Genomic DNA, 72,089 nt, shown 5'->3' with positions numbered 1-72,089 from the left:
GTGTCTCACTATGTAACCCTGGATGACCTACTGCTCAATATTTAGACCAAATTGGTATAGAATTCAGAAATCTGCCTTTACCTCCACCTCCTAAGTGCTGGAATTAAAAGTATTCAACATCATGACAAAAAGTATCCTTTGGCTTTGTACAGCTGAGGATAGAACTCAGGGCTTCAGGTTTGCAAGGTATCTTAGATAGGGGATTTATTGCTGTGAACAGACACCATGGCTAAGGTAAGTCTTATAAAAGACAACATATATTTGGGGCTGACTTCCAGGCTCAGAGGTTCAATCCAGTATCATCAATGTGGGAACATGCAACATCTAGGCAGGCGTGTTGCAGGAGCTGAGAGTTCTACATCTTCATCTAAAGGCTGCTAGTGGAAGACTGACTTCCAGGCAGCTAGCGTGAGGGTCTTAAGCTCACAGGCACAGGGATACACCTATTCCAACAAGCCACACCTCCTAATGAGTGCCAGTCCCTGGGTCAAGCTTTTACAAACCTTCACAAGAGGTAAGCATCATTAAACCACATCTCTAATCCTTGTTCTTTTTAAGGTATAATCTCTAACACCTGCCATAAAGTACTATTTAAAAACTCTAAAGGATATGCCATAATTTCCTTTTACAGAAATGGTGTTCCAGAGCCAAGTCTAACAAGCTCATGGGGTTGGAAGTTCACTTGGTTTTATTCTAATGCAGATGGAGTCTGTCTTTTCCCTGTTGTCTGGGGTCTCACCTCCCAGTCTTGAAACTGGCTAGTTTTTAAAAGAATCAATGAAAAGAAATGAAGTGGGGAGGGGATAAGCTTCTCCAGACTATCCAGTTCTTGGAAGGGGGCAGGTGAGGGTAAGAACAAGATTTTACAGGGAGGGTGGGAGAAATGAAAATATTAACATAAGGACTGGACTTGATATCTCCTGTTTTAATCCCTTTAATCTTAGCATTTGGAAATCAGAGGCATGCAGTTGTCTATAAGCTAGAAGACAGGACATCTTAGTGAGACTCTGAGAGAGAGGAAAGGAGGTGGGATTCAGATAAAACTTTTACAAGCTAGATGGTTTTGTAGACTATTGGTCCTTAGTTTACAAACCACCTTTGATGGGGGAGAAGCATTTCTTACAAAATCAGGACTAAATTTATCACTTCCCCATCTCCCTATTTCACAACTCACAAAGCAGAAGTGGACCTCATTGTGAGTAGAGAGAATGCTAAGAGAAGCCATGTTCAAACTGAAGGAAAAGTTGTTTTAAATTATAACTCAGAAAAAGCACAGAAGGGCCTTGTTTTTCTTTTCTCTCTTTCTTTTCTCTCTAATGCTGAGAAACTCACACAGTTCGATAGTTAACAATAGACTGAAGGCTGGCAGAAACCTGAAACTCTAAGGGTGGAAACCATTTAACTTTTATAAAAACATTCACATTGAAATCTTTTTACATAAAGATTTGTCAAAGTTTTGTAAAAGAATATAAGTATTGCTACCAGATGTCTGCACAACATAAACCTTGAATACATCAACAGATATTTGAAAGAAATCTCTATAAATATGTCTTGCAAAAGTTGGTATATAACCTGACAAGATGTTTAGTAAATAGATCACTGATATTAATTCCTTTTCTTATCAATGGCATCAACTCCTTTCTACGGTATTCTTCATAATAACTTCAATGGAAACTTCAGTAAATGCATGCCCTGGCTAGTTTTGTGTCAGCTTGACACAACCTAGAGTCGTCTGAAAGGAGGGAACATCAGTTGAGAAAATGTTTCCATAAGATCAAGCTCTAGGGTGTTTTCTTAATTAGTGGTTAATGAGGGATGGTCCAGCCCACTGTGGGTGGTGCCATCCTGTGGTTTGTGGTTCTGGCTCCTATAGGAAAGCAGCCTGAGCCATGATGTGTAGGACTGTAAACAATACCCCTCCATGGCCTCTGCACAAGCTCCTGCCTTTGGGTACCTCCCTTGTTTTTCTTTTATAGTGAACAGGGATAATGGAGGTATAAGCCAAATAAACCCTTTCCTCCCAAACTTTCTCTCTGGTCAGTGTTTTATCACAACAGTAGAAACTCTAACTAGAGCAGTGCACATGCTGAAATTGCATGCTTACATATAGCCTTCCATGAAATCATTTATACCTGAGAGAATTTACTTGCTTTCTTTCAATTTTAATAGGTTGTAGTGTGAGAATAAATTTAACTTCCTTAACATTTGCCTCACATAGAAATACATGAAATTACTAAAATGTTATTTACTTCATCTTAAACAAAATTTGCCTTCAAATTATAGAGCTTCATCCGCTGATGAGCACAACTGCTGTATTTATAATAAGTACCTCAGTGGTTTCCACACTAAAAATGCTTGTATTGAAAAAGAAGGATGCTATATTTTCCTAAGCTGTTCAGGTCCTATATGGAATGTCAGACTTCAAGGAAAAGATTCTCATATGTAGTCAGACCTGTGAAATATATCTTTGTAATTACATGTTAAATTAAGCTTTTGTGCCAACCTTATAAACTACGAGCCTCATTCATCTGTAGCCTAGCCACTATTGATTTTATCTGCACAGTTGAGCTTTTGTGGTTTACTTCTCACTGGACATTAAGGAGTTTCTTACTCTCCAGGAACATAAGGAATCTTATAATATAGTTTTGACTGATCAAGGGGATCACAGACCTTAGTAAGACAAGACAAGTTCTACAGAGATGCTATGCTGCTGGAGTGTTTTGTTTGTTTGCTTTGTTAACTTGACACAAGCTGAAATGAGTAAATGTCAGTAGAGAAACTGCCTCCATCCGATTGGCCTCTGGGCAAGTCTGTGAGGCAGCTTATTGATGGACATGGGAGAGCCAAAACAATTGTAGGCAGTGCTATCCCTAGGCAGGTAGACCTGCTGTGTGTAATGAAACAAGGCAGGCAAGCCAGTAAGAGGCAGTTTTAGTTTCACATCCTGTGTTGTGTCCTGCCTTGATTTTTAATCTGACTTTTCTTCATGATGGACTGTAACTATGTAAGATTAAACATAAAACAACAAAACAAACTCTTTTCTTCAAGTTGCATGTAGTCATGCTGTTTGTCACAGCAGTATAACAAACTAGGAAAAATGCTTGACATGGCCACTGTTTTTAAAAAAAATCAACTCAACTCAAAATTGTATCATTTATTCTTTATTTAGCAATCAGCCTTAGCATTCTGTTGTCAGATATCTTCACTTTCTTTCCCCTTCAGCTCTGCAACATCCACTGACCAACATGTACAGGTGATGCCTAGACAAGGCCCAGCTGTCAAAGAGAGGTAAGTCCATTACAGAGTCATCAAGTGCCATTCAAACATCTGTCTTTTAAATTAGAATATCCAATATCAAGATCATCACCTAACCCTCTAAATAACCATGTCTAAATTGGCAGAAAATAAAAACCATTCAATTTTTGACTCCTCTATACACTTTCATTTTCATATACAGAATTTCACTGCCTGGATAAACTAATTACTAGACATTGGTTCTTTTGGAGTTGGGTACATGCTTCCTTATTAACGTATTAGAGATCTTTGATACTTTGTGGTATTATAGTTTTAGCGTTTAATTTAATTAAGGGAGTTCAAAATCAATATACCTTTAGAGAATTATAAAATAAAATAATAGTCATAAGATGATATACATGTAGAATAATGAAAAAACAGTACCAATATAGGGTATTCAAAAGTATAGATTGACACTGGTAATGACATAAAACTAAGTTGAATAGTTAATGGAGTCTGATTAGGAAAAAAAGAGAGACTTACTTTAGGGCTTCAGGGTTTCTTATGAAACAAATATATATTCTATCTTTTCTTTAGTAAAAACATGAAAATCATAGTAATAAGAGTGTTACTGATTATCTTATATTCTTAAAACCTAAAATTATATTAAAACAGAAGTCTCATATAAATTAGCTACAAATGTAATGTTTGTATAATCATTAAAAATTAAAAGGGGAACAAGAATACCCTTGGCAGGGAAGAGAGAGGCAAAGATTAAAACAGAGACTGAAGGAACACCCATTCAGAGTCTGCCCCACATGTGGCCCATGCATATACAGTCATCCAATTAGACAAGATCGATGAAGCAAAGAAGTGCAGGCCAACAGGAACCGGATGTAGATCTCTCCCGAGAGACACAGCCAGAATACAGCAAATACAGAGGTGAATGCCAGCAGCAAACCACTGAACTGAGAATAGGACCCCCATTGAAGGAGTCAGAGAAAGAACTGGAAGAGCTTGAAGGGGCTCGAGACCCCATATGTACAACAATTTCAAGCAACCAGAGCTTCCAGGAACTAAGCCACTACCCAAAGACTATACATGGACTGACCCTGGACTCTGACCCCATAGGTAGCAATGAATATCCTAGTAAGAGCACCAGTGGAAGGGGAAGCCTTGGGTCCTGCTAAGACTGAACCCCCAGTGAACTAGACTATGGGGGGAGGGCGGCAATGGGGGGAGGGTTGGGAGGGGAACACCCATAAGGAAGGGGAGGGGGGAGGGGGATGTTTGCCCGGAAACCGGGAAAGGGAATAACACTTGAAATGTATATAAGAAATACTCAAGTTAATAAAAAAAATACTGAGAGTAAAAAGATATTTTAGTAATTGTTTTGCTCCATTCTGATTATCAACTTGATAAGAGATGGTGTCACTTAGACGATACACCTTTGGGAATGTGTATGAGGGTGTTTCCCAGGAGGAGTAACTGAAGGTGAGGACCTGCCCTCAAAGTGGGCATTCAAAAGATACCCCCAATATAAATATATTTAGAAAGAGAGTCTCGTCTGCTGTCACTGTTTCTTCCTGACTCAATCTATTGCTACTGACATTCCCAGCCTCTAATGAGTTAAGACTCCAATTTTTTTCTCCTTTCTCACATGCAGTGGACATCAGCAATTTTTCAGTAATCTGCTAAGCTTCCATTGTCACATTGAGGGTATGAGGTATCCAGCTTTGCTGAATCAGCAACTACCAGGTTCTGCCACTTCAGCATGTAGTCATTATAGAATTACTGAAGAAGCTGAAGGGGTTTGCAACCCCATAGGAAGAATAATATCAACCAACCACAACCCCAGAGCTCCAAGGGACTAAATGACCAAGCAAAGAGTACACATGGAGGGACCCATGGCTTCAGCCCCATATATATTGGCATTGTCTGGCAGCAATAGGACAAGAAGCCCTTATTCCTGTAATGGCTCGATAGAGAATGCCAGGGCGGTGAAGTGGGAGTGGGTAGGTGGGAGGGCAAGCATCCTCATAGAAGCATGGGGAGGGGGAATTGGAGAGGGGATAAGCAGGAAAGGGGATAAAATAATTGAAATGTAAAAACATAAAATACCCAATAAAAATAGAAAAAAGAATTACACAGACTGCATAACATAATTTAAAAATAGAATTTTATAATATATATAAATTAGTTCTTTTTTTCTAGAAAATCCTGTTTGATCCAACTCTTATCATACAACCATTTCTTTAATGTAACTTACATTTAACATAAATATTACTGATCAATGCTATTACTTATACCAAAAGATGCAACAACCAGAACAACTAGACATACCCCATGAATAAGATTTCAATACTTATGAATGAGTAGCCATAATGAGACCTGTAGAAATGAAGAAATGGTTTTAAGAATAAAAACAGTAAATTGTGGTAATGTTTGTTTAGCACTTACTTCTGTCCTTGATATCTTTCATGCTTAATTTTCACAAATATTTTGTTCTTATTATTAAAATGTGCACTTAGACATGGTGGTTCATACCTGTAAACCTATCACTCAGGAGACTGAAGTAGGAGGATTGCAAAGGAGATCAAGGCTCACTTGGCTTGAGAAATAAGTTGTGGGTTCACATGAGCTACATGTCAAGACCATCTCAAATAATAATAATAATAATAATAATAATAATAATAATAACAAGGAGGAGGAGGAGGAGGAGGAGGAGGAGGAGGAGGAGAAGAAGAAGAAGAAGAAGAAGAAGAAGAAGAAGAAGAAGAAGAAGAAGAAGAAGAAGAAGAAGAAGAAGAAGAAGAAGAAGAAGAAGAAGAGGGAGAGGGAGAGGGAGAGGGAGAGGGAGAGGGAGAGGGAGAGGGAGAGGGAGAGGGAGAGGGAGAGGGAGAGGGAGAGGGAGAGGGAGAGAGGGAGAAGGAGAAGGAGAGGGAGAGGGAGAGAGGGAGAAGGAGGAGGAGGAGGAGGAGGAGAGGAGGACGACGACGACGACGAGGACGACGAGGACGAGGACGAGGAGGAAGAAGCAGCAGCTGAGACAGGAAAGTTGTGTATTGGAGATGTGTAGTGAAATTTTCTCTCACAAAGCAAAAATCCTTAAACAACTATTAAATTATAAAATTGTTAAATAGTTTAAAAATCAAACAAAAAATGTTGCATAGAAGAATTTCTAGAATCATTAAATTTATTAGTCTTATCAACAAACCACTTGTTGGTTTTTATTATGCTCCTCTATTTCTGTAATTCATTTCTTCTGCTGTCTTAAAATAATTTATAGCTGCCTATTATATATATATTTCTATGAACCCCTGTAGTGGTTGTCTAATGAAGAGTGGTCAGCCATGAAACGATAAACACACAAACAACATATATATGAAAAAGAGGCTATCAACTTTAGGGGGCATGAAGGAATTTGAGAAAGAGATATAAATATATTTCAATTAAAAGTAGATTTTTGTGAAAACGTCTCATGCTTTTCTTTATCCCTAATATTTCTACTTGTGAGTTTTTACTTATCACTGTATTTTTATGTAATAGATTTGGCCTAACGCTGCTTATGTTCTAATATTAATGTGAGTCCCCAAAATTGTTTGCAGAAGAGAGTACTCAAGTCCTTATGTAAGACACTGAGGGATCCTGCTCCCAGTTGGTTCTGATTGGTAAATAAAGATGCTGGCAGTCAATGGCTGGGAAAGGCAGACAGAAGCAGGACTTTCAGGATTCCCCAGTTTGGGACTGGGAGAAGGAGAAGGGAGAGGATTTCTGCCATACCTGGATCACAGCCCTCACTCCCAGCTTAGTTGCTGGCAGCTCCTGCTGGAAAAAGACAGATGGCAGAGAGCAGGCTTTTTCCTGCTGAGAGGACACAGGCCACAGAGAACAGATTTATCCTGCTAGGACAGGGCAGACTACAGAGAACAGCCTTTAATGAGATGGAAATGGGGGAGTTGATGGAAAATTTAAAATCAAGGCTTCACAAGCAACCAGATTTTTGAAACTCAGGAATTCTGGAATAGCCTAGCATGACATTCATTTATATAGCCAGAAAATAGACTCATAAAAAATAGAAGGGGATTTAATTGAAGTTAAATACATAGGGAAAGGATCCCTTCACATAGGAATAGCCCTGTAACTTGCTTAGGCATAAAAATGTCTCTAGCCAAAATGTCAGCTAAAATTATCCAATAAGTATTGTTGACTACGAAATCCTTAAAATTCATCATGCTATACTTCACATGGCATGGATGAAGATATATTACAATTGGTTATTGATCAAACTAACTCATAAAAAGACAGCTGTCATTCACCTGAGCAAGCTACGTAAAAATCCAAGTTATATAAAAAGAAAGGGGATATAAATATATCCACGTATACTAATCTCCATATAAGGGAAGAATTAAAGATAGTCAGGTCTTTATCTCAAATGTAGAAACAAAGGCACAGAAGTTGAGAGAAACCCTTACTTAACAAATAATAATAGTTTGAAATTGTTTGAATTGTTAATTGCTTTGAGTTATTTTAATTGTCAAAAAGAAGGTAATTATAAGTTTGGTAGTATTAATGACATTACTAATTTTCTGGAAGAGAGGTCAGAGTAGACCAGGGAAAAGGGAGGCTACAAAATGGAACCAATCAATTTTGTGTTGCTTGGCTAAAGAGTGAGAGGCTATTTAGAGTGAGAAGCTCTGTATTTGTGTTAAAAGGAAAAGAGAAAAAAGGCTTTGGACCCCTTACAAAGTAATATGGGTCAGATATGATAAGGAAGACCCCCTGAAGATCTTTGCTATGGACAGGAAAGAAAAATTAAAACAAACTGAAAGGTAACATTGCTGAAGAATCATGCCATCCTTCACATGGCATGAATGAAGGTTTATTACAATTGGTTGTTGATCAAACTAACTCATTAAGAAAGACAGTTGTCTTTTACCTTCTCAAACAAGGAGCAAAATTTCATCCTGAACTGATCTGTGTACCTTGCACAATGCATACAAATATCTTTATAAAACTAAAAATTTGGTTGTAAGATTCATATATTACAGAATGAAACACATAGCTGCAGCTCTTACAAGATTCATCCTCAGGGATGCTGAAATGACCCTCTATTCCAGTTCCCTGACTCACCTGATGCTGTTTCCAGAGACAGCTCCCAGAAAAGCTTCGGAAAGAGTTGCTGATTCTCAATGAGCTCAATTCATCCAACCTTTCAGATATATCCAGTCAGAACTTCAATTAACCCCTGAACTTTCAAAACATAAGAAACTGGATAACAAATGCTAAAGCTAGCTTTCTTAAATCTAACCAACTTTTTTCAATTTTCCTACCCCATCCCCACCCCTTAAAAATATTCATTGCCACAATTCAGCAGGAAAAAACTATAGATAGCCATTATCCAAATTCCTTGGATTTGGGTATTTGTTTATGGTTATTTTATAAATTATACATAGGTTGTCATTTTAAGGGATAACTTGGAAATGGTCATAATTAAGGACAGGATGAAAACTAAATAGAGAGCTGAGACTCAGGGATTTCTATCTTTCCTTTCCTCTTATCTTTCCTTTATTTCTAAGGTAAAGGAAAAGGGTTGAAAAGAAAAAGGGGGGATAGTGCAATAAATTAGATATATGGGAATGGATTACTAAATTACTCTTTAACAAACCATTTTATAGTCATAATATTACATTGGTAGAAATCTTTACACTTCGATGCAGAATTGAAGTTATATTTTCCTATATTGATAGATAATTTATATATTGATATAGGTTTAAGGTTTTCTTTGATATAAATATTTGTATATTGATACAAAATTTAAAATTAATTTTGTTACTCTTAGATAGGAATTGTGCCTATGAAATCCATTTAAGAATACAAGGCTTCCAATAACTGATATTACAAACTCTTCAGGATGATTAAGTACTACAAGTTAAACGGTAGATAGTAAACTCACAGCAATATTAGATCTTGACTTAATTACAAATAAATGTTTTCGATATTATTCAATTAGTAAATAGCTAAGACTATTTAAGCTTTAACAGTTCTGATATATTACATATAGAGAGTGTTCAAAAAAATCAGAAATCCACAGAATAAATCATTTAAAAATCATTTCATTATTAATAGATCTTTTGACCAGCAGACATGTCTGTTACTGAAAATACCCCAATCCCACTTTAAAGAAGATATTGAGCATCATTCCCTCCAATTGGAGTTGCTTTGATTGTGACAAGTTAATCACTGGGTGAGAAATACCCTAATTTCATTCTGCAGAAAATTACTGTCCAGAAAAGGACACAGGGATACAGAAGAGTCTACTGCTAAGCTCTGTCAGGGCAAAGGAAGCTAGTCTATCATTCCTGCTTTATTTAAGGGCTGTCAGATGGTTCTGGGCTAGAAGATTGAAGACAGATGCTCCAACATCATGAGGAATACTGGGGACTGTTTAGGCAGTCATCTGTCTGTACAAATCATATAAGGTTTAGAAGTTATGTCTTTGTGCTTCCTACAGATTCAGGAAATATATAATTCTTTCTCAGATCTCTGTCAGAGTTGAAGGCTATCGTATCATAATTGAACTTAAGTTAATTAACATTAAAGAAGATGTTCTAGATCTGGAAGGAAAGATTTCAGATGGTATTACAAGTTAAAATCAAACATAATTCAGGTACAGAATTGTAAGCTCGTCAAGTTAGGATAGATGATAGAATATCTAAATTGACAAATATAATTGACTTGATATTATAAGTGTACATCATACCTTCTAATTTTCATAATTGTTATAATTGTGTTCAATATATATCTGAGAGAAAAGATAAAACTTTGTAACTAGAGAAAAGGTGAGGAATATAATAGGTTTGGCCTAATGATGTTTATATTCTAATGTTAATTTTGGGTCTCAAAAATTGTTTGCATAAGATAGTCCTCATGTTCACATGTAAGATATTGAGGGGCCCTGTTCCCAGTTGGTTTTGACTGGTAAATAAATATGTTGGCAGCTAATGGCAGGGCAGGGAAAACAAAGGCAGCACTTTTAGGATTCCCAGACTTGGGACTGGGAGGAAGAGATGTGAGAGGATATCTGCCATGTCCCAAGATAGTGGAGAAGAGAGATACCATACCTGAGAAGAGTGAAGGGCAGAGAGGCATAGCCACCATGTGAAGGGGCTATGAGAGAAGAGGCAGAGTGTAGGGCAGCCCTCTGGGGCCAGAGAAGCCAAGAGAGAACACAGAATTTAGTAAGTTGTCACTTGGAATTATCAGCAGGAGGTACATTCTATCAGTAGTGGAGGTTAGGCAGTAGCCTAGCTATTGCGCTGATTAAGGCATATCAAAATACAAAGGCCATGTTTGTGTCTTCCATTCAGGAACATAAAGCATTGGAACAGGTGGTGAAACCGCCCATGGCTGGAATTATTTATTAATATTCATTCAATATTAATATTCATTCAACATTTTTATTCCATTCCACTTATTTGGACTCACAGACCTTCTTACTTAGATCTAAAATTAGTATTAAGTTGATTGTTATTCTCTTTGACCTAAAAGTTATTTTATAATTTTCTCAAGTATGACAGAAAATTATCTGCACTTTCAAAGACATATCCATTAAGCAAATGAACAAGTGGCTCATTTTGCCTTTCAAGTTTGCTATTTTTATATTATTTTCATGTTTATCTTTTAGTTCTAGACTATGTCTATGATAAGCACACCAGTATGATCAAAGATTATTTTTGCCTCATAATTCTATCAGGGTTTTAATTCTCTTATGCTTTCCTATACGATTTTTTTTTAGAATCAGTGCCTCTTAAGTGGAAATTATTTCTACTGTGACTGTTTCTTTTTCTTTTGGGGGGGGATTTTTTATTTATATTTCAAATGCCATTCCCTTTCCTGGTTTCCTGTACATAAACCACCTAGCCCATCTCCCTTCCTCCTTCTCGTATGAGAGTGTTCCTCCACCCAACAACCCACCCCTTCCCGACTCCCTGTCCTGACATTCCCCTATACTGGGGGACCAGCCTTGGCAAGACCAAGTGCTTCTCCTCCCATGGGTGCCCAACAAGACCATCTTTATTACATATGCAGCTGGAGCCATGGGTCTGTCCATGTGTACTCTTTGGGTGGTGGTTCAGATGCTGGGATCTCTGGTTGGTTGGTATTGTTTTCTTATGGGGTACAAGCCCCTTCAGCTCTTTCAATCCTTCCTCTGATTCCTCCTATGGGGACCCCATTCTCAGTTCAATGGTTGGCTGTCAGCATTCACCTCTGTATTTGTCATGCTCTCGCTGAACCTCTCAGGAGACAGCTATATCAGGCTCCTGTCAGCATGCACTTCTTGACTTCATCAATATTCTCTTAGTTTGGTGGCTGTATATATATGTGCTGGATCCCCAGGTAGGGCAGGATATGAATGGCCATTCCTTCAATCTCTGCTCCAAACTTTGTCTCCGTATCTCCTTTTATGAATATTCATGTTCCCCCTTTTAAGAAGGACTGAAACATCCACACTTTGGCTGTCTTCTTTCTTGAGTTCATGTGATCTGTGGCTTGTAACTTGGGTGATTCAAGCTTTTGGGCATATCATGTGCATATCATGTGTGGGTTTTTTTTGTGGGGGGAGATTGGGCTAACTCATTCAGGATGATATTTTGTAGTTCCATGCATTTGCCTATGAATTTCATGAAATCATTATTTTGATAGCTGAGTAGTACTCTAATAGAACGAAAAGTGGGGAAGAGCCTCGAAAACATGGGCACAGGGGAAAATGGAACAAAACACAACTAATGGGACCTCATAAAACTGCAGAGCAAAGGACAATGTCATTAGGACAAAACGGCATCCTACAGATTGGGAAAAGATCTTTACCAATCCTGCATCTGATAGAGGCCTAATATCCAAAATATACAAAGAACTCAAGAAGTTAGACCTCCAGAGAGCCAAATATCCCTATTAAAACAGAGCTAAACAAAAAATTCTCAGCTGAGGAATATCAAATGGCTGAGAAGTAACTAAAGAAATGTCCAACATCCTTAGTCATCAGGGAAATGCAAATCAAAACAATCCTGAGATTCCACATAACACGATTCAGAATTGCTAAGATCAAAAATTCCGGTGACAGCAGATGCTGGCGAGGATGTGGAGAAAGAGGAACACTCCTCCATTGTTGATTGGATTGCAAGCTGGTACAACCTCTCTGAAAATCCGTCTGGAGGTTCCTCAGAAAATTGGACATTGTATTACCTAAAAACCACGCCTGGGCATATACCCAAATGATGCTCCAAACTGCTCTTTCTAAGTCTATTAAGAATTGAGTTGGAATTTTGATGGGAATTGCATTAAATCTGTAGATTGCTTTAGGCAAAATGGCTTTTTTAACAATATTAATCCTGCCAATCCATGATAATGGACAATCTTTCAATATTCAGAAATCTTCAATTTCTTTCTTCAGAGACTTGAAATCTTGTCATATAGATCTTTCACTTTCTTGTTTAGAGTCATGTTATTCGTGACTATTATGAAGGGTGCCATTTCCCTAATTTCTTTCTCAACCTGTTTATCTTTTGAGTAGAGGAAGCCTATTTATTTGTTTGAGTTAATTTTATAGCCAGCTATTTTGCTGAAGTTGTTTATCAGGCTTAGTAGTTCTCTGGTGGAACTTTTGTGGTCACAAGTATACTCTCATATTATCTGCAAATAGTGATATTTTGGCTTCTTCCTTTCCAATTTGTATCCCCTTTACTTCCTTTTGTTTTCTAATTCCTCTGGCTAGGATTTTGAGTACTATATTGAATAGGTAGAAAGAGACTAGGCAGAATTTTCTAGTCCCTGATTTTAGTGGGATTGATTCAAGTTTCTCTCCATTTAGTTGGATGTTGGCTGCTAGTTTGCTGTATATTGTTTTTACTATGTTTAGGTATGGGCGTTGAATTCCTGATCTTTCCAAGACTTTTAAGATGAAGGGGTGTTGAATTTTTTCAAATGCTTTCTTAGCATCTAAATGAGATGATCATATGTTTTTTCCCTTTGAGTTTGTTTATATAATGGATTACATTGATGGATTTCTATATATTGAACCGTCCCTGCATCCCTGGGATGAAGCCTACTTGATCATGATGGATGATCATTTAGATGTGTTCTTGAATTCGGTTTGCGAGAATTTTTTTTGAGTATTTTTGCTTTGATATTCATAAGGGAAATTGGTCTCAAGTTAATTTTTGTTGTTTGGACTTTGTGTGGTTTAGGTATAAGCATAATTGTGGCTTCATAGAAGGGATTGGGTGTTCCCTCTGTTTCTACTTTGTGGCATTGTTTGGACAGTACTCGTATTAAGTTTTCTATGAAATTCTGAGAAACCCATCTGGTCTTGGGAATTTTTTTGGTTTGGAGACTTTTAAAAACTGCTTCTACTTCTTTAAGAGTTATGAGACTGTTTATCTGATTGTGACTTCTTATCTCAAATAATTTTTATTTTGCTAAATTATGTTGTATTTTATAATATACATATATCAACTTTGTTCAGGTATTTACATCTACTTTATTTTCATCCCATTATTTTAAAACTTTAGTCTCTCTTATACTTTTGACATGTCTTTAGAAAATAGTAGACAATTTGATCTTAGTTTGAACTACTCTAATCTGAAGAAATACAATATTACCAAAAAAAATTTTGAATTTATTCTCACTCTGACATTTTTCACATCCTGTTTATTTTTTATTCATGAAGGCTATGTTGGTTACTGTCTCCATTGTTGTGAGTAGATGACTTTATTTGGGCTCACAATTTGAAGAAACACAGGCCTTCTTCCCAGAATTGAGACAAGGCAAGAAGAATATGCACACTTACTCATGTTGCATCTGCAGTCAAGAAGCAAAGGATATAAATTCTGATACCAGCTTCCTCCGTCTGCCATTCCATCCTATCACAGGTGCCATCCCCAGAGTGGGCTTTTCATTTAACCATTCATGATGTTTCTAAATCCTGCTAAGGTGACAGTCATGCTAACCATCTCGAAGCAATATTTTATAATTTCTAGTAAATTTTTTGTAGTTTTCATCACTATGGATACATTCTGAAATTAATTGGTATATATTTCTTTAGAATAAAACAAACATTTAAATATTTGGTCCTAAGTCCAATTACTACATTCCTGTCTTTCATTCACAGTTTTTTGTCCCATTCACTAGTAGGCATTCATATTGAGAGGACTGAAACAGGCTGCCCCTCTGACAGGCTTCAAATTAACAGTTCAAGAGACTAAGCCTACATGACTATTTCCAAAAACTGGACAAGTCCAGACAAGTCAATTACTGGAAAAACCCCAGGCCTCAGGAAGTATGATGGTTTATATATGCTTAGCCCAGGGAGTGACATTATTAGAAGGTGTGGCTCTGTTGGAGTATGTGTGTCCCTGTGGGTATGGACCATAAGACCCTCATCCAAACTGTCTGGAAGCCAATATTCTGCTAGCAGCCTTCAAATGAAGATGTAGAACTTCGAGTTCCTCCTATACCTTCCTTACCTGGATGCTGTCATACTCCCACCTTGATGATAATGGGCTGAACTTCTAAACCTATAAACTAGCCTCAATTAAACATTGTCCTTATAAGAGTTGCCTTGGTTGTGGTGTCTACTCATAGAAGTAAAACCTTAACTAAGACAGGCAATCAGAAACTGCCCCAACATCAATAGCTGCCCCATGACCTGGTCTGAAGCTTGGGCAATGGGTCAATAACAGTCTCCAGACTTCTCCAGCAACAATTTCCAGCTCCTCTCCAACCCCGAACAATGGCTCTGGAATATCCCTAGATATAGAGCCAACTAGGATAAAAGTCAGCTACCCTCCTTGGAATTCCCCTAATGTTATTTAAATTGGGTGCCTCCATCTTGGTAGGTGATAGACCCCAACATACTAGATGCCTACAAAATAAAACGCTCTTTGCTTTTACATATTCTCTGAGTCCAGGGCATCATTTGCTGGCGAATCATGGACCGTTACCATATTAGTCCCAAAAGCTGGTCATCTGACCATTATTAAATTTCTGTTTAGTTTAATGCAATCTCCTGTAGATGTTACCTTTTATATCTCTGAAAGATTTTCATATTTATCCATTTCTGAGTTTTAGTATGGCTTGATAATGTTTCTGGGTAAGGATGATTATTACATGTAGCCTGTAATTTTAAAAACATGCTCCTGCCTTTGCCCAGGACCACAGTCCTCACTTCAGGCTTAGCTCCAAGATCAGCTGTTATCAGTTATACAGTAGGTATTAACTATAGTTTGCACAGCATAAAATAAATATTTTGAAATTCTTCCTTTTATCTAGATGGGTTTCTTTTTACAAACACATTTTGCCAAAATGTGTTTATCACCATGCCTGCCCTAACCCCTGATAGTCACCATTGTACTCTTTATGAGTTTAAGTTTGGTAGATCCATATATTTTGGCAGCTATGTAATATTTTTCTTTCTAGTCCTGGCCTATTTCATTTGATTCTATGCCCTCTGTGTTTACCCAGGTTTTTATAAATATCAGAATATATTGGGGTTCTCTAGAGAAAGAAAGCCAATATAATGTTTAGTTGCAAATAGTCATTTATTAGATTGGCTGATTATGCAGAGAACAGTTTCCCATCAGATTAGTTAATAAAATTAATAGATAAAAGATGGAGCAATAACTATACATTTTGATCCTAGACCTTGCTCTGTTATGTGGTTTGGAAGTGTGTTCTATTCTACAAATTGTCATCATAGTGCACCTTGTTTTCTCTCTATACACATGTTTTAGCCTGATACATCCCATCTGTCTATTTTTGGATTTGTTGATTAAAAACTGTCATTGGCCAAATAATTCCTGGAACCCTGTTTCTGTAGAATTTATTTTTGTGGTTTTGGTTTCCAGTCTTACATCTAGATTTTTCTCATATTTGAGTCACTTTTATATAAGATGTAAGATAAAAGGCCTGTTTTGTATATTCTGTGTGAGGTTATATATTATACTGAAGAGGTCATCTTTTCTTTCATTCTGTATTTTAGCAATCTGATGAAAATCTACCATTTTAAGAATGAAGGGGAGAAAACACTTTTTACTTCTCAAATTCTTTGACTGAAATTACTCAATGAAAATTCAATAGAGTTATCAAAATCTCTCTTTTTGCCTTTTTTGATATTAATTTTAACTTATTCATTAATGTTATTACTTCACTGTAAATGTTATTTCAAGAAATGGTGACTGGATCATTTTCTCAGTTTTTTCTATAAATTCTTTCCTCACATATAAGAATGTTCTTTATTTATGAATTTTATTTCTACAATCTATCGAATTATTTAATTATGTAAGTCCATACAACGAAAACTTCCTGATCAACATTTTTTCCTGGTAGCATTTTTTTTTATACTTAAGCTTTTTAAAAATACATTTCTTGATACCATGCATTTTGGCTGATATAGAGGTATGAAAATTTGTATTTATATCTCTAGCATTCAATTCAACATCTTCACAAAATGACATTTAAAGCAAATTTCACACTACAGTACAAATAAAATTGGTAAAATGATATGTCGAATGTTTTGAGGAAAAAAAATCATAGTGTGTGCCAGTCAAGATTATGAGTATCTTGAAAGTACAACAGGTACCGGAAGGTGCTTTGCCAGGAGAAGACGCTGCTAACCAAAAGAAAACTAAAGTTAGGGGTCTCCATTTTATATCTACTTCCTTTGTCTTGAAATTTTGGGTCAGATTCCTACTAAACCCTGTTGTAAGCATGTCAATCATTCAAGAATGACTGTCTAAAAACACAGATATAGTAGATTAGTCCTAAATTTACTACTCTATCTCATCGGTGTAGAGGAATTTTAATATAGCAACATGGCTACTCGGGCAAGGGATCAGATCCAAACACATTCTAAGTCTGTTTGATCTGGCTGGAATAACGCACATTTAATCCCAAAAAATGAAGGTAAGGTTAGTTTGTGGAAGGAAACAGCCATCTAATTTAGGGTCAGACAAAGTAATGAATCAGAGAAAGATTTGACAGAATGAGGCAGAGTTGGGATATGCCCAACTTTCACAAGAACAAACAGGAAAGAGGTTACATATGAGAAGCACAGAATCAACACAAAATGTGCAGTGGAGTTGCGTTGAGTTCACTTCAGTTCAGTCAGCTGAGGTAGTTGAGTTGAGTTCAGTTAACTACTACTTAATGCAGTGGAGTTGAGTTCATGCAGTTCAGTAGAGGTCAGCAGAGGCAGTTGATTGATATGAATTATTAGTTGGAACTCTGGTCCAGTACTCTTGTTATACTTGAAAAAAACATATCTTTGTTTTGTTTTGTTTATGTATTTAATAAACATGTGCAACAATTAACTGGAATACCCTAAGATACTGTAAAATGTATGGAAAATATAAATTGCAATATCATAATATCATAATATCCAATATCATAGCTGTCCAGATTAAATAAAATGGGAAAGAGAAAAATTTGTCAGCATAGGTATGTCCTCATACTCTTCCAGACTGCCATGAGATGAGCAACTTGTGCCACCTGCTTCTATCATTATGATGCTGACAGTGGTGACATAGGAAAAAGTAAGCACCACAGTCTTCATATTATTAAACATAGCCAAACGTTATTAAATTGTGTCTCTCGGATGACCTTCACACAAATGGAACCCTGGATGATAAAGCATGTGTAAGGAATTATAGACTCTAAGAAACTTTACCTTGATAAGCTTGGACTTCTGAAAGTTGTTTTTAAAGCATTTGTTCCAGAAAAACAAAAATAGTGAATTCATATCTGTTTGTTAGACTTTGATATTTTACTTGGAATTGCTGTTTATTGCCACTTGTCTATATGTACCAACAGTTTTGTAACTGGACACAGAGTGATCATTTCAGTGGTCTTCTCTCTCCCTCACCCTCTTCAAACTTTAAAGTTTAGTTCCTCTTTTTGAAAAAAAGTTACTTCTACAAGTCTGTCTTTGCTTTAAACATTTTACCATTGTGGTATACGTATATTTTGTTTTGAAGTCAGTGTCTACAGCATAATGTGTGACTCATTCACACATTACTACAAATAGAGCAAAAAAAAGATTGATAGCTGTTATTCACACAGGAAAACATACCTTATGTACTTCCTTATATTTAAGTGTTTTTCTATGCCTTAAATCTTTTATATTAATGTGAAGCTTAAGGATTACAGAAGTATATTTTCCCATGAAAATAATGAAAATTATATAATGTGTGAAATATTATATAAATAATAAAATAGTGAAAGTATTAAAATGATGTTTCCAGTTATCATTTTATTAGATAAAAATTCATTTTCAGTATTTTTAGTAAACTAATCATATTAAGTAGGGGATGTCAACAATTGTTTAGTTAGTCATCTCTGTCCATAACCTCACATTTTGGGGGAATTTTGTTACTGTTGTGGTATTGTTGTTGTTGCTGCTTTTCTGTCCTGTGTCTATGGCTCCATGTTGAGTTACATGATTCAGGGGTGATTCTTCTTCTGAAGGGAAGAAACAGCTTTCTTTAACAAGTCATTCTTCTATTGTAGGAAATGACTTTCAAGATAGACTTACTCAGCTTGTTTCTTACTGCTCTGGAATCAGCACCCCAATGGGATCAGTTTTATCTTGCCATCTCATTTTAGAGCTGTCTTCCCCATTTGTGAATGGTGATTTCAGATATAATTTTATTGTCCATAGTGGACTGGGGTTTTTTAATTCTTTTTGTTTTTATTGTCCAATTATCAGAAAAAAGAAGGTTCATGCTGCCCTCGGTGGTAGAGGTTTTTACAAACTCAATTAGCAAAAATCCCTACATCAGCTTTTGGGGAGACATTTATTAGAGTCCTAATTTCATCTCTTTTGGTGGGTCAGAGGTTTTGAATTCCTCCATTTTGTGAATGTCAAGCTCCTTGACACAGAGGGCATATTTCCTTCTACTTCTTCCAAATATTGTAAGCTGCCACAGGACTATATCTTTGTATTATGACACAGGATTTTAACACCAAATTGTTGTTTAATGACTGTTAATCTTCTCCATTCTTATTGTTATAAAATTTAATGTGGTGAGGGGATACCTTTGGAAGGTATGCCCTGGGAAATTATATCATGCAACAGACCTGGGGTAAAAGAGGTTTATTGGGAGAAGGGAGATATGGATAGAGGCAGACAAACGATTATAAAGAGAAGCAGACAGGAGCAGAGCCGAGGGGCAGAGAGAAAAGGCAGTGGCAGGTAAGTACTTTTGTATGCAGCACACACCTGTCACAACTGATGGTGCCAAGTCATGTTATAAACAATTACTAGGTCCCTGAGGGCACATCAGTAGAATGCTGTATGCAAACATCTAAATCATGTATATGTCAGATAGGTTTTGAATTTCATATTTTTGCAATGGAAAGCACTTGTATACTAATCTTGTTCAAAAGTTTATTTTTAGAGATGAATAATATTTGAAGAACTAAAGGTTTTCTTTTCAACTAGCTTACTTCATAGCTACCTCTATACCTTGTCTTTTTTGAGTTGATTATACCTGCTTTTCCTATTACTTCTTTCTCTTCTTTGACTACTATAACAATAATAAACTTCTTCTCAGGCAGAACATTAGTGTAGAACGTAGTCAAATTATAACCAGATTGTATTGGAGCACAGTTTGGTTCAAAAATATGAGCCTCTCCTCAGATCATTTTATAAGAGTAAACATGCTCTCCCATGTAATCATATGACATGTTATCCAATGAATAATATATAATATAGATAAAAGGTTTAGATTTTATCCCAGACAGAGTATAGAGGAGAGCACAGTGAAAAATTTAGTCTCCACAACTGCCAACAGGAAGAGTTTACAGATGTTTTCCAGCTTTTAACAGCTGTGTCACGATGACAGCATAATATGAGAAACTCTTATGGGTTGGGGCCTTGTAATATTCCTACAGTAGAATTTTCAAATGTAATAAAAATAACAGCAAACAAAACTGGTAAAGTTGTACAAGATCCAATAAAATAATGAAAAGAAAAAAGAAAAAGAAGAAAAACTACATAGAGGGCTATACCATAGTGGTGGAACTTTCTAGGAAAAAAATCATTCACAGTAGCAAATCAACATATGATGCATGCAAAGATTTAGCGGGAAATTACTATAACAAAATTACATATAAACACTAAAACATAAAAATATATTTTAAAATGGAATGGTTTAAGTTAATGTATTACACTAATATATATACACACACACACACATATATATATATATATATATACTTAAAATATTTAATCTTGGTCAAATTAGAATTTTAAATAAAACTTATCTGTCATTGTGATTTACAACTTTCCAATACTCAAAGATTTTGCTCAAAAATATCAATAGTAGCTTTATATATGTAGATTTTGTATTTCATTAATAAAACATCTTTTATATTATTATTATAATTATAATAATAAAACTATAAATAATATAATAATATTCAAAAGGTCTGAACAACTGAGTGAAAACCTGTCTCCCAAATGAACAATATTTTGACTGTAGAAATGGCATTAAAAATGTACTTGAGACCTAAAAATTAATATGGTTAGGTTTCATGTTGCTGCTAAACTTTATCACCATTACTAGTAATATTTTTAGACCAATATCCAGCTCAACAATAAATTTCAACGACTGACTATATAACATATTAAGATATTGCCATCTATTTTCTCAGACAGTAGAGATTTGTTAAACTGCCAAATAATTATTCTTGGAATTTTGCTGCATAAAATTTCTGTTTTAACTTAATACCCATTACATTTGTTTATTTACAACTGTTTTGCATTGTCTTTAAATGAGTTAATGACTCTTTTTAAAATTTGTGTTTTTAATTTTCAATGTAGTAAATATCATTGGTTGTACTCCATATGTACAAACAGGGTTTGAGAAACCTCATTAATGTTTAAAACCATGAGGATTTCATGATACCAAATTCATTCATGTTCTAAAAAGTGTCGGAAAAACATTGTTATATTGTTTAACTTTCAACAATAATTCTTCTAAGCTCAAAAATCAAAGACATTTTCAATTCTAGGAAAAATAATATGGCCTACTTGTCTGTTATCCAAGTACAAAAACTACAGGTAAATGTGAATTCTGTGAAGTAACAGGAATTATGCAAATACTGGTAGGAAAAATTCAGATACTAACAAAATAAAGAGATGATTCTAATAGGTAACATCTATATATGAAAACATACAAAGATTGGAATTATCAAAAGTGACAGGCAATCAAGAGTATATTGAAAAGCGAAACAAACTCATTCGGTGCACTAGTTGAAAGTAAGATAGCAACACAGATACTAACTGAAAGGAAATGATATTGCCTGAAATAGTATAAAAGTATATGAGGATGGAGAAGGGATGGGAAGAACAACACAGCATTAGGTAATCACAGATGGCTCAGATTAATTAATGGTACGAGGAGTGAAGAGGAGATAAAAGTGATAGACTAAAGGCATTACACAAATGCACAAATGCAAAACAATCATTGATTTAAAATAAAACATCATCCCCAAATGTGAAAAAATTACTTAAAGGTAAGAGTGACTAAATGAAGCAAAGAAAGATTAGAACCCCCCCCCTCTCTCTCTGTGTGTGTGTGTGTGTGTGTGTGTGTGTGTACATGGTATCTGCTGTTAAGAACCATTGTTCTTTTTTTAATTGGTTATTTTGTTTATTTACATTTCAAATGTTATTCCCCTTCCCACAAGCCCCCCTTCTACTGCCTCTATAATGGTGCTCCCTACCTGCCCACCCATTCCTGCCTCAGTAACCTAGTGTTCCCCTATCCTGGGAACACTATCAAGCCTCCACAGGAGAAGAGCTCCACTCCCAATTATGCCAGATAAGGCTGTCCTCTGCTATACATCCAGCTGGAGTCCTGGGTATCCCTGGTGTACTCACTGATTGGTAGTTTAGTCCTAGGAGCATTAGGGGATCTGGTCCCCATCAGGATCCCCCTGCTTAGTCCAATGTTTGGCTGCGTACATCTGCATTTGTATTGGTCTGGCTATAACACAACCTTTTAGGGGACAGCTATACAGAGCTCCTGTCAGTAAGCACTTTGTCTCAGCAATAGGGTCTGGATTTGGTGTTAGCAGATGGATCCCTAAGTAGGGTAGCTTGGATGGCCTTTCCTTCAGTTTCTGCTCCATTCTTTGTCCCTGCATTTCCTTTTGTCTGGATGAATTCTGGATTAATATTTTCGAGGTGGGTGGGTCGCCCCATCTTATAAACTTTAACTGGCATATTTTAGCCCAAATGTATTTACTAAACCAGTTAACATACTCAGAAATAGATGTGTGTCTCACTCTTTGAGGGAGGAGGAACTTTAGTCTCCATATCCCCTACTTCTAGGATTCTCAGTCAGAGACACCCTTATAGACTCCTTGGAATCTACCCTCATCCCAGGGCTCTGGCATGTCCTAGAGATAAATCCCACCACAACCTTGCCAATTTTTGTTTACTTTCTTGCCTGACCCTCTCTCCCCAGCTCTCTGTACAACTAATCCCCCACACAACCCATTTCCTTCCCTATCCCCTCTCCCACCCAGTTCCTTCCATTCATCTATCTTCAATATCTATTTTATTTCCCCTTCTGAGAAAGATTCAACCGTCCTCTCTATGGAGTTCCTTGTCACTTGCCTTCTTTGGCTCTCTGGAGTGTAGCATGGGTATACTGTATATATGGATAATAATACATACCATGTATACTCTTTCGGGTTTATATTACCTCACTCAGGATAGTCCTTTCAAGTTCTATTCACTTGCCTACAAATTTCATGAGTTTTAATTTGCAAAGTCATAACTTCCCCTTTTTCTTCTTTTCTCCCTTCTATCTTTCAGATTCTGGCCACAGCCTACATAGGCTTTATCTGGTAATGTAGCCATTTTCATTCTTTCTCTAATGCTGCCCTCTTGACCACATGGCCCCATGCCTACCATGTGGCTGACCTCTCTTTCTGACTAGGCTCAAATGGCACGGTCTTTCTTTATCCCCCTTATCTTCCTCCACTCAGCAGCTGCCAAGGTTTACAACCTACCCAAGCTGGAGCTTTTCTTTTAAACTTAAATAAAATTTTCCTTGAGTTTCCATTTGAACCTGTCCGTAAATACTTTCAATAATGAGACTAAGTTCCCAAAGAGGGGATTCAATATCAGCCACTATGCTGTACAGGATGTAGAGCTTTAGAACAGCTTCACCTTGCACAACTAAAATCTGACAACATTTTTTAGGGAAAACACAATTCTTGCCTTAAAGACTCAAATCTAAAGCTTCCTTCTGTTCCAGACTACCTCGCAGTCTGTGAACTTACCTGAAGGGCCAGACCACCTCGCAGTCTGTGAACTTACCTGAAGGGTCAGACTACCTCGCAGTCTGTGAACTTACCTGAAGGGTCAGACTACCTCGCAGTCTGTGAACTTACCTGAAGGGTCAGACTACCTCGGAGTCTGTGAACTTACCTGACGGGTTCGTGCCTCTTGCTCGGGTTGCTCTTTCCAGTTCTTTGATGTTATGACTTGGATGAGTATACAGAGTTAGCAGCAACCCTAACTCTTCCTTGAAGGCTTGGTGGTTACTTTCAATAGAAATCGGTTTAAATACAACCATGATCTTCTATTCGACTAGTTAACTAAATCAGACATCCTAGTCAGTCTGCATTCCCCCGCTCCTTCTTCAAAAGCAAGTGCCTTAAAACAGGCTAATGAGGGATGTATTGAACGAGGTCAATAATTGACCAAATGAGTTGGAGACCAGGGGCTTGCCATTCATTCTATTGCACCACTTTTGAAATGCAATCTCCTTATCTGCAGTGGTATATGTAATTATAACTGATTGCTTCCGGTTTAAATTTAGATTCACTTAGATAAGATTGCCTCTAGGCATTTAATTAAAATTCTACACCCCTGGATAGTTATTGCTTCTAGATTCTTAAATGTTTATAAATAGCTATGCCAACGCTGTGATATTTCTTCAAAACTGTGAATGTTACTGAATTAATGTGCTTTTTTGGAGCATTTTATAGACATATAAAACTTAAATTACATTTTATGTTTCTTTGGCTCCCTAATTCCAATTCTTCTTTCTTAGTCAGTAATCCCAATGTATTTTGTTTGTTCATATACACTTTGTCATAGTAGACTACTTTATGTAACATATGAGAGGAGAGAAAATTCCTAAAAAGTTAACAAAGAATACAGGACACTTAACAAAAACTATAGCTTCCAGTGTCTATAAAAAGTTCATGGTGCTGCGTTGTTCATTTACTGCCTTTAAATACAGGATCATTGAATAGAACTATTTATAATTATATATATATATATATGTATTATAATACATATATACACTATGTGGAAATTGGACTGAGGATGAGAGGTGATGTAGTCACATGATGAATCCCAGGAATCAGACTCAAGCGACCAACATCAGGATGCAGATCTGAGTTTATTGCAAAGCACATACGCTTATATAGTGTTTGAGCCAATCTCAAGCCCCTAAACCCTCAGTCAATCGTGTCTCACCACACCATCACAGTGCCCCAATGAAAGCTCTGTGAGACAAGGTTACTCAGAAGGAACAGGGGAGGGGATAATGAGGACCTGTTAGGACTTCTGTGGAAAAAAGAAAAGGAAAAAGGAAGCAGCCGCTGTCCTGGCTTCAGTTCTTTTACTGTCAATGTTCCTGGAGGCATCTTCAGTCAGGACTCTGAGAAGATGTGGTTCTTGCTCTCCAGCTCTTCGTCCTACTGCTTCCTTCACAAGATTGATTTCCATGCACCCCGCAAATCTGTAAACGCATTTACATTATTGCATCACTTACTTGGAACTTCCTCAGCACAATTCTGAATTTTCAATAAACTACTTACGTGTGTGTGTGTGTGTGTGTGTGTGTGTGTGCGTGCGTGTGTGTGCGTGCGTGTGTGTGAATATATTATATAATTTCTTGAAAGTTCCAGTAACTATTTGATCCTCGCCTAGTGTCAGTTGCACTTTAGTCAGCAAGTCGTATTCTAAACTCTTATACTTTAAGTGACCTACATATTTCAAATATCAACTTAGCATAAGTAAGAGAATTTAATGATTCAGTGTGATAAAATTAATCTTACAAGTTGATGAAAATGTGAAAGCCATTGTATCTCAAAATGTTAGAAGAATTTTTTCATATTTAATTTCAGTTTTTAAGAAGGCAGTATTTAAAGATAACTTCTTGTAAATCACATGACCTTTATACCAAGTTTTACTTGTCTATTGAGATAGATCATGCCTAGAGAACATCAGTTTTAAGGAGCTGGAAGAACCTAAAATATTATTATTTCATATTCAGTCTAAGAAATTAGCTACTCACATGCCATGAGTGCTGTGAGAAGAACATGAGTTCTCTAGGTTGAACCAAAGGTCAATTGTCACAGCTCCTCTGACAGGACGATTATAGCTGATATTTGCCCTGCTTCATAAAGGTCTCCATGACACCTGCAAACACTGTCAGCATGTCCCACAGCCGACTCAGCACATTTTTTAATGAGAAAAAGCCATTGTAGCTATCATATTACAAGTCACTTCCTTCTCCCAAAGGAGAAACCAGTTACACAGAAACCCTGCTGCTGATGTAACCTACTTTGTTATCTGTGTGTCTAACTACAAGGTGACTGGGTGTCAGGAGACAAACACAGAGGTCTATAATTCCAACAAGAATGTTCGAAATGATCAGGGCCCATGGCTGACTAGGTTCCCAACTCTAAAATTCTCTTTCTCCTCTCCCTCTCCCTCTCTTTCTCTCTCCCTTCCTGCCCCCTCCCCTCTCTCACACACACATCCACAAACAGACACAGCATTATGTAAACTTTAGTTCACATCCTAATTCTATCTAAAATAACTTCACATCCAAAAGTACTGCAACAAAGTAAAACTTTCTAAGGCAGATAAAATCAGCTTGACCACATTCACAATTAAAGTTTTTATAATAGTTTCCAGAGGGCTATATTTCAGCTCAAGCAACCATAAGTTTCCTTTCATACAGATCCCCTGTATTCACACAGCAAGCAATACAGTACCTTTCAAAGAACAGGAATGTTGATTGATTTCCTTTAGATCCAATATAATTTGCTATGACCTACTTCTCCACTTCTTTTTTAAATTGCTTTACGTATCACCACATGATCATATTTTTCTTTGAAAATTCTTTATCACACTTATTTTCTTTTAAATAAGTACTTAAGCCTTATTTTCCCCCAAATTCTGTTGTGTGAACATCATTTGGCATGAATGGCTTTAAGAATATAGTGCTTGCAACAGTAATAATATATGAAGAGTTTAAAAGTTTGAAACAGAGCAGGGGTCATGGAGGAGTTTTAAGGAGGGAGTAGAAATGATATGAATTTTGTAAAAAAAAAAAATTCCTCCAAATTACAGAGAACTTAAACTATGAGAACAGACGGTATAAAAGATGTATTGAGAGACCACACCTACTCCATCATGGGACCGACCTTCAACATAAAGGAAAAAAGAAAGAAAAAGAGAAGAAAAAGAAAAAAAAAGCTTGAGAACTTGGCCTGCAGCTATACCCAAGCTGTACCTGAGGTACCAGGAAGGACCGCACACCTTGTCCTTGGCTAGAGTTACTCCCTGGCTACTTCCTAGGGAGTTACTAGCAACAGTTAAATCAAAGATCAGTCTGATGGTTTCAGTTGTACTTTCAGATATTTTGTGATTGCATACAGTCTTGCTTCAGAGTGCCCACCTCTCAGCTTATAGTCTTTCTATTAGATGCTTGCCAGGATTAATCCCAACACACTTGCTTTCATTTTCTATAAAACCTTGTCCCGATGAGAATTCGAGGCTGCTTCACCAAACTCTCCTGTGGGCTGGTGGTGAGTAAGCGCAAACTCAAGTTCGCAATAAAGACACCGTAATGTGATGGCATCAGAGTCAGCTCCTGGTTGGTCTTTTGGGCTTACAATCAAAGGCACAACATTAGTATTGACAACAAAATATTATATTTCAAAATTATGTATATTTGATGAGGATGATGAAATAAACATTAAAAATTTAATGATAACTAAGTGTACTGAGTTTGTACATTAAAAATAGGAAATTAATTTTTCTCTGATTAGTGATATTAGTGACAGTCAGAGTACTAATTAACCAAAGTCTAATTATCTCTAGCTATGACATATCTATAACTTTGTTAATCTTGATGGATATGTTTTTAGGTTAAGAAATTTTCTGTTGAATTTATTTCTCAAGATTTTTTTTTCTTAGAAAGTTTGAAGACCATCTGTGGAATTATTTTTAAACATAAATGTAAAAACCCTGCTATTTACTTATTTGGAATGCAAGACTCAGAATAATCACAGCAAAATAACAAGTGAAACAGAAGAAAGAAGCTGTCATTGTAAGAATGTTTTCTTCATCATGTAAAAATTTGTCCCAAGATGAAATAGGTTTGGCCTCTTAATACATGTTGTATACTGTCTTTTCTCATAGTTTAAGTTCTCTGTAATTTACTGGATTTTTCTTTTTTATAAAATTCATATAATTTCTACCCCTTCCCTCTTAAAACTCCCCCATGACCCCTGCTGTTTCAAAATTTTAAACTCTCCTTCTATTATTACTGTTGCAAGCACTATATCCTTAAAGCCATTCACGCCAAATGATGTTCACACAACAGAATTTGGGGGAAATAAAGGCTAAGCATTTATTTAAAAGAAAATAAGTGTGATAAAGAATTTGCAAAGAAAAATATAATCATGTGGAGATATGTAAGGCAATTTAAAAGAATTGGAGAAGTAGGTCATAGCAAATTATATTGGATCTTTACCAATTTGTTAGATTTTATTTGACCTATATACGTGTAGTTATAATTGTCACCTAACTTTCCATTCTTTTAATTCCTTTCTTCCTATTGATGAGGCATTAAATATCCTGGCACAATTTTTGGAGCACTTAACTATTCATGCAAACATATGCATGCATACACACACAGATACAAAGACACACAGATTTACACACATACACATGGGCATACAACCTTTTTTAAAATTATTCTATTATTACTATGTTGTTATTTGGAATAAAGTTACATCACTTTCTCTTCCTTCCTTTATTTTCTCCAACTGCTCTAAGCTACCCTCCCTCACTGTTGAGCTGATAGGCTCTGTTTTTTTATTATTGTCCCATACATGTGCATGTGTGTGTGTGTGTGTGTGTGTGTGTGTGTGTGTGTGTGTGTGTAAGTATAATCTTCTGAGTCCATTTTTGTTGTTTGTGGGTATATGTTTTCAGGCTACCCCATCTATGTTGGTCAATCAGTAAGAGGGCTCATCCCTGAAGGAGGCTAATTCTTCATAAATGGCGACCTTCAAGCAAATCTCTTATCAAGTCAGAAATCCTAGATATGGATTAGAATCCTACATCTGAATAACAGACCAAGCATCACCATTTAACCAGAAGAAGAAGGGCTAAGATAAATCCCTCTTCTTATCACATTGTAGGTCAGAGTAATGAACAAAAAGTTGCAATGTGACACAATAAATGGGTAGCAGAGACATTATCAGAACATTGTGAAATTATTGAGGAGGAAGTAACTGCCTCTAGCTAGAGAAGTAGGGAATCAGGACAGAGTCTCACAGATTATTAGAATTCCTATGTACAGCAATAGTAGAATCAGGCATTTGAAATAAAGTGACTACCAGCTAGTGTGGCATGCCCACAACAAAGGAGACATAAGCATAACAGAGCTCAATGACAGATTAGATGAGGAATGTAGAGCTCAAGTAGTAAATGGCTCAGCTTCTATTACAAGACTGCAGGGAGCCATAGGGACTTTGAAGTGCTTCATAAAATGAAGCAGGTTTATATTTTAACAACTAGATCTCATACAGTATGAATTTACAAAAGAAACTGCCAAGAGGAAGAAAAAAGGAAGGTTTCTTAAAGGAACACGCCAGTTAGCAAAAGGACAGGGTCAGTTAGCAAAGCTGGGAAGATGACAAAAGTCTAAGACCTGTTGAGATTCATAAGATCTAATTACACATTTTAAGTATTGTTTTGTAATCACTTTACTAAAGAAAATCATTGTGCAATAATTTAACAAATGTTTGTGCTTAATTATACAAAAGGATATGACAACTATCTAAAGACACCTTAGATTTGATGACATTAGGAAAATTAGCATTTCTAAAAAATGGAGCCTGAACCAGTTGGAGGTGAGAGCAGTGGTGGTGAGTGCCTTTCTTTAATCCCAGCACTAGGGAGGCACAGTCAGGAGGTCTCTGAGTTCCAGGAATGCCAGGGCTTGAGAAACCCTGTCTGAAAAGAAAAAAAAGAAAGAAAAAGAAGAGGAGGAGGAGGAAGAAAAAGAAGTAAAGGAAGAAGGAGGAAGAGGAGAGAGAGGGAAAAAATGGAGAGAAAGATAGAGATAGAGGAAGAGGAGGAGGAGAGGGGGTAAGGATAGCCTGGGTAAAACTATTGTTAAAATCCACATTGGTGGGCCTGATACACATCTTAGTTTGGATGCTCTGCATTAGAGAAGCTTTGGTAAGGGAGAAATGAACAAAGACCTACTTAACAACTATTCCTAAATCCTCAACTCAGAGCTTGGACCATGTAGGTAAGTATTTCTTCTTTTTTTAATTGAAAATAGATTTTTCTCTCTTCAGGAAACATAATCTGATCACGGTTTCCCTTCCCTCTACTCCTCCCAAATCCTTTTACCTGTCACATCCCAATCTACTTCCTTTCTGTCTCTCGTTAAAAAGCAAAAAGGCTTCTAAGGGACACTAGTACAATAAAATAAAATCTAACACATTAGAATAGAGGAAAATGAAACAACAGAAGTCAATGAGCCCAAAATACAACACAAGAATCAAAGACCCACTCTTCTTCACATTCAGGGATCCCATAAAAACTCTAAACCGGAAGTAGAGAGCCAGGTACAGATGTATGCAGGAACCGAAATGTTGCTTCAGTCTCTATAAATACATATATCCACATGCCTCATATGTTGGTCATTGTAGTAGTTTTGATGTTTGGCTCCCCCACTGAGTGGCACTTTTAGGAGGTGTGACCCTGTTGTAGAAGGTGTGGATTTGTTGGAGGAAGTGTATCACTTTGGAAATGGGCTTTGAAACCCTTCTCCTAGATAGCTGGAAGACAGTCTCTTCTCCTGGCTGCCTTGAATCAAGATGTAGAACTCTCAAGCTCCTTCTAGAAGATCATGTCAGCCTGGATGCTGCCATCCTTCCCACCTTGATGATAATGGATTGAACCTCTGAACCCGTAAGAGGGCCCCAATTAAATGTTTCCCTTTATACAATTTGCATTGGTCATGGTATCTCTTCACAGCAATGCAAACCTAACCAAGACATTTATGTTGATTTAGAGGGCCTTGTTTTCTTGGTACCCTCCATCCCCTCTTGTTCTTAACAATCTTTTTATGTTCTTTTCCAGAGGTTTCCCTGACCCCTAAGTGGGAAGAATTGACGGAAACATCCCTTTTAGGACTCAGTGTTCCAAAGTCCTTCACTTTCTGCATAATGTCTGTGGAGCCCTGTATTTATTTCTGTCTGTTACAAGGGAAAGCTTCTCTGATTACGGCTGTGCAAGGCATTGATTTATGAATATAGCGAAATACCATTAAGACTCATTTTCTTACTTTTTTTTCTTAAGAACAGTAGTATTCTTTCTCCCAAGGTCCTTGGTCTATCTAGTTTCAGGTTCTTGGTCATCCAAGCAGTGTGGGGAATGGTTGGTGGCAGGATATTACAATTGATAAAAGGGTTTGTGGTTGGGTTTGTGTTTACACATCCCTTTTGCTAGTTTGAAGGGACCAAAAATGCTAGAATATAGTGGTGAAAGCTCTGTGTAGACATCAGCTTGACTTCTCCGTGTTCAGTGAGCTCTATAGCTGTTGTCCTCAGCAATGGGTACTTGCTGTCAGTTTACAAAGGGTAACATAGTATTGGGAATGTCCTGTGTTGTTTGGGGATGGGATCTCATTTGGCTATCAACTAATGTATATGTAACCCAATCCCAGTACTAGAAACTTTTTTTTTTTTGATCAAAGAGATGGCTATCTGTATATTCAGCCCTTAGCACACCACACTCCAGTCTTTTCTCTCTCTCCTTTATTTCTCTCACATATTCTAATGACTACAGTGTAGTGGTGTTTAGGGAGTTAAGGAGTCAAACTGTAATTTGAAGGTGATTGTCTTCTCACTCTTTGTTAATGTCCACAGGGCACATCCAATCACATAAAATTCAGTTTCAGAAGCATAGCAGGCATCTGAAGGATCCGGGTTTTCACAGTGCAGCTTGCTTGTCCTAATGAAAGGATGCTATCTAAAGAAAAGAAAATGGTGAACTGAACTGATATTATATAAAATCCCAGTAATTTTATTTATTTTTAAGTTCAAATGGAGCTGAGTATACTACTGCTACACACCTATAATTTCAACATTTAAAATGCTGAGTCAGGAAGATTACAGTGAACTTGAGATCATGCTGGACCATGATGTGAATTAAAGATCACCCTGAATTACAGGGTGAAACCTTGTCACAAGATTTTTTAAAAAAAGAAAGAAAGAAAGAAAAGAAAAGAAAGAGAAAATGAAAGAAAGGAAAGAGAGAAAAGTGGTTGCTCAGACTTTATGTAAATATCTTTAATTATCATGATATAACCACAATGTGAGAAGATAATTAATGAAAATGAAAAGTAACAAAAGCTTTGTATTCTGTAGTTAAAAAAGAAAACTGACTTAAATACCCTTCCGTGTAGCAGTGTGACAGTAGTTATCTCGGATTGTGCGCTGGAGACTGAAGTGGACACTTCTGGTTGTATCATGAGATGCAGACTCATATGATGTTTTTTGCTGAAGCAAGATATGAGAGGACACATGATGTTTAGAGAGAGGAGAAGTAGGAATCCACGGACAGTGACGGGTGCTCGCATTGTTTGCCATGCAAACACTTCTTTGGTCTCACTTCTTCACTGATCTTCACTTCACTGAGAGAGACAGAACAAAGAAATTCTCCTGGTATTGAGCCTAGTTCTGGTCACTCCCACTGACTTGTGCCAATTTGGCCCAACCTGGCAGTTTCTGCTGGATCGTGCCACTGTTGCTGCTGATTCACGTTTGGTGATAATTTTGGAACTGTTGGTATCTTGACACTACAGAAAATGGACTGCTGGTATGCTGACAAAAGAATTTGGAATTGCCCCAAAGAACTACTTCTAAACGGGTCCACATCTCCTTATCCTAGTTCCCATCTCTTCTCTCCTACCTTTGGACAGTAGGCTAGAAAGTGGGTGGGGGGTGTAGAAGCTTTTGAGAACCCTATTAAAGTGGGTTTTGAAAGAAATCTAAGACTACAAGAAATCTTTTGCTTAGTCGAAATTGATGTATACTCAGTACTTATTGGCACAGAGTTCATTTGAGATTTTAATTTAGGTATTAGCATTGAAAACAGACCACCCTCAAATATTCAGTCAGCCAGTCAACATATCCTGGGGGCAGCATTTCAGAAAGGAAATGTCACTTCAACCAAGTTGATAAAATATTGGCTTCACTTACAGAGTATTTTAAATGAAAATTCTAGGCTTGTTTTTTTTTTCACAGAATAATACAGTGCAAACAGCATAACAAATTATAGTGTCATTATTATTCATGTGGCTGTCAATCATCATCTGGTCCTTTAGAAACAATCGCTGAAATCTTCCTATTAATAAGTAGCAATAAATTCTTCATAGAAAATATTGCAGCATACACACAGGTGCCAAGTCAATTTTAAAATCTCATATTTAAAATAAGAGATAAAATGCTTCCATCCTCTACCTGCTTATCTGACCAATGACCGTCATGAATACTGAGGGAATACAAAAAAGATAAGATCATATCATTTCTTTTGCTACTAAAGGCATCTTCTATTGTCTACCTTATGAAAAACTTATTATTGAGAAATTATTAGATTTTTAAATTAAGATACCCAGATAAGCTTGAGTTATAACTCAATGATGAACAATCTAACAAATGAAAGAACCTGGGACTGAATTCCAGCACCAAAAACCAACAAAAATGGTGAATATCCTATTTCACTTTGAAGTTTTAATACTGAAGTTGCACGTTAACCTAGTCAGAGCTAGTAACTTATTTTAACTCTTATAATAACATTTACAGAGAAAATGAACTTTGCAAAAAATAATCAGATTGTACAATAAAAGAGACAGGAAAAACATTAAAATAAAGCAAGAGGGGCTGAGAGATGGATGGCTCAGAAGTTAAGAACAAGATTTTTCTTGCAGAAGACATGGGTTTTGTTCCCAGAACCCTCATGATGGCTCATGATCATCTCTAACTCCAGTCTTTCGGTATCTCATGTCCTCCAATTTTTTTCATATCTCTGAAAGTATATAGGTGATACACAGACAGATACATAGGCAAAAGACCCATACACATTGTCTTAGTTTGGATTTCTATCACTGTGGAGAGACAACATAAGAACCGCAACTCTTATTTAAAGAAACAAAAATAATAACCATAACAAAAATTTAATTGGGGTTGGCTTACAGTTCAGAGATTTATTCCATTATTATCATAGCAGGAAGCATGGTGACACTCAGCAGCTGAGAGTTCTACATGCGGATCCACAGGCAGCAGGAAGAAAACGAGACACACTAACCGTGGCTTGAACTTTGAGACCTCAAAGCCCAGTGACACACTTTTTCCAACAAGGCCACACTTTCCTATAGTATATGAGCCTATGGATACCACACATATAAAATAAAATAGAAAATAAAATAAGGGTAAATAATTTTTGAACTAAACTAGTCATCCTATTTTTTAGCTCTTATTCTAACTGATTCACAACAGTACCTATTTAGAGATTATCATGGTTTGGGTCTTATTTTTGGGCAGACATTATAGCCATTTGTCCCATTCAATTTGCTATGATTAGGTTTGTTTGTTTGTTTGTTTGTTTGTTTGTTTTCTGTCATCACTATATTCCAATTAATGAGAAAATGAAATATGCCACAAAATTTTCCCTACAAACAACACTGTCAAAGTGATATTTATGTTCTTGGTACTTCCTTATTTCACTCAAACATCTACAAGAGTCATGTTTTAATTCCACACGCAACACTATTGTTCATGGTATGTTTTTCTGTCCCATGTATGACTTACCCGCGTCCATCTGAAACCACAGACCTTACAAACCTGTTGAAAAGTTCTTATCACTTTGCACATACTGGATGACAGCTAAAACCATCACAATGGTTTGCATTTCCTTAATTGAACCTCCTGTTTAACCTGGACAAAGTTTCTCAAACTGTTCACTAAGGAACTATTCATCAGCTGACACAAGGTAGCTCTGAAAAATAATCTATGAAAAACTGTCAAAATCCAAACTGAGCTGTTTGATGGGTTGGTCCTTGTAGTAATTTTTAAAGACATTTTAACATCTTATAATTTCATGGAGTGACAGAATAATAGCTAGGAGATATATCTGCTTGGAACAGCATGAAGTAAACTTTCTACTTTTATATTCAATCAGTCATGCAATGATGTTTTTCCTCCTGATTATAGTGTCAAAAATAAAGAATGAGGAAAATACACATTCCTGTTAATTTGACAACAGGTGATATAGCATGCCAATACATGTTTTCTTTGGGGATTTCATTCGGTCTCAAAAGAAAAATAGTTTTGAGTGTGTGCTACAAGATGCTTTTTTCTAGCAATTATTTTAAACTTTTTCTATTATTCACCAGCAACTCATGCCTTCCTTTAGATCTTAAGGTACTGGGCTCAAGACTACTTCGAAAATTGATAAATGCAATTTAATGAGGCTAAGAGGATGATTCTATGAAGAAAACATACAGTAATAGGCACAATCTACAAAGATTGAGTTCCTAGAGGTTCTCCGACACATACTGTGCAATAGTTATATAAAACTGTTTACGGCACAGAAAAGTACAAAGGCTCTCTGAAAACATGAAAATCTGTGCCATTTTTTTAATTAAAAACATCATATCAAAGATTTTTGTTTATTTAAAATAAAATATAAATTTAATTAAATTCCAATAAAATATCATAAGAAAGTTTTTGAAATTAGATGATTACAAACTTTCTTTAATACAGAGTAAATTTAAACAAGAGTCACTCCTATACCTCTAAGAAGGAAGGATATTCAATAGTGTTCACATTACCAGATGCAAGGGCATGAGGGTGAAAAACGAAATGGTATTCAAGACAAGAAAACAATAGATCCAGGAAAAATAAAGCCCTGAAATTGACTCAAATCCACCCGAAATTCAATGTTGATATTATAATGCAGTGTTATTTTTATCAGAATGATAGGAGTGTGAAATTTAAAAGCTTTAACACCATTTTTTTTTGCTAAACAGATTAAGGACACAAATTAATATCAAATGTTACAAAGTTAACCAATGAGCATTAAATTAATTTCTGAAATCAATTTTAATGCCCAGAATAGAAACTATAATAACTCTTTCAACTGTAACCTAGCCTTGCACATACAGTAAAACATGAATCAGCCCATTCTTCAGCCTGTAAGGGGAATGAGAGGTGAGAAGCTTATGTGGAATCTTGATATTTGAACAATCAGTCTGGGAAACAGAAAGATGTAGCCCCCTTTTCAGAAAATTAAGCCATTCTTCCAAGATCTTCTAGCTAATTACTAGTGAAGCTAGGTATTTGAAATAAGTAATCTGATCCAGTCATCATTGTTAAAACATCCACTCAAGCTTTACTGACGGACATAGAAAACCTGTATGTTTTGGTGGTACAGGATGAATATCAGATGCATGTATATGATATGTGACAATCAAATCCACGTATTCAGCTTTTCTATCTCAATCATTTACCTAAATCCGGATGCTGCAAACTCTTCCCTTCTTGTTCTCTAGGAATCTGTCTTTCTTTGTCTCCCTAAATCTGATTAAGTTTACTTGACAGAATGCCATATAGGATAAAATTTAATTATCTTTGAAGACAAATAATCATTCTTTGTAGGGGCTAGAGAAATTGCTCAGCAGTAAAGAATACTGGCTGCTGTTCCAGAGAACCGAGATTCAATTCGCAGTCCCCACATGACAGCCCAATACTGTCTGTACTCCAGTTCCAGGGAATCAGACACATTCACACAGACACACATGCAGGCAAAACAGCAGTCCACATAAAATAAAAATCAAGCATTTTTAAAAGAATCTACTCCTTAAAAACAATTCAGCATAAGTATATATAAATACCTTTATCCATTCTTTCAATCATGAATATCTCAGCTAACTCCTTAAAGCATAGTAATGCAACTATATCTTTACACATTCATTTTATTTACTATATTTATATTTCCAGAAAAATAATTGCAAAATTTTATAGAAGTAGAGTTCTAGTCTCAAAATTTAAAGAGTTTATAAACTAAAAGTAAGTCGTAAATCTATTGTGGCTTCGGCTTCCAGCAAGCTCAGTTTTCTAATGGCGAGTTACTAGGAGCATTGATAGTAGCCTATGCTGGTTTGGAGACCTTTGGGGCCTCCCTGACAAGTCACTCATGGCGAGGTTTCAGTACTACTGACCTTTGTACTACAGCTTTTGTTTAATAGCCCATGTTATGAGAGCTACATTGTCTGGTCATACAGGGTAATTCTGCTCAAACACTTTTTTCCTTAAAACTATATTTTTTAAATTAGTCTAATAAGTAGTGTGTTTCCAGAGTACATTATCATAGGTCCTTAATTTGGATGCTGTCCACTATCCCCTCCTGTCTCCCATTCCCACATAGTATTTTAATGTTCAGCACTCCCTCCTCTTCTTCCATTTATGTATTCAATTAGACCTCTATTTTGTCAGTTTTGGTGTGAGGTTGTAAACTTCTATATGACTCTTTGGACATGCTACTTTTGTGTTTTATCTGCCCTTTACCCCTAAGTCATCTGTGATCTCATGGCCCTCCCTGTTTAAGCAATCTCACCACCAATATTCTATCTCATGATTTTGAGGTTACCTATAATCTCTATCCCTCTGACTGAATATCTCTCCTGTGAATTTCCCTTTCTAGCTTCATGGTTTATGCTTGCATTCCAAGTTAAACGCACAAAACAAAAGATTTCATGATTCCTTCTGCATATGAGAAAGAGTATGTGGCGTGTGTCTTTCTGAGCTTGAATTTTTTCCAATTTCATTCATTTCCCTGGAAAATTCATAATTTTGTTTTCCTTTATAGATGAGTTTAGGTATATGTACCACACTTTTCTTATTCATTCATGAATTGACAGATATCTAGGCTGATTCCATTTCTTAGCTCTTCTCAATACTTTAGGGACAAAAATGGATGTTCAGCTGTTTCTGTAGTAGAATGTATAGTCTTTTGGTTATTTTCCTAGGTCAGGAATGATATAGTAGGGTACATGGAAATTATAGTTTTAGTCCTTTCCAGAAAACTCCAGACTGATTTGTCAAATTGAATGTACTAGATTATACTTCCACAAACTGTGTATAAAGTCCTGCTTTCAGTACAATCATGTCAGTATTTGCTGTCATCTATATGGCCATTATGATTAGGGTGAAATGGAAACATACAGTCACATTAAATGACAGTTCCATAGAGAGTAAAGATGTCTAATGCTTCAAGTCCAGATATTTGCAAAAGCACTATTTTATTAATATTGTTTTTCAATTACCCACACAAGTGTTCTAACTTTTTACTTTCGTAAAAAATTTAGATTACAAAAAATAAAATTTTAGGAAACTCCATTTTCACTCAGTATCACACATGATATCTCTTAAACTATGAAAATCTAAGATGAAAATGTTTTCTAGATTTTATTTCTGAAAATATTCTCTAATGAAAGGGAAACAAAATAGTCATCAGAGGTGGATGGAGGGATAGCTCTGGGTGGGAGGGGTGAGGAGGAGAGTGGGGATGGGGATCAGATGTAGGCAGAGGGGGTGTGAGAAAGGGCTGGGAGTGAGAATGCTAATTAATAGGGGAAATTTCTGAGAGTAACTGGAGACATGGGACTGGTGAGGTTCTGGGGACTCTATAGGAGTGGTGCTATCTGAGACTTCTAGAAGCTGGGTATAAGAAGACTGAAGTGGCCATCTCCTGTAGCCAGGAGAATTCCAGTGGAAAGACAGGGACATCAACCTATCCACAAAACCTTCAACCCAAAATTTGTCATACCTACAAAATGGAGCAGACATTAAGAGAATGGCAAGCCAATGCCTGACCCAACTTGAAACACATCCCATGATGTAAGACAGCCAATTCCTGAAACTATTAATGATACTCGGCTAAGCTTGTATATAGTGGCCCGGCATAACAGTCTCCTGAGAGGCTTGATCCAGCAGTGTATAGAAACAGACACAGAACTCTACAGGCAAACATCAGACGGTGCTCAGGGAGCACTGTGGAAGAGTGAGGGTTAGAATTGAGCAAGCTGGAGGCGTCAAGGACACCACAAGAACACCTACAATGTTAAGTACCCTGGTCTCATGGACACCACAAGAAGACCTACAGAATCAAGGAACCATGGGGAAGTTCACAGAGACTGAAACACCAACCAAAGAACATGCAGAGGCTTTAACTAGGCCCCCTACACATTTGTAGCAGAGCAGCTTGGTCTTCATGTGGGTCACCTAACAATTGAAGCAAGAACTGTCTCTGATCAGTTGCCTGACATTGGATGCCCTTCCCTTAATTGAACCACTTAGTTGGGCCTCAGTGGGAAAGGACACACTTAGACCTACAGCATCTTGTTCAAAGTGTTCCCAAGGAGAAGGGAAGGATTTAATAGGAGAAGGGATTTTGTAAGGGTGGGACTGGAAGCAGAGGAGGGACAGGGGTAGGGTGGCTGGGTGTCATTGGGATATAACATGAAATAAATAAATAAATAAAAATATAAAAAATTATGTGACAAGTTGAGTCAAATATTTTTTAAGATTTTTTTATTGAAATGTTTTATTTACATTTCAAATGTTATCCCCCTTCCCAGTTTCCCTTCCATAAACCACCTATCCCATCCCTCTTCCCCCTTCTATGAGGCTGTTCCTCCACCCGTCCACCAACCCCTTCCCACCTCCCCACCTTGACATTCCTCTACACTGGGAGGACCAGCCTTGGCAGGACCAAGGGCTTCTACTCCCATTGGTGCCCAACAAAGCCATCCTCTGCATATGCAGCTGGAGCCCTGGGTCTGTCCATGTGTGCTCTTTGGATGGTGTTTTAGTTCCCGGGAACTCTGGTTGGTTGGTATTGTTGTTCTTACAGGGTTTCAAGCCCCTTCAGCTCCTTCAATACTTTCTCTAACTCCTCCAATGGGGACTCTGTTCCCAAAACATTTTATAAATCATTATTATAAAATTTTGCTATATCTATAGCTGATGACTTTTGTGAAGTATAAAATAAATATTGAAACATAGCTTCAGACAAGTCTAAATGTATTTTAAATATATACTGCATTTTAAATATTTTTGAAATATTTGAAGCTTTCCAGAATCATATAAAACAAAATATGTATAGAATTCAACATGTTTTGCCTTTTTTTCTTATATTGAAAATAAGTTTTCTCATAAAATACATTCTGACTAAAGTTCTCTCCTTCCCCTACTTCTCTGAGTTCCTTTCCGCCAACCTGTGATCCATATCTACACACTTTTCATCTCTTCTTAGAAAGCAGTTGTGATGGTTTGTATATGCTTGGTCCAGGGAGTGGCACTTATTAAGAGGTGTGGCCTTATTGGAATAGGTATGTCACTGTGGGTGTGGGTTTAAGACCCTCAACCTAGCTGTCTGGAAGTCAGTCTTCAAATGAAGCCATCAAATGAAGATGTAGAACTCTCAGCTCTGCCTGCACCATGCCTGCCTATATGCTGCCATGCTCCCACCTTATGATAATGGACTGACCCTCTGAAACTGTAAACCAGTCCCAAATATATGTTGTCCTTTATGTGGATATTAGCCAAAAAGCTCATGATACCCATGATACAACCCACAAACTATATGGAGCTTAAGAAGAAAGACTAAAGTGTAGATGCGTCAATCCTACATAGAAGGGGAACAAAATAATCACAGGAGGTAGAGGGCAGGAGAGACCTGGCAGAAGGAAAGGAGGGAGAGGGGGGAAAAGGGGCAAGATCAGGTATTAGAAGGGACAGAAGAGAAGTACAGAGAGTCAGGAAATTGAATAGAATTATGTAGAAGTGTGGGTGTGGACCTGGGAGTAGCCACTAGAAAGTCCCAAACTCCAGGGAAACAAGAGGCTCCTAAGACCCAACAAGGAGAACTTTAGCCAAAATATCCAAAAATGGGAGAGACAACCTGTAGAGACCACCTCCAGTAGATAGACATGACCCACAGTTGAGGGATGCTGTCACCCACTCATCTCAAGGTTTTTGACCCTGTCTAAAGGAAATGCAGGTACAAAATTGGAGCAAAGACTGAAGGAAAGGAAAGGCCATCCAGAGACGGCCCCACCTTGGGTTCCATCCCATCCACAGACGTCAAACCTGGACACTATTGCCTATGACAAGAAGTTCTTGCAGACAGGGGCTTGTTACTGCTGTCCTCTGAAAGGTCCTGCAAGCATCTGACTAAGAAAGATACAGATACTCACAGACAACCACTGGATTAGGTCCAGAGACTTCAATGGAAGACTTAAGGAGCTGAATAGGATTGCCACCATCATAGGAGAACAACAATATCAACTAACCAGACCCATCAGAATGTCCAGAGATTAAATCACATGAGTCTTTCCATGGCTCCCACTACACATGCAGCAAAGGACTGCATTATCTGGCATCAGTGAGAGGGGAGGTACTTGGTCCTGTGGAGGCTTGTTGCCCCAGTGAAGGGGGATGCTATAAGGGTGAGGTGGGAATGGGTAGGTGGTTGAGAGAATACCCTCTTAGATGCAAAGCGGAGGGTGGATGGTATGGGGGACTTTCAGAAGGAAGACTGGGAAAGGAGACAATATTTGGACTATAAATAAATAAATAAATAAAATAATTTATAATAATAATAATAATAATAATAATAACATCCTGGAAGAAAAAAAGACTTGCCTTGGTCATGGTGTCTTTCAAAATAGTAAAACCTTAACCAAGACAGCAGTCATCTAAGGAATAATGATAAAACAATTAAATAAGATAATTTTTGAAAACTAGTGAAAATAGGTCAAAACAACCAAAGAAGGAAAAGATCCAAAGAAAAAAATACAAACATTCATATAGACACAGACACACATGCTTGTACACACAGAAAACTCATAACCCCCCTAAACTGGAAGGTGTTTTATATACTTATATATGATGTTTCTTTAGAAAACTGAATTAACATTATGAGACAATGAACATCCAAAGATGTCCTTCAGTTCATTTTCTGTTTGCCATCTACTACTGAGCACTGGACCTACCATTAAGAATAGGTTGTTTTCACAGTGACACTTCTTTGGAGAAAACTAAATTATCATTTGCAAGTGATTATTAATTGGAGTTTGTGATGGCTCCGGGTTATGTATGAAAGCCTGTGTCCACTTCTTTCAATTCTAAGACTCAATCTGGTAAAGACTCATCTAAACCCTGTATATGGACTCAGCCTCCGTGAATTCACACGTACACTAACACTGTTGTGTCTAGAGGGCCTTGATTTCTTGGTGTCTTCCATTCCCCCTGATCTTAAACAATTGTCATCTTCTCCTACCCATGGTTCCTTGAGCCCTGAGGGGAGGGATTTAATGGAAACACCCTTTCAGGTCTGAATGCTGCCAAGTCTCCAAATCTCTGCATATCATTTGGTAGCAGATTGTTGTATTTATTCCAAACCGCTCTAGAAGGAAGCTTCCCTGATAATTGCTGAGCAATGCAGTGATCTATGACTATAGCAGAATGTCATTAGGCACCGTTACAGTGTTATGTTCCTTTAGCAGAACAGTAGCATTTGTTTTTTCCTATTTCCCTCTCCTATCAAGTCTCAGGAACTTGGCCACCTGAGCAGTGTCGGCTGCAGGCTCCAGCTCATGAACTAACTGGGCCTCAGTCAAATCAGATATCGGTTCCTTCTTCCACAAGGTTTGTGCAACTGTCGCACCACTGTATCTTGCAAGTAAACTCTTGTACATTGAAAAGTTTGTAACCAAGTCAGTGTTTACTTGTTCACCTAAGGTAATAATAGTAATAGTAGTAATAATAATAATAATAGCAATAATAATAATAATAGTAATAATAATAATAATATCCTGGAAGAAAAAAAAGACTTGCCTTGGTCATGGTGTCTTTCAAAATAGTAAAACATTATTTGTAATAATCGGTAGTTGGAAAGAACATAGATGCCCATTAACAGATGAGTGCATTAAAAAAGTGGTACATTTATACAATGAACTCTTACTCAGCACTTAAAAATTTGAATCATGAAATTGCAGGTTAGTGGATGGAAGGAGAACAAGGATCATCTTAGTGACATAACTCAGACTCACAAAAACAAAATGGTGCAAATTCATTATATATGGATGCTAACTGTTATTTCACTAATAAACAAGCTAAAATCAATATAACCACAGAGGTTAGGTAGACAGTAAGGTCAGGGGGTGGGGTTAGTGTGGTAGAAATCTGGCCTCTGGGATTTTTTGGTTCAGAGATTTTTAATTAACACATCTATTTCACAATGGTGTACAGGTCTGCTAAAATCACTTATCTGATCTTAATTTAACTTTGGTAAGTGGCACATATTGATCAAATTATCCATTTGTTTTAGATTTTCCAATTTGGTGGTATACATATCTTCAAAGTATCTCTTTATAATTTTCTGAATTTCCTTGACTTTGTTATTATATCCCTCTTTGTATGTATCTTTGATAATTTATCTCTTATCTATGTTTTAATTAATCTGGCTGAGAGATTGTCAAGCTTAAACATTTCCTCAAAGAACTCTGTTTCATTAATCTCTTGTGTTGTTTATTCATTTGTACTTTATTGATTTCAAACTTGAGTTTGATTATTTCTTACCATCTAAGGCCTTTTGGGTGTAATTTTTCTCCTTTTGTTTTAGAGATTCCTGAGGTATGCTATGAAGTTACTAATGCATCTCTCATTTATGTGTGTCAGCAATCACTTAGAACTGCCTTCATTGTGTTCAGTACATTTAACTGCGCTTTATTCTCATTTTCATTCAAGTAAGAAAGCTTTTTTATTTTTTTCTAATTTCTTTCTTAACCCATTTTTCATTCAGTGATGAGTTGCTTGTTTTCCATGAGTTTGTAAGCTTTCTGTTTTTTCTTCTGTTGTTGATAACCAGCTTTAATCCATGGCGCTCAGAAAAGATTAGGAGTGTTATTTCAAATTTCTCACTTCTGTTAAAACTTGCTTTGTGTATGACTGTGTGGTCAGTTTTGGAGAAAGTTTAAGGAACTGCTGATTTAATAAAAAGTACATTCTTTTGTGACTGAGTGAAATTTTCTATAAATATCTGGTAGTTCCACTTTGTTATGACATCATTAAACATTTCAGTCTTTAATTTTTGTCATGATGATTTAGCTATTAGTAATCAATTACCCACTATCACTGTGTGAAGAGAAGTCTATTTTGTCAGATTGTAGCTTTAATTTTTTTCAAAGAGCTACTTTTAATTGTAGGGAGCCGTATTGGATTTGGGCCTGGCCACTTTGTGACTGCATAGCTCAAGGTGGCTACATGACTCTGGGCTGTATGGCCACAGAAACTCACCCCTAAGGTGACTGCTGTAAGATTATGAGATTGTTGGACAAAAGCCTCTCCCAGGAAGACCCTGGGAGCAATCACAGGATGTTTCAGCCTGAGCAAAACACCGGATGTCCCTGAGCAGATTCCTGAGAAGGGTTCGACCTTTTCGAAGAACATGTCTCCAGAAGACTGTTGCCTCTTTGTTATAGGAGGATATCTTGCAGTTCAGTGATTCACCTTATATCCTTGGGCACTTCCCAATACTCCCCCACCCTAAGCTTCAGTTCCCGCTTCTTTTCCTGCCTCAGAGCTTTAAATACTGTACATTTCTCTCAATAAATGAGACCTTGACAATGGAACTTTTGCTTTGTCTCCTTCTTCTCTCCACCCCCTTGACTTACAGGTAGAATGCCTCTTCGGGACCCTGAATAACTGGACCCGCTGGACGGGGCATTTAATGATGGTTCTTAATTGCTTTAGTCTCTCTTCTAGTGCACCACGTACCAGAGGTAGTGGAAATGAAAAACTATTGGGAAACTGGACCTAATTAGAAACTATTCTTCGGAACAAATCCCATTTGCATCATCAAGAAAATCAGAAGTTTAGTTCACAGGTCAGCAGCTGCAGCTCAATGCACTTGCAAACACTTCACAAATTTACTAGCAGTCCAATTCAGTAGAGTCGAGATAGTAAACCTGAATTAGCAGTGGTGGTATAACCAAGCAGAGGCAGCCAGTTCCCAGATGAATCTGTAGGAGTCAGAACAAGGGACCAGGACCAACAGGGACACAAGAAGTTCTTTGCTGACCCTCTGTCATGGAAGCAAAGATCAGTGAGGAGTCAAAACCAACAAGCATTGAACAGCAGGCTCTACAAGCAAGTCTCTCTCACAGTCCCTTGAGTCCTATTTATACTCCCCTCCAAACATCACATGTCCTTGAGGGGCCTTGCTTTAGCACATCAGTCTGTATCAGCTGAAATCACTCTGCCAATCAACATGAGTCCAGGGTAATGGCAAGAAGTCACCAGCATACCAGCAGAAGTATTTTTGGTGCATTTCTCTGTATGGAGTCCCAACAAATGGAGCTCAACTATTCAATGTAAGGCAGACCAATACATGTGCATCATTTGCGAAGAAAAATCCTTTATCACACATCCTTTCATATGCTTGGTATAGCAGAACATCCTATCACCTATGTCTGCTTCAGGAAAACACACTTTCACATATTTGACCCAGCAAAACACTATCTAACACAACTGACTTTCCAAAGAACACGTAAGTTTTCACTTCATCAAATGATAAAATTGCTATACTGGCTTGTTTCTTAGCTTCATTTGCTTGGTGCATCCTTTTCCAGGCCAGTGATTATTAATTGGAGTTAGTGATGGCTCTGGGATAGGAATAAAGGCGTGTGTCCACTTCTTCTTTCAATTCTAAGAATCCATCTGGTAAAGACCCATCCACAATGTGTGTTCATGGCCTCCAGTCTCTGTATTGTGTGCCAATACTGTTGTGTCTAGAAGACCTTTCTTCCTTTGGTGTTCTCCAATCTTTCTGATCTTAAACAATTGTCATCTTCTCTTACCTACAGTGTCTTGAGCCCTGAGGGGAGGCATTAGATGAAAACATACCTTTTAGGTCTGAATGTTCCAAGGTCTACAAATATGCATATTATTTGGTTGCAAATCGTTGTATTCATTCCCATCTGCTGTAGAAGGAAGCTTCTCAGATGATGGCTAAGCAATGCTCTGGTCTATGAGTATAGCAAAATGTCATTAGGAATCTTTCATTGCTATCTTCCTTTAGCAGAACAGTAATATTTGGTTTTTCCATCCTCTTTCACTGAGGTGATGTTTATACTTAATGTTAAGGTGTTTTTGTTTTGGTTTTATTTTGTCTTTGATGCAGCAATAGGAAGGATGTTGTTTATGAATGTATTCTGTTAGTCTGTATCATTTTATGGCAGAATTAAGAATATTGGTGTTGAGATTTTTTTCAGTGAATGGTGTTTGTTGATTTCCATTATTTTATTGTGTTGATGTGAGGTACTTCTCTAAACCCCCTTTGACTTGCTAGTCTTAGAATATTTGTTTTTTTGTGTTTTCTTGGATGTGGTTCACCTCTTCAAGGTGAAAATTTCCTTCTAGCACCTTCTTTTTCTTTCTCTTGTCTTTTAATTGGATATTTTAGGTATTTATATATCATTGTATCCCCTTTCCCAGTTTCCCCTCTGGAATAATCCCCTACTTCTATGATGGTGCTCCCCCTTTAGGACTGGGCTTATAGAGAGATAATGCTTAAATTTTTTTTTCATGTAATGTCTTCCTTTATCTGCTGTGAGAGAAAATTTTTTCCAGGTATAAATAGTGGGTTGTCATCTGTAGTTTCTTTGAATTTGTAGAATACTTGTCTTTTAGAGTCTCCATTGGGCACTCAGGTGTTATTATAATAGGTTGGCCTTTACATTTTACATTGTCTTTTCCTTTTGTGGCTTTTAATATTCTGTCTTTGTTCTAGTATGTTTAATGTTATAGATTACATGTCCAGTGGACTTCCTTTTCTGATCCAGTCTATTTGATATTCAGTAAGCTTCTTGTACCTTTATAGACACATCCTTCTTTGAGTTTGGAAATTTTTATTCTATAATTTTGTCAATATTTTCTATGCCTTTGACCTGGGTTTCTTTTTCTCTACCTATTCCTATTTTTCCTAGATTTTGTGTTTTTATAAAAGCCCAGATTTCCTAAATGTTTTGTGCATGGATTCATTTTTTTTATTTTTACCAAGGTACCCCTTTCTTCTATCTTGTCTTCAACGATTGAGAGTCTTTCTTACATCTCCTGTATTCTGTTGGTAAAGCTTTCCTTTGAGGTTCCTGTTTGAATTTCTAAATTTTTCACTTCTAGTCTTCCCTCAGTTTTGATTTTCTTTATTGACTCTATTTCCACCTGCAAGTCCACTTGTCTTGTTCCATTGCTTGTGATTTCATATATTTCTTTAAGAAGCTTATTTATTTTCTCTTTAAGGATATCTAACATGATAGTAAATCCCTTTTAGAAATTCTCGTGTGGTTCTGAAGCTATATTTGTCAGTGTTCCATGCAGTAGGGTTTCTGGTCTTTAATAGAGACACGTTGTCTTGGCCATTATCAATTGCATTTATACACTGGTGTCTGGGTATCCAGATGCTGATATATAATCTTGTTGGGTCTTCCGGTCCTTGGTTTGTCATTGCCCTCTCTGGTCTTAGGGCAGGATGGTGCCTGTAGGTTCTCTGGTAACCTTCCGATATCCTGCCAGATTAGCCTGATTTCTATTACAATGTATTTCTTGGTATTGGGAACTGGCACTTAGGAAAGAGACAAGGCTGAGGGCATCCACAAGACGGAGGATATCAGAGTGTGTTACCAGAATCTACTTAGTTCCCTAGGAGTGAGAGCAGAGATGAAGGGGAGTCCACAACAGTAATGTCTGCTTCACATTTGGGCATATAGCTAAAGGATTGAGGTCAAAGGAAAGGGAGAACAGTGAATATCTCAAAATTACCTACATGCTTCCCTCGCCTATCTGCTTCCATGCCCCATAGCCAGAGAGATCTCAGGGAGTGCCTGTGGAAGATTCAAGAAATGGTGTGGTGAGGGAAGCTATGGGAGAAGAACTAGCGATCTGGTGGAGGTCTTGCCTAAGAAGAAGGGGATGCTGCAACAGGAAGTCTGCTCAAACACTGAGAATGATAGTGAGAGATTGGATTTGGAGAAAAGGAGGAAGAGTAAATGTCTGAAGATCCCCTATATCCTATGCCTTCTATTGATATATCTTCAGTAACAAGAAAAACAGCAGCACCCTGGCTATGCTCCTATGTAGTTAGCTTACTTGATACACTATTAAAAAGTTAAGAATCACATTCTTTTTAGTCAAAGGCAAAGATGTCTAAATTTAATTCCCAACTGTAGGCTGGTACTTTTAGTAAAATATGAGAATACTGTGAAACTTGGAGAATTTTAGCACAGAATTTTAATAGTTTTGATATTATAATTTCCAATATCTTATGATAATTTACTGTCAAGTTCATTGGTAATTACATACTCTCCTGGAAGTCAAAGTTCACATTCATGATGGCTATTACCTTATACCTATACCTATTACCAAGGGCGAACCCACTTGCCCTTGAGGGCATCTATATTCTCTGTTTTATCTATGGCCTATGACACACTACTTATTCTGGTGTTTCTAACTTTCACTGTGCCTTTATGAGCCCAGTTAAAAACTTGGGAGTCAGGAACTGCCAGGTCCTTTTTCTATTCTCCGATGATCAAAACTGCATGCACCAAACAACCAGACACTGTTGCTCACTTCCGGAGCCTGCACATGAATGGTACCTACTACAGCCCTCAGCCCAAGGTCATGCTCCTTTGTCATTCTAGATTTTCTTAACAAAACCCAAGTTTGAATATAAAATAAAGTATCAACATCTGTATAGCAGAGCATAGCTGCTAACACCTCAGTAGTTAGAAAGCAGGGAGGAAGAGAAAAGAAAGATCCATAAACACAGTCTACAATGACTGATTCTCAGTATCCTATTTCCTAAAAGTATGTCCTATTTCTTTTCTTTTTTCTTTCTTAATGATGATTTTATTGGATAATTTTTTAATTTACATTTCAAATGTTATCCCATTTTATGACTCCTATTTCTTTTTCTTTTTCTTTTTTTTTTCCATTTTTTTTTTTTTTTTTTTTTTGGAGCTGGGGACCAAACCCAGGGCCTTGCGCTTGCTAGCCAACCCTCTGACTCCTATTTCTTAAGAGTCCAATTAACTATGAATTCCTTAATAGGATGTCAATTGATTATTACTAATCACTTCTCATCAACTTGTATAAGTTGGAGAAGCAAGCCAATATCACATGAACACTTTATTCTCGATATTTGATTAGTCAATCACACAACCTATGTACTTTGCATATATAATTCAACTTATGGACATTAAGATATGTAGTTTACAATAAATTATATAAGCAAGTCCATTACTGCAAACATTTCAAGCAAATTATTCTTATTGGATCCATGGGAGAGCTCCAACAACAAAAGGGAACCAGAAGAGAGGTGAGACTGAAAAGGTGTTTGAAACAAAAAACTCAACTCATATCATCATTTCTGACATTAAATATGAAGGAAGAATCTACAGGAATAAAGTTCAGAACACCATTTTTCTGGTGTTCACAAAGACCTTCCCCAGGGAGAAGTGAAAGGGGACAAATGTCAACAAATGTAAATACCCTCTAAAAGCTGAGAATCAGAAGCAAAGCAGCAAATGGAGGACAAAAACATTTTTTAAACAACCTATGATGAATAAAATCACCACTACAGCCCCTAGAAAGTCTTCTCAACTACTTGAATTCGGATCTGTAGAACCCAACTACAAGGATGTATAACACCTGCATCTGATTGATAATACACAGGACTGTGGTGACAGATCACTATTGTCTAAATCTATAATACTTGAGATAACTGATAGCCTCAGTAGTGAATTAATATATCCACTATAGAATACATTCAAACGATGTTGTGAGAAAAGGAAACATTTTAATCCATTGGAACATGTAGAAATAAGTCTTAAGTCTCAATGTGCCTTTTGTCCACATATAGCTAATGGTTTCAGATCTACAAAGGCTTCTCTTCATGAAACCAAAACGAAAGCCTAAGAAGAATCACATGGTATCATCCTGTCATTATTAACAGTAACTACTAGCAACAGTAACAGTAATATAGTTTCCAAATAAGTCCATTGTTACGATTAAGTTCTAGTGTGATCTGTTACGCAGCAGATAAATCTCCTGTCATCCAGCACCCCCAATTTCTCAAGAAATAGAAGGGTACTTTTAGAGATCTGCTTGATGGACACTTTCAGTCACATTATTAGGAAGCAGATTTTAGTATCTGCAAACAGGCACAGCCATTCCTGTGTGCTGAAGAGGAAAAATTAACACAAATGTTCCTGACAGCTGAGGCTGAGCTATTAAAAACTGTGGGAATGCTCGCAGCAGAGACACTACCAAAATAGAATGCAGCCTTTAAGTGAAGAATGACAACCTGTGAGAAGTCTCTCTGCTGCACACTCACCCCCTTACATGGCCCAATTTCTGTTGCATATGTTAGGTAGCATATTTTCTACCTATGATTTTCCTGATAAGTATTGATTTTATATAATCATCTTTAAAATTTGCTAGCAACTTGCTTAGAAAAAAATACCTTCTAATGGTATTCTTATTGACCAAGTCTTTTAAAGTGTCTTTTTATTATATCACCTAAATTATCAAAATGCTCAAGCCAAGAACTGGAGATGTCTTGTCTCTGACCTAAACTGACCTTCCTGAAGATCAGTCTAGGATAAAAGTATACTGAATAAGGTTTTCCGATATTCATGGACTCAACAGCCATCGATCAATGAGCAGCTACTGCATTGTAAGCACTAATTTAATTCCTGAATATGGGATATATGTTTTTTCATGTTCTAGACTTAAGATGTAATGAGCATACACCAGGTAGAAGGCAAGGGTTCCATAAATGGTACAAGCAGCTTATTGAGGAAGTTTGCCTGATACATTTCCGAGGGGCTAGAATTTCTGCCTGGGAGTTATTATAAAGTGCATCAGAAATCTCTCTTCAGTAGATGGGAATCACTCTTGGCACTAAGTGTGCATGCTTATACAAAATCTGGAAATAGAAGCCTTAGACATGTCCAAATGAAGAGAAGCTCACTCCAATTCAATTTAATCCTCTTGTCTTTTCAGGCAAAATATTGAATGATATAAGCATACTATCCTTCTTTCTTATCCTCAGTGGAACTCTAGAAATGGGCACTGAAGAACCTGTTTCCCTAACACCTTTTAAGTGTTTTATTTTATTTTTTCATTGTATGTGTTTTACATGTTTATATGTGCTTGGCCTGCCAGTAAGTCTGGGTACCACCAGCATCTAATCTTCTGGGACTGGAGTTATAGGTGGTCATAAACTTATCTTCTGGTACTGAGAATTGAACCAGGGTCCTCTGGAATAAAAAAACAGTGTGATAAGCTTTTGAGGCACCTCTTAGGCCTCAAAATAATTTCTAAACAGGTTTCCAGAAAGTCAAAGTTTTGTATCTTTAATATGAAGGAAAATGCTTTTAAAAGGGGTGTCCTAAGCCAGTCTTAGCTAATAAGCATTGGATTTATTTGTTAAAGCTTTGGGAAGGTAATTCAGTAATTAAGAAAAGAGATCCTTAAGCAATATAGTTAAACTGAATGGAAAAAAAAATACCTGGATACACATATTCTTTGTCTCCTTCCCAAGTCTACCCAAATGCTGACCATGCAAGTGTTAGTGAAAGACCTTAGATATGAGGTTTAGATTCACTAGTATTGGGGGAAAGAATATTTTACATAGGAAACTAGCCAACATTGCCATGCTGGGGGGTGGGGCATGCTGAAAAGCATCAAAAACACCATGCAAGATATCCAACAACATTTCTGAGCCTGTGTGAAGGGAAAATGGTTTGCTTGCTTGCTTTTATGTTTTGTTGTTGTGGATAGGGAATGGGAAAGGCATAGATAGAAATTGATTAGAAATATTTCTAGACCATTGGAATTTCTGTAGTATAAGATGCCAATTTGGCAGATCCCCAAGGTCACCTTCACTGCAACACTTTCCCCAAAGGACTCACAGAATTCAGAAAGTCATTCTGCTCAGTCACGGGGCATGCTTGTGAAAGGACCCAGCCGCAAGTTAGCAAAGGGAAGAGGCTTACCACACAGAGCTCACGGGAGTCCCAGGTGCAGTTTCTAGTTCTTCCTCTCAGTGGAGTCATACAGATGGCTGCTGTGTTTTAATGGGAAATGCTCCCATAGGCACATGTGTATGAATATTGAGTTCTCTGCTAGCAGCACTGTTCTGGGAGCTTGTGAAACATTTAGGAGAAAGAGCCTCACTAGAGAAAGTAGGATCACTGGGGCAAGCTTTGAGGTTTTATTGCCCCATGTCAATTCTTGTAACATCTATGCTTCCAGATCTGCAGAGTTATAAGCAAGAAATGGCAACAGGCTCCTGCCAACACTGAGATAACCGCTGCCATGAACTTCATTTCATCATGGATTATAACACTGCATCACCTAAGCCCATGTAACAAAATAAACCTCTCCTACATTAAGCTGTTTCTTGACAGGTATTTTGGCCATCATAATTAGAAAAGTAACTTGAATAATGGCTCTGTCCGAGTTAGAGTTATTATTGCTGTAATGAAACACCATGATCAAAATCAACTTGGCGAATTTATTTGGTTTATATTTGTAAACCATCGTTCACCATGGAAGGAAGTCAGGGCAGAAACTCAGGTAGGATAGAAACACAGAGGCAGGATCTGATACATAGGCTATGGAGGGTGTTGCTTACTGACTTCCTCTGTATAGGTTGTTCTTATAGAATCCAGACCACCAACTTAGGGATAGTACCACTCCTAATGAGTTTAGCCTTAGATTTTATTTTCCCAATTGATGGTCCTTCCGTTCATATGACTCTAGCTTATGTCAACTTAATATAAATCCAGCCAATGTGAAAACGTGCATTTTCAAAGCAGAAGAACTTGCAAGCTTTAGTACTCAGAGTTTTTATTGAGGAAGTATAGCATAAATCTAACTGCCTCCTGTCTGAGTATCCTGGCTCTAGCCCCTCAGACATAGATGTAGGGTACTCCATGATACAATTAGCCCTACTGTGAATCATATTCCTAGCATAGAGTATTATACATTACCCTAGACAGTAGACAGAGTCTAAGTATATTTAGCAGAATATTCCAAGAAATTAAGAGATTATCCTGTAGAAGCTAATACAAGGCTAAGTCATTGTTTTGGAAAAACTAAGATTTTATGGAAGACTGAGCAGGTGAATCTATTAGTATCAGAAAACTAATAGATAGTTAACTAATAAATAGAAAACTAATAATAGTTTGGTGGTGTTTTTCTAGTATTTGCTTAACATTTTAAAAAAGGTGAGATTTTTAATCTTCTTCACAGCATCCAGCCACCTGATCATGCTATAGGAACCATGCGAGATATTCTGAACCTTTAAATTTTAATTATAATATGTAATTAACATGGAACATAATTGACTAAAATTATGTTTTGAGGGATTCTTATAGCTCCATATTGCATAATACCTCCATAGGAGTGAGATCATGTCTTAAACCTCGAGGGCTTCAAAGTGGGCCCTTAGGTCAGTCCCTGCTCACAATCTATAAGTGAGCCTTGCTGTCAAGCCATTTGTACCAAACTTTCCAACCAAAGGAGAAGATGAGGAAAAGTGTGAGTTTGCAACACAAACCTCTGTTGGATGCCTGGCTAAAGTGAGGCAACTGCAATGTGAACTAGAATCATGTCTTCTGATTATAGGTTATAATGAGAATTATAACCAGAGGATATAACCAGAATCATAGCCTCAATGACGAAGCCAAAGCCAGAAACAGTCTCTTTAGACCACCCTCACATATGTCAGAGTTATGAGACTGTGTGCGTTATCAGCCCCAAAGGAAAAGAAAGAAGAGTGGGATGAGCAGGCTCAGCAGTATCTGCGTCATTAAGCTCTCTCCAAGGAAGTGACAAAATGACTAGTGGCTATATTTTTAAACCAAATCTAGAGAGCCCTCAAGTTTGAGAAAAGCTGTTATTTGAGTGCCTGTCTTCCCAGCCACCACCCCCATACATATGTTGAACACATTATATCATAAACAGTATTTTTAAATATAAAAAGCAATACTGATTTCATATCGTGCACATCGAGAGGTCCAGACTAAAAATGGAATTCTCGTCGAAAAGTTCAAAAAAGGACAAACGCAGTACATGTCATTTCCTCGAATTGGAAAATATGAACAAGTGGAAGTATTATTGCCTGCTAAGACGCACAACTCAAATTTCTAATGCCTTCTAAAATGATGGCACAAACCACATGTCAGTTTCTTGTCTCTCACGGGTAGCAGTTGAGTGATCTGCAGCAATTGCTTCAGATTTTCAGAGACTTTTTTCTTTTGTGAAAGAGTGTGATTACCTGATCAACTTAGTTTTTCTTAGTTGATGAGGTGCCTTGCCAAGGGGAAGATGCACAAACATCAAACCTGGCATCCAACATGTTTTAAATCGTGACCCACATAAGCTGCCCAATAGGAATCTGTTCAATAAGGACCAGGTCATGCAACTGCTCAGTTAAGATGCAGTGCTGTGGAGGATTACATCAAAACGTAGCTTCTACAGTCCATTACCGACTATTCATAAGTGTTTTAGGTAATTCCTGCTGAGGCATGGTGTGGCCAAATAATGGTATCAACTATTTTCATCTTAAGGGAAAAATTGAAGACTTTCCATGCTAGTACTGTCCATTGTCAATATGGAATTAGGTCCCTTCTCCATATGTCTAGATTTTGTGGAGTATTACTATGTCCACTTTCAGAACTCCCCACCTAACAAGTAGAGGCCATTTAATCCAGTCTTGCTGGCAAGAGATTTCTCCAGAAATCTTTCATTCTAGGTAAAGTAAATCCCACAAATTCTACCTTATCAGTTCTTTCTATTTTGAACATAAAAAGGATCCCTGGAATTTCAGCAGCCATTTTGGAATTATGAGGTGACCAATAGATGAAAACAGATAGAAAAACAGAGAAATATGAGCTATGTGTCTGTCAGTGAGGACACACATGATGCCACCAGAAAAATCCTGGAACCAATAGTGGGCAGTTACGGCTGCACTCCACAGCAGTCACGTGGAACTTTGCCCATCACCATGGCACAGAGAAGAGAACTTGGCAGAAACACTCACTCTTAAAGTTTCCTGCCCCAAAATAGCACAAGCTACATCTGCTCCCATACCAATGGCTAAAGCACATTATGTAACTACACCTCATATTCAGGAGGAATGTAGCAAAATTCTACCATGTGTCAAAAGGAAGAAAATCAAAACATTGATTAACAGCTTCAATGAACAGTTACAATTTTCCTTATGCAAGGAAAAATAAAAGCTTGTTTGTTGAGTCACTCTGGATTGAATTTCTATAATGTCTAACCAAAAAATGTTTTAGTCAATAAGCCCTTAAATTACTGTGAATTGCTAAGATTGCCCATGTAATAGTGTATAAAATTGCATAGCATTGTTCTGGTCTTGCTTACGCAGCCATTTCTAGGAAAGACTGTTTCACAACAGGCTTCTGGGTATTGTGATCCTTACAAGCTTTCTGTCCCTCCTCCACAATGCCTCCTGAGTCACAGAAGCAGGAGCTGTGAGGTAGATGTATCCACTGGGCCTGGGCTGCCCTTGATTTGCAGATCTCTGCATTGTGTCCACTTGTGGTTTTCTGTGATCATCTCCAACTCCTATAAATCAAAGATTCTGTGAGGAGGTGTGATAGCTATATTCATCTGTGTAGATAAAAATAAGATTTGGAATGTAGTAAAGAATAATGCTGGTCTGGCAAAGTGGTGGTAGTAGGCTATTTTCTAAAGTCCATGACCTCACTATTCTCAGGCAATTGGCTAGCTTTCCAAGTACCTTTCTGTTAAGTGGGTCTTACACCCAACTAGACAACTCTTCGTTACTACCATAAGAGTGCCTAAATGTCCCTAAATCAGCAATGGGGATTTGCATTCAAATTCTAAGAGGAGTCACTTGGACTACCCTGACTAACCAAGCAGAAGGAAGTTTTGATATCAAAAGACATGCTACTGTGCAAGTGGGGAAGTTTCATGAGATCCAACACTAGTCAAGGAATTCTACATAATTTATGACTGCCGGGAGAGGGAAAATTATCCCCTCCCTTCCATGAGTCCCTGTGGTAGTTTAAATAAGAATAAATAATTTAATTGTGAATTATTAAATAATTATTATGTAAATAAATAGCAAATAAATTATAAATAAATAAATTAATCCCATAGATTCCTATGTGTCCATGCATAGTTGGTGTCACTGTTTGGGAAGAATTAAGAAGTATGGCCTTATTGGAGGGAATGCATCACTGGGTTAGGGGCTGAGGTTTCAAACACTTACAGTATTCCTAGCTAGTTCCCCCTGATTCACAGCTTGTGGATAAGGATGTAAGCTCTCATCTAGTGGTCTAGTAACACACCAGCCAGCAGCTGTGTTCCCCACCATAATTCTAACAGACTCTACCTATCTGAATCTGTGAGCATAACTTGCCTTGCTCATGGTGTCTTGTCACAACAATGGAAAAGTAACTAACACAGCATGAGGATGGGGTATTGCTGTGACCTCTCTGGCCATGCCTCTTTTGTGTTTTCAGGGAAAAAGGAAGTGAAAGATTTTGGGACTTGGGACTAAGAAAGTGCTTGACTACTATAAGCAGGATTTAACGAACAATCCTAGTAGGAGTTTGAAAAACAGTAGTGCTAAAAGCAATGTGAACTATATAAACTCAGTTTAAGAGATTTCATAGCAGAACAATATTAGCAACTGGGCTAGCAAACATTCTTGTAATATTTTGGCAAATAATGTGGCTGTCTTTTGTCCATTTCAAAAAAAAATACGCCTCAGGATAAATTGAAAATAGTGAATTAATTTCCTTGGAGGAGGTTCCAAGAAAGCCTAATACTGATTCTGTCATATGGTTATTAGTAACCATTTCTGTGTGGGTCTGCAAGGAAAAGAACAAGCAGGACAAAAAGAAAAATACAGCATAGAGTCTGAAGCAAAAAAAAAAAAAAAGAGCTCTAGGAAACATAATGCTGCAGCCAAGGCTTTTGCTGAAAGAGGTTAAGACTAAAGTTCTGTTCTGAAATGGAATAAAGGGAGAGAAAGAACCCACCCAGGAAAGCTTCCACCATGCAAAAAGGACTTTTCTTCTCCTAAAATAACACTACAAAGGAAAGTTTCTGCAAATATAGGGGTTAGCATCCATCCAAGTGATTAGCCAAACTTAATAGTATTGCCCACATGGCTTTGGAGTCATGCGGGATATACCCGCAAAGGGAATCTTTCTCTGCAGTTGAGGAGAGCTTCAGAGTCCAAGCATGTGGCAGGGAATTCCTTGGAGACCTTGAGAGACCATTTCACGAAGCTGTGAAAGTGAAACCTGGATTGCACTGGGAAACTCATGATGCTAGAGATTCTAGAACCATGAAAAAAATCTTCCAGAGTGAGTTGTAAACATGAGGTGGAACCAGCCCAAGAAAAGACGTGTGCTACAGAGATAGCAGAGGCAGAGGGACAGAGCCATCCAAGCACTTAGACACCAGATATGGAATTAAAGAATTTGAAGTTTTCCTGTGGGGCTTTAGTCTTGCTTTGGGCTACTATTTATTCACTATGAGCCCAGAGCTCTTCTTTAGAATGGTAATGTGCATTCTGTGCCATTATATGTTGCCAGCGATTGCTTTGGCTTTAGGGGGTAGCTGTTAATAGATTGCCTTGCATCTCAGAAGAGACTTTGGATCTTTAGAGTCTTGAATGCAAAAGACTATGGAAACATTTGAAATTGTACTAACTACATTTTTTCATTATAAAAGAGCCAGCAGCCCCTGATAACCAGGGAATAGAACATGATGGTTTAAATATAAATGACTCCCATAGGTTTGTGAGCTTAAATTGTTGGTGGAACTGTCTGGGATGGAGTAAGAGGTTTGGATTTGTTGGAAGAGGTATGTCACTAGGGTCTGGCTTTGAGGTTTCAAAAGATTTACCCCCACTCCCAGTGTCTCCCCTCTTCTTCCAATTTGTCATGCTTATTTAATAGAAAGTAGTCATTGCCTAGACCTCATACATATAAACAAAAAACGTATTTGTTTTTGTGCATATTAATAATAATCATTTTTTGCTTATTTACATCCTCTACATTATCTTTTTAATTAATCATTCCATTTGTTTGCATCTCAAATGATATTTCAGTACTAGGCTACCTCTCCACAAGCCCCCACATCTCACATCCACCCTCTGTCCCCTCCACTTTGCCTCCATAAGGGTGCTCCCCACCCACTCACCCTCTCCTGCCATAATCCACCTAAACCCTGGGGTATCAAACCTCCATAGGACCAAAGGCCTCACCTCCCATTACTGTCAGGCACGGTCATCCTCTTCTACATATGCTCCATATCTGGAGTCATGGATCCCTCTTTGTATATTCCTTGATTGATGGTCTAGTCTCTGAGAGTACGGGATGGTCCAGTCAGCTGATGATGTTCTTCCTACGGGGTTGCAATCCACCTCAGCTCCTCCAGTCCTTCTGTCAGCTTCCCCGCCCCCCATGGGGTTTCTGAGCTCAGTCTGATGGTTGCCTCCAAGCTTCTACATCTGCATTGCTCAGTTGCTGGCCTGACCTCCCAAGGGGCAGCCACACCAGGTTCCTGTCAGTAAGTGCCTCTTGACCACAGGAACAGTGAAAGATTTGGTGTCTGCAGACGTGATGGATGCCTAAGTCGTACAGTCCCTGGGTGTCCCTTCCTTCAGTCTCTGCTCCAATTTTTGTCCCTGTTCTTTCTTTGGACAGGAACATTTTTGGGTTAAAAACTTTGAGATGGGTGGGTGCCCTCATCTCTCTACTAGGCACCATGCCTATTTGCTGGAAGTGGTCTCTACAGGTTCTATCTCCTAATTCTCTTCTCATTCTGGCTAGAGTCAACCCCATTGGGTCCTTGGAGCCTTTCTTCTCCCTGGAATCCTTCAGTGGCTATCCCCATTTACTAATTCCCCCCTGCTACATACTTTTCCTCAATTTTCTGACTCTCTGTACCTCTCTTCCGTCCTCTCCAGTACATGATGCTGCTCCCTTATTTCCTTCCCATCTTCTCTTCCTTCCAGGTTCCCCTCTTCTTCCACCTTCTGCGATGATCCTGTTCCCTCCTGAAGGCAGGACTGAAGAAGCATGCACACCCCGGTCTTCCTTCCTCCAGATGGTCTGTGGGTTGAATCATGGGCATTGTGAGGTTTTGGGCTAATAGCTACTTGTCAGTGAGTACATACCATGTGTCTTCTTTTGTGACTGGGTTACCTAACTCAGGATGATATTTTCTAGTTCTGGCCATTTGCATGGGAATTATGTGAAGTTATTGCTTTTAATTGCTGAGTAGTTCTCTAGTGTGCAAATGTCCCACATTTTCTGTATCCATTCCTCTGTTGAAGGACATCTGGGTTCTTTCCAGCTTCTGGCTATTATAAATAAGGCTGCTACGAACGTAGTGCAGCACGTGTCTTTGTTATATGTTAGACCATTTTTGGGTATAAGCCACGTAATGGTACAGCTGGGTCTTCAGGTAAAGCTATTTCTGGTTTTCTCAGATTTCAAAGTGGTTTTACCAACTTGCAGTCCCGCCAGCAATGAAGAAGTGTTCCTCTTTCTCCACATCTTCTCCAACATCTGCTGTCACCTGCATTTTCGATCTCAGCCATTCTGATTTGTATAAGATGGAGTCGCAGGGTCATTTTGACTGACATCATCCTGATGACTAAGATGTTGCCAAACTCAGACACTATTGTGGATGCCAAGAAGTATATGCTCACAGGATCCTGATACAGCTGTCCCCTAAGAGGCTCTACCCGACCTGACAAATACAGAGGTGTGTGCTCATGGCCAACCATTGGACTGAGAATAGGATCCCCAGTAGAGGAGTTAGAGAAAGTACTGAAGTAGCTGAAGGGGTATTTAAACCCCATAGGAAGAACAATATCAACCAACTAAACACCCCAGAACTCCCAGGGACTAAACCACCAACAAAAGTATATACATGGAGCAAATGATGGCTCCAGCTGCATATGTAGCAAAGCATGGCCTTTTCAGGCATCAGTGGGAGGAAAGGCCCTTGATCCTGTGAAGGCTTGATGCCCCAGTGTAGAAGAATGCTAGGGATGGGAGGAGGAAGGGAGTTGCTGAGTGGGTGGGAGAGCACCCTCACAGAAAGGGAGGGTGGGATGGGGATTACTGGAGGGGAAACCAGGAAAGGGGATAACATTTAAAATGTAAATAATGAAAATACCCATTAAAAAATACATCAACAATTGACAAATGGGACCTCATAAAATTGAAAAGCCTCTGTAAAGCAAGGGACACTATCAATAGGACAAAACAGCAACCCACAGATTAGGAAAAGATCTTTACCAACCCTACATCCGACAGAGGGCTAATATCCAAAATATACAAAGAACTCAAGAAGTTAAAGTCCAGAGAACCAAATAACCCTCTTAAAAAGTGGAATACAGAGCTAAACAGAGAATTCTCAACTGAGAAATCTCAAATGGTTGAAAGCACGTAAAGAAATGTTCAATAATCAAATTTTCAAAGCCCAAAAATTTGAGAGTATGTCACATGGGATGAGTTGGAGGGACAGTATTTGGGAGGGGATAAAGGAAGAAAGAAAAAAATGAAAAGTCATATAATTCTATCTTACTTAAAAATTTATTTACTATAAAATAAAAATTATATAACAAAGTAGAATTCAGTTCTACTCAGAAGCATTACAGTTTTTTTAATTATAATTAACCTTCAAATGATTTCTCTCTGAAGACAAATTTAATGGAAAGCTCTAATATCAATGTTTTTCTTTCACCCTTTGTTGGAACTCAAACTGAAAGTTTGGACTTTGGACTTTGGACTCTAGTTCTATAACTGTAGAACTATCCCAGAATTATTAGGAACAACTAATTCATTAAATCATCACAATTATAAAGGACTGCTCTTGGGTCAGTCTTTTTAGAGCTATTTTGTCAGATAAGAATAAAATTAGCTAGCTTCAAAAGAATAAAATATCTCTTAATTTGTCCTATCAAGGACATCTATCAGAATGATGTTCATTGGATCTTACAAATGTCCTATATGGCATATACTGTTATACACATAAAACACATGAGAAATTGAGTCTTATTAAACTTAAAGGATTTGATAGGGATATGACTCAGTAGTAGAGTTTCGAGGGCATGTATGAGAACCAGGCTTTAAAGCCCATTACAGATAAATCATTTAAAATGTGAATTTATTAATCCCACTGGGATAATAAATGGTATGCTCATGATTGAACCCTGTGTCCAAGCACAAATCACAACAACAAGTAAAGCAGTCCCAGTCTTAGGATTTTCCACATCACTGATGACCTTTTGTTAAGTGCTAAATCTTGTTTGTACTGCTTCAAAATCATATTTTAATTTAGCTTTGAAATCCTCATTTTCTGACTCCAACGCCTGCTCTTTCAAACCTACACTCTCTTGTACTCAGGAAACAAAATTAACTTCACAGAGAAGAACATCTAAACTAGTCACCAGAAGAAGCATATGATCTAGAAGATTGGATAAAGCTCAAAATGAACATGGCTTACAACATCAAATGTCATTTAAAGACCCAGATAGAGAGCATTACAAAATGTGAGGGACAAACAATAACAAAACAGCACAGGCAGTACCCTGTCTGTTCAAGGGTCTTATTCTACTAGAATTTACCCAAACACCCAGAGGAGCATCATTTTTTCCATCCTATGCATTATGAATTCACGGGTATGTTCTAAGGCATTCTAATTTGTGATGTTCAATATTCACAAAAACACAATAACTTGGAGCCTGCCATTCAGCCTATAGGATAGCTGGTGTGATGACAACACAATCACTTGGTGACATGTTATGAAAGCACCTACAATGACAGTTGGTGATGGGTGGAATGGGTCAGCTTCAGGGAATCTATATGGCATCTTGTAACATCTTCCTTTTTTCCTTCCTTACTTAAGTACTTATTTGTGTGCATGTGAGCATGTGCCATGACACTCCCATGAAGGTCAGAATAAAACTTGATCGAATCTGTTCACTCATTTCAATCACAGGGATTCCACCTGCATCAGCAGACTTGACATAAGCTCCTGTGTATGTTAAACCATCTGAGCTTAATCTGAGAAGATTCATGAAATTCAATATTTTCCCTTCTTAAACTTTTTTGATGATTTTCCAAGAAAATTTTGCTGAATTCTGGACCTCTTGTTTTGATACCATGGGGTATACCTAACCCCAGACACAAAAGGACATGTACGGTATATACTCATTTATAAGTGAATATAAGCCATAAAGTACAGGTTAGCTACACACTAATCAATAGACCCAAAGAAACTAAATAACAAAGAGGACACAAGGAAGAATACTTGAATCTTCCTCAGCATAGGAAATAAAATAGATACTGAAAGTAGATGGAGGGAGGAAACCGGATGGGAGAGTGGATGAGCAGGGTCAGGCAGTGGGAAGTGGATCAGATAGAGCAAGGAAGGGAGAATGGAAATTGGTGGTAAGAACTGGCAATCACTAGGCCACATCACAGACCTGGGATGGATGGAGGCCCTGTGAACCTATGGGACAACTCTTGCTGAGACTCTGATCAGTGGGGGATATGGATCCTGAAGAGCCAGGTAGGACTTCCAGAGGACAGATAAAGACATCAACCTTTCACCCAAAGTATGCCCTGTCTACAAGATGTACAGGGACAAAGATAGAGCAGAGATGGCTACTCAAACAATGGCTGACCCAACTGAAATTCATCCATGGGTAAGAACCAATACCTGATAGTCTGTTATGCTTACACACAGAAGCCTAGCAAAATTGTCCTCTGACAGACTCCACACAGCAGCCAGTGGAAACAGATGCAGAGACCCACAGTTCAGGTCTCTTGTGGAGACTAGATGGAGATTAGGGTGTCTTGTGGAAGAGTTGGGGAAAGGATTGAGGTCCCTGAAAAAAGTAGGGGCACCACAAGAAGTCGAACAGAGGCAACTAACATGGACTCTTGGGGGTTCCGCGAGACTGAACCACCAACCAAAGAGCAAGCATAGGCTGGACCTAAGCTCTCTGGGGATATGTAACAGTTGTGCAACTTCATCTTCATTTGGGTTCTCCAACAACTGTAGGGGACTGTCCCTGACTCTATTGTCTGCTTGTGGGTTCTGTCCCCCTAATTGGACCACCTTATCTGGCTTCCATGGAAGAGGATGAACCTAGTACAGCAGTGACTTGACGTATGTGTATGCATGTGAAGGAGGCAGATGTGGAATGGGCACTGTATGTGGGGGTGAGAAGTGAGGATTAGGGCAGGATCTGCATGAGGGGATAGTGGGAGGAGAAAGGGACTGTACATTGGGATGTAAAGTCAATGTTTTAGAGAGAGAGAGAGAGAGAGAGAGAGAGAGAGAGAGAGAGAGAGAGAGAGAGAGAGAGAGAAAGTGCCGAAATGCTTATAATCCAAGCAGTAGAGTGGTAAAAAGAGATAAATACCTGGCCTCACTGCCTAGCCTACTTAGCAAGTTTGGGGCAAATGTGAATTATTTTCTCAAAACACAAAGTAAAAGTTTCCTTAAAAACAACCTCCCAGGTTTTCCATCATCTTGTAAATGCACACAGGAGAACATGAGCACCCAATCACTCATACATACATGAACACATGAAGAAAACAAGGAATGAAAAACAGATGAAAAAAGCAGAAAGAGTAAAAATATTATCCTGCCTCCCAGATGAATGGTGATGTTCTGAGGACTTTGGATCAGGACAAGGAGCCTTTACTTGTCTCACTGCAGGTGTCAAAACAGCCACAGAGAGAGTCTCACCTGTTTGTTCAATTGTTTGTAATGCTGAGTACACAACTCCTTAAAGAGAATGAGTGTGATGAAATCTACAAAACCATGGCACCCAATTCCTCCAAACAACCACAAAATTAGTGCCAATCTATTTCAGCATTTCAAAATGCATTTATGTACTCCTACTTTATGCACTGCGTCAAACAGAAACCAAATGGAAAAAACACCAAGATCTCTAAAGGTGATCTCTCAAACTGGCAGTCCATACTAACATTATGAAAAAATATTGTATTTTCCTTAAAGATGAATATTAGTATGCTTACTTAGTGTCATGTGTTATTTGAAAAGTTTAACTTTCCATTTTATTTTACATGTAGAGAAACAAAAGAGAGAGGTAGGGTGATCAGAGATGGTGAAGAGATCATAGTTTAGTCATTATGCCATATAGATGAAGTGATAAGTAAAGGCAAAGGCTGGGACAGCAAAGCACCTCCCAGTCTGTCAGGACAGGACAACTCTGCCAGCCAAATGGAATTGACTCAGGATCAGGTCACTGGCAAGAGAAGGCTAGAAATGACTAAAGGCTTGCTTTGTTCACAAGTAGCAGTTGCTTATTAAACCTCACTGAGATTTTAAAAAAATGATGTAGGGGCTGGAGAGATGGCTCAGCAGTTCAAAGCACTAATTGCTCTTCCAGAAGTCCTGAGTTCAATTCCCAGCAACCGCATGGTGGCTCACTACCAACTGCAATGAGATCTGATATCTTCTTTGGATTTGTCTGAGCAAACAAACAAACAAGAAAAAAAATGACGTCCTAAATCTCCCCAAGAAGAAAACATGAAGACCTTCTTATTTAATTACACCAGCAAGAGTAAATTTGTAAAGTGAAACAAAATATAATTTCTGTTGGATGTTTTATTTACATTTCAAATGTTATTCCCTTTCCCAGTTTCCTCTCCTCAAATCCCCTATCATATTCCCCCTGCCCCTGCTTCTATGAGGTTGCTCCTCCACCTGCCCACCCATTCCCATTCTGGTATTGTCTAATACTGGGGCATTGAACCTTCCCAGGACCAAGGGCCTCTCCTCCCACTGCTACCAGATAAGGCCATCCTCTGCCACATATGTGGCTGGAGCCATGGGTGCCTCCATGTGTTCTCTTTGGTTGGTGGTTTAGTCCCTGGGAGCTCTGGGAGGTCTGGTTGGTTGATATTGTTGTTCTTCCTATGGGTTGCAAAACCCTTCAACTCCTTCAGTCCTTTCCCTAATTCTCCCACTGGGGTCCAGTGCTTTGTCCAATGGTTGACTACATACATCTGCATCTGTATTGGTTAGGCTCCGGCAGAGCCTAACAGGAGACAGCTATATCAGGTTCCTGCCAGCAAGCACTTCTTGACATCCACAATACTGTCTGGGTTTGGTGTCTGTATATAGGATAGATTCCTAGGTGGGGCAGTCTCTGAATGGCCTTTCCTTCAGTATCTGCTCCATACTTTCCCCCCATATTCCATTTACTCAGGAGCAATTTAGGATTAAAAATTTGGAGAGGAGTGGGTGGCCTCATTCCCCCAACCAGGAGCCTTGCCTAACCTCTGGATTTGGTCTCTAAAGATTCCCTTTTGTTGGTATTTCAGCCAATGTCATCCTGTTGGGTCCTGGGAGACTCTTGCTTTCCTGGAATATGGAACTTGCTGGAGGCTACCTCCAGTAACCCATTCCCCATTACTGTACACTTCTGTGTAATTTCCTTATCCACTGTATATCATCCCCTGCTCCTCCCATCCTCCCCCCTTTCCCCTCCCTGTCCTCTCTTCCTCCCAAATCCCTCCTGCCCTCTACTTCTGTAAGTATTTTGTGATCCCTTCAAAGGACTGAAGCATCCACACTTTGGTCTTCTTTCTTCTTGATCTTCATATCATCTCTGAGTTATATCATGGGTATTCAGGGATTTTAGTCTATGTATTTTTATTGGGGAATTGAGTCCATTGATGTTAAGAGACATTAAGGACCAGTGATTGTTGCTTCCTGCTATTTTTGTTGTTAGGGGTGGAATTGTATTTGTGTGGCTATCTTCTTTTGGGATTTGTTGCTAGATTAGTTTCTTGCCTTTTCTAGGGTTTAGTTTCTGTTCTTCTGTTGGAGTTTTCCATCTGTTATCCTTTGTAGGGCTAGATTTGTGGAAAGATATGGTGTAAATTTTGTTTTGTCATGGAATATCTTGGTTTCTCTATCTATGTCAATAGAGTTTTGCTGAGTATAGTAGCCTGGACTGGCATTTGTGTTCTCTTAGGGTCTGTGTGATATCTGCCCAGGATCTTCTGGGTTTTAGAGTCTCTGGTGAGAAGTCTGGTGTAATTCTGATAGGTTTGCCTTTATATGTTACTTAACCTTTTCCCTTACTGCTTTTGATATTATTCTTTGTCTTGTGCATTTGGTGTTTGGACTATTATGTCACAAGAGGAATTTCTTTTCTGGTCCAATCTATTTGTGGTTCTGTCAGCATCTTATATGTTTATGGGTATCACTTTATTAGGTAAGAGAAGTTTTCTTCTATAATTTTGTTGAAGATATTACTGACCCTCATATTGAGGCTCATTCTCTTCTAAACCTATTATCCTTGGATTTGGTCCTCTCATTGTGTCTTGAATTTCCTGGATATTTTGGGTTAGGAGCTTTTTGCATTTTCTTTGACTATTATGTCAAGGTTTCCTATGTTATTTTCTATACCTGAGATTCTCTTTTCTATCTCTTGTATTCTGTTGGAGATGCTCACATCTATGACTCCTGATCTCTTTCCTAGGTTTTCTATCTCCAGACTTGTCTCCCTTTGTGATTTCTTTATTGTTTCTATTTCCATTTTTAAATCCTGGATAGTTTTGTTCAATTCCTTCACCTGTTTGGTTTGTGTTTCATATAATTCTTATGTTCATATAATTCATGTGTTTCCTGTTCAAGGGCTTCTACCTATTTACCTGTGTTGTCCTGTATTTCTTTAAGGGGGTTATTTGTGTCCTTCTTAAAGTCCTCTATCATCATCATGAGATGTGATTTTTAAATCAGAACCTTGCTTTTTTAGTGTGTTGGAATATCCAGCACTTGCTGTGGTTGAAGTACTGTGTTCTGATGATGCCAATTAGCCTTAGTTTCCGTTGCTTAGGTTCTTGTGCTTGCCTCTCACCATCTGTTTATTTCTGGTGTTATCTGGTCTTGCTATCTTTGACTGAAGCTTGTCCGTCCTGTGAGCCTCTGAACCTGTGATCATAGGTATGTCAGCACTCCTGGGAGACCAGTTCTCTCCAAGCAAGATTTGGGTACAGAAAGCTGTGGCACAGGGTTAGCTCTGGGACACAGATGAAAACCTGAAACCAAAATGTAATTTTTAATATGAATTAATACTGATGATTTGTTAGTAATTTCATTTTATTTTAGTAGGAACAGGAAAATCTAAATATAATATTGAAAAGTCTGACAAGAAAACTCAATTATAAAATGTGGACAAATTACAGATATTACTATTGGATCCAGCACAAAGCTGGCTGACCTTTACAGTCTCTGATTATATTGAATTAATAGACAGAGTACTAACAGTAATTCCTTAAAATGGCCTAGTGAAAAGACCATTGTATGACATAAAGACATTGTATGAAATGGAGACACGCAAGCTTGTCTCAAAAGTACTCATTTGTCATCAGAAACACATTTTACTGGGTAAGTCTCCACTTTATTTGTGAAATAAATCTCCATCTCAAGATATTGACTTCTTTTCTTCTCACACAAGAGCCTCTGCTTGCCTCAAAACTGTTCTGTTGATATGAAAACTACAAGAAACTAGCCCCACTCCACACCACAACTAGCTATGTCATTATGTTTTAGAACTAAAACAGATATCTGGAAAGGAGCTCTTCTATGATTGTTCTTATGAATAAAGTTTTATTAGAACACAGGTAAGACAAGCATTTATGTATTGTCTATGACAATGTTTCTACTACTGTTTGTGAGTTGTTGGAAAACAAAACATAGTAACCTCAAAGTCTAAAGTATTGGTTGGTTCTCTAGCTGTTTACAGAAGTAGTTTGCCTATGCCTAATTTCCTTCAAGATCTTAAAGTCAATAATGATTATACTGGCCTGTGGTCATCAAAGAATACGATTCTCTATAAATCTTAAAATCTAGAGAAGCAAGTAACATGTATTCTTAAGACATAGGCTGATTTGCTCATTGCTGCAATAAATACCCTGACAGAAGCAGCTTAAGAGAGAATGTTTTAATTTTACTTATAGCTCCATAGGGAGACAGTTCACCAAGGCAGGGAAGGCCTGGTGGCAGGAACAGGAAACTGACCTGTCAATTGCATTCACAATCAGGAAGTAGACAGTAAACCCAGAACTAAGATAAAGTTACTAATCTCTAAGACCCATGGCAGTGATCCAATTTCTCCAGTGAGGATCTACCTCATAAGAATTCCATAGCTTCCAAACAGTGCCACTAGCTGGGAACTAAGTCTTTAAAGATGCAGACTATGTGAGACATTTTGCATTCAATCCCGAACATGAACAACCACAGATGTTAAGCATGAGTATGGAAAATTACCCAGTTTGTTCTTCAAATGTTATTTTTTTCTTTCTGAGTTAACCTACATTTGTACTTACCTTTGCATCAGAAATACCATTTAGGGGATGGTATTTACAGGAAAATCAGCAAATTCTCACTTTATGATTTGAAACACATTAATATTTGAAATGCAATAGTTCCAATAATAGAAACTTTCCACAGAACCATGGTCCTATGAGGAAGACTGACTCTTCTGGACAGAGAAAACTGAAATTACATAGCTCTGGCCATCATTACTGACAGTTATAGCATAGTAAAGACTTTTATAGAGTAAATTTTAGAATCGACCTATGGAGGGATTTATAGAACACTGGTGTTTCCTAAGAAGAAATTAATTCTACTTACATACCACAGCTAAAAGAAAGAATCCAATATCTTACAAGATGGAAAGAATTGCCTGTTTCAAAGTGAATTTAAATAGGAATGATGTGGGTGTTAGAAATCTGAATTTTAAACCATTCTCCATGTTCTCATGGAGACAGCCTTTAACTATGCTTTGTACACACACACACACACACACACACACACACACACACACACACACACAAACACACACCCTTCGCCCTGCCACAGGTAGTACATATGCATACAACCCACCTGACAATCGATTGAAGACTGACAAAGTAATACAGACATATAGTAAAGCAAGGAAATTCTGTTTTGAAATATTCAGCAATCAAATGTTTAACATAGCAGTTAAAACTTTGGAAGATTTAGACATTAAATCCTTTTTCTGTCATTGTGTCATCCATCTGTCAGTTGTATCCATTATAACTTGTCTTAGTCAGGGTTTCAATTGCTGTGTTAAAGCACCAGGACTGAAAGCAACTTCTGCACACTTGTGTGTACACATATACAGAGCAGAAAGACAGATAGGGTAGGAACCTGGATGAAGAAACTAGAGCAGAAGCCATTGAGAAGTGCTACTCTACTGACTTGCTTTTCATAACTTACTAAGGTTATTCTCTCAAAGCACCTAGGACCATTATCCCTGGGATGAGACCACCCACAGTAAGCTCCTAGATGAATAATCAATCCAGAAATTGTACCTAAGGTTTGTCCACATGCCAGTTGAGGTTCCCTCTTCCAAAATGACTTTTAAAAAATGTGTCAAGTTGACATAAAACCAACCAGCACATATCTCTTCTGAATAGATATAATTAAATTTATTTCTTTGCTTATAATTTGTGCATGGAGAATTAAACACATTTTATTAGATAGTAGAATATATTTTTCATTTATTAGTGTTTTATCCTTCACAGTTAGATTTAAACAATTTTAAAATTACCAATGAATTATTGGTAACTATTTATGTTTACTTTTTTTAGGCTGTCTTTGCCATTGAGACAAGCTCATGTATGCCCCCAGCAAGGAATGAAACTCCAGCCCAGACCTCCATGTTCGCTCCATAGAAGAGGTAACTCTAACAGAATTGACTTCCCAGCAGCGCTTCTCATGACACAAGTCTTTATGAACACACTCAAACACAGGGCCCATCTAAGCCAGGCTCCGCAAGCATCTTTGCTTATGTATAGTGTGTACTTGTTTATTTGCAAGGGACCAATTTATGATTGATTTATGATGTCTTTATTCATGTATATGTATCACAAAATTAACTCTGTTGTTCTTTGGTCTCTCTTGTGGTTCTGTTTTGATTTTTAACTAAATCATACTACATTATAGTTAAATTACTGTCTATGGGAATAATACAAAGTTTGCAGAGAATTGACATGTAATGTAATGTTAAGTAATACTTCCCAAGCCTATCAAATAACTTTCTATATACTGATTCCATCATAGAGATCTTATATTTTTATTAAGTCTAAAATATGACTAAATGTTGAGTGATTTTATATACTACACAAAGATATACAAAAATAATATATTCATTCACTTACAAAGCCTGTTGGGTTTTAAAATTTTAGCTATAAAACTCATGTCTGTTAGTGGTGGCACATGTCTTTAATCCCATCATCTCACAGAGAAATTCTGTGAAAACAAAAATAAAACCCAAGGGCAAAAATGATAAAATGCTGCTCTCTTAGACATATTGTGAAATATTAATCATAAGAAAATACTACTGATGGGAATAATTAGAATTTTTGAAAGGGTTTGACAAAGTTGCCACATCAAGGAACAATACACAGTATGAAACAACAGTCAACAGCAAAGGTTTACCAAATTTATTGTTTCTGTATTTCAAAACTAGTACAACAATAGTTGAACATTTAACTGGCAAAATATTATGTACAACTCTTCTCAATGAAAACTTGGTGAAGGAAGAAATAAAGAAAGAAATTAAAGACTTCTTAGAATTTAATGAAAATGAAGGTACAACATACCCAAACTTATGGGACACAATGAAAACAGTGCTAAGAGGAAACCATATTGTTCTGATTGTTTCAAAAGGAAACTGGAGAGAGCATATATCAGCAGCTTGACAGCACACCTGAAAGCTCTAGAACAAAAAGAAGCAAATACACCCAAGAGGAGTAGATGGCAGGAAATAATCAAACTCAGGGCTGAATCCAACCAAGTAGAAACAAAAGGACTATACAAAGAATCAACAAAACCAGGAGCTGGTTCTTTGAGAAAATCAACAAGATAGATAAACACTTAGTCAGACTAACCAGAGGGCACAGAGAATGTATCCAAATTAACAAAATCAGAAATGAAAAGGGAGGCATAATAACAGAATCTGAGTAAATTCAAAATCATCAGATCCTACTACAAAAGCCTATATTCAACAAAACTGGAAAATCTGGATGAAATGAACAACTTTATAGACAGATACCAGGAACAAAGTTAAATCAGGATCAGATAAACCATCTAAACAGTTCCCATAACTCCTAAAAAATAGAAATAGTCATTAAAACTCTCCCAACCTAAAATAGCCCAGGACAAGATGGTTGTAGTGCAGAATTCTATCAGACCTTTAAAGAAGACCTAATAACAATACTCTTCAAATTTTCCACAAAATAGAAACTGAAGGAACACTACCCAATTCGTTCTATGAAGCTACAACTACACTTATATAACTACATAAATACCCAACAAAGAAAGAGGACTTCAGACTAATGTCCCTTATGAACATCAATGCAAAAAATACTCAATAAAGTACTTGCAAATTGAATCTAAGAGCACATCAAAACAATCATCCATCATGATCAAGTAGGCTTCATCCCAGTGATGCAGGGATGGTTCAATATATGGAAATCCCTCAACTTAATCCATTCTATAAACAAAATTAAAGGAAAAAAACACATGATCATTTCATGAGATGCTGAGAAAGCATTTGACAAAATTTAACACCAGTTCATGTTAAAAGTCTTGGAAAGATCAGGAGGAATTCAAGGCCCATACCTAAACATAGTAAAAGCAATATACAGCAAACCAGTAGCCAACATCAAATTAAATGGACAGGAACTTGAAGCAATTCCACTAAAATCAAGGACTAAACAAGGCTGCCCACTCATTCAAAGCATATTCAATAGAGTCCTAGGCAAAGCAATTAGACAACAAAAAGAGGTCAAAGGGTATGAATTGAAAAGAAATAAGTCAAAATATTACTATTTGCAAATGATATGATAGTATACTTAAGTGACCCCAAAAATTCTGTAAGACAACTACGAAGCCTGAAAAACAATGTCAACAAAGTGGCTGGATATAAAATTAACTAAAACAAATCAGTAGCCTTCCTCTATTCAAAGGATAAATAGACTGAGAAAGAAATTAGGAAAATGACACCCTTTACAATCATCACAAATAATATAAAATACCTTGCTGTCACTCTAACCAAGCAAGTGAAAGATCTGTACAGCAAGAACATCAAGTCTTTGAAGAAAGAAATCAAAGATTACAGAAGGTGGAATGACTTCCCATGCTCATGGATTGGCAGGATTAATGTAGTAAAAATGGCCATTTTGTCAAAAGCAATCTACAGATTG

At 37.6% G+C, this 72,089-nt stretch overlaps 1 long non-coding RNA gene across 1 annotated transcript; it reads right to left on the bottom strand.

Annotated features, from left to right (window-relative positions):
• Positions 1–24,700: 24,700 nt before the first annotated feature.
• On the bottom strand, positions 24,701–59,048 carry LOC120093648 (uncharacterized). Its single transcript, XR_005487104.2, has 2 exons — positions 58,049–59,048; positions 24,701–25,061 (listed from the first exon to the last, which is right to left on the bottom strand). It is a non-coding gene; the product is annotated as an uncharacterized LOC120093648 (long non-coding RNA).
• Positions 59,049–72,089: the final 13,041 nt, after the last annotated feature.

The sequence above is a fragment of the Rattus norvegicus genome, chromosome 7 (genome assembly GCF_036323735.1).
Source record: "Rattus norvegicus strain BN/NHsdMcwi chromosome 7, GRCr8, whole genome shotgun sequence".
Lineage (NCBI taxonomy): Eukaryota > Metazoa > Chordata > Mammalia > Rodentia > Muridae > Rattus > Rattus norvegicus.
This window is presented reverse-complemented; position numbering and strand designations above follow the sequence as displayed.